General features: G+C 37.8%; 1 protein-coding gene across 1 annotated transcript; it reads right to left on the bottom strand.

The window, feature by feature from the left end:
- Positions 1-33662: 33662 nt before the first annotated feature.
- On the bottom strand, positions 33663-52782 carry LOC147481957 (uncharacterized). Its single transcript, XM_086579138.1, has 3 exons — positions 52505-52782; positions 51981-52453; positions 33663-34126 (listed from the first exon to the last, which is right to left on the bottom strand). The coding sequence occupies exons 1-3, from the start codon at positions 52780-52782 to the stop codon at positions 33663-33665; spliced, it is 1215 nt and encodes a 404-aa protein (XP_086435264.1).
- Between the last annotated feature and the right edge of the window lie 19307 nt (positions 52783-72089).

Raw genomic sequence — 72089 nt, 5'->3', positions numbered from 1 at the left:
TGAATTTTTCAATCTTTATCCCAGTGATCCTTTTGACCCACCTATTGAGGAATGTCTTGCATATATCAAGATTTCTGATGATATGGACTTGAGAGCGCTAGCTGAGAATCATTCACCTTCCATCACCAATATTCCCCACCCTCCACCTTTTCAAAGGAACCTCGAGTTTGCACTCGATCCTTTAGTTTCTCCTGTGCTTCATGATTTTTTAAATCCACCTAGTAAACAAATACTTCCCAAGGATAAACCACTTGACACTTTCATTTTCAGACTTGAGACAGTCCCTAACTACACCATGAATGAGTTTTGTGCTAAACCCACATCCTCATTTTTTCCATGCTCTCCCTCTAAAACTTATCCCAATCCACCATATCTTCCACAACCATTCACTGTTCCACACTTATTCACTAGGACACCCTCTCGTTCAAAGATGAAACATAAGGTGCATGCTCGGTTATGTTATAGGTCTATCCGACTTCGCTTTCATTCCACTAGGCTGTGTCCTAGGAAATCTTGGTTTGTGATATTTATTTATGGAATGATCCACAACTATTTCGGGGTTGTTGATATATGATAAAGCTGCATATTCATACATATATTTAGATAAAGTCTCGAGTATCTGACTATAAACGACTCAATTTTTGTGTTTGGTGCACTTCCTTTCATTTCAATATATTATTGAGTGCACCATTCAGGTAACCGGGCCCTCCCTATGGAGTGTGTGGCTGTAAGTACCGGATCCTAAGTCCACGTTTCACATAATTCACGTATTCCACTCTTGCATGTTTTCTCGGTTTTTGAGTCATGTTTCTCTATGGTGTGAATTATGTCTTTACTGCTTATTGTTTTCCTTTATATTAAACCTAATTCATAAAAAGTAAAAAAGTTTAAAGCTATAAAAATAGTAATCTAGCAAGTCTCGGGAATCTGACTTTAAAAGACCCCCGTTTTAAAACAAATTTTTACAAACCTGTTTTCAAAAATTTGTTTGGGGGTGGGGTGTTTGGTTTTTCCATTCTTGATCACTTAAATTCCTATTCTTACCCCACCTCGCTCCCTTGAAGAGTAGCTAGATTTCTACTTGTTTGTTGTTTTGATGTTGTCTTTTATTATTTTTAGTAGATAGGATGTTACGTTGTTAAATTCCGTAGTTAATTTTGACTTTTGTAGTGAAATGTTGTTTGAATGACAATATGAATATAATGTCGTTATTTTCATTGTGCGTGATTAGTTAATGTTGATCCCACCTTCCCAAACTGTTTGGGGGTGGTGTTATCTATTCGGCATGATTTTATATAAACTTCATTCATTCTACACTCACAACCCACACTACACCTAACTTCCATCACTCACCTTTCACTCCCGCGTTTCGCCTCATTTTTCAATTTTCAGCAACTCCGAAGCTTTTCGCTTCCTTTTCTCTCGTATATTTTTGTTCTGAATTTTGCTCGGGCGCCAGCTGCGCCAAGCCGACTTCGCCTCATCTATCTGGACCTAGAAGCGCCCAGCATACAAGTGAATGACGACCCGCTTAAAACACTGGAATTTAAAATTTCAGAGAGCTGACTTCGCCTATATGGCCAGCATGCCTCGACTTCCGTGGACCAGAAAAATTCCAGTTTTCTACGGGTAGTTTCAGATCATTCATAGCTATTCAGGCGTAATTTTGAGATGACATCTCCTATAATAATACCGAACAGTCTTTCAAAGATTTGATCCAAAGCACTACTTATGGTGCTTGGTTTCGCGAGGTGATCACCACGTAGGCTAGGAACCGCTTATGGGTCTTGCTAGCAATTGTTCTTGGACTTGCCATGCCCACTGAAATACAAGACCCATGATGCTATTGGGTAGATAATATGCATGTCCGGAGTGGAGGTAAGTTTTAGTTTCTGTTAGTGTGCGCTTATGTCCCAAGCAATTTAATTACGTTAACCCCATAATGGGTGGAACTCTTATAGAGTTGCGTCAATTTTTTTATTTCCTATATTAGTATGTTCTAACCTTGTTTTGCAGATGTTCGAATTTCACGCATTTCCATGGTATTTTTCTACCCTCTTTATTTAAATACTTTGAGGACAAAGCATGCTTCTTGTTTGGGGGCATAGAAATCGTGCGTGTAATTAAGGCATCTGTTAGGATATAGAAATGTATAATGTGCACTTGTTTTCTAGTTAAAATTTCAAAAATTCAAAAAAATATAAATAAAAAGTATGCTATACACTTAGGAATATTGGTATTGTTTTCTTTCTCCATGCTTTTAACAATCTAGAAGTCTCACATAGGCATTTGTTGCATCGGAATAATAATTGTTAGAAACGTAGGTTAATACGTAGGTAATAATCTTTGCATCTATCTATAAATATATTACATGAGTATCTATGATTGTTAGTAGTAAGTTTCTGAAATCTAGGCTAGAGTACTTATTCTACAAATCCTGTGAGAATATAGCCTAAAGCCTTATATGATCGAAACATTTGAGAAATGACACAAGGGAGAAGTAAAATCCGGATAGAGAAATCACACGTCCACTTGCTTGATCACTAAACCATATCCTAAGTGAGAATTTAGGCCGCTCTTTGGATCGATATAGCCAGAAATTCAAACCTATGAATTATTTTCCGCTAGTCGCCACTCTGAGCCTCTTCTTTAGCCTTCCATACACCACAATTCCTTTACCCCCACAAAACAAAAACAAAATAAAAAAAAAAAAAAAGAGAATAAATCAACCTACCCAATTTAGAATAAGTCTGAGAATAGAATGAGTGAAGAAAGAAGAAGAGAAAAACCGTGTAAACAAAAAATTGTTAGTTGCTTCAGAAAATAAAGAAAAGAAGTTTCCATCCAAAGAAAAGAAAAATAGAAATAAAATAAAAACTCCAAAAATAGAATAAAAGGAGTCAAAAGCCAAGGAAAAGAAAAAAGAAAAATATGGCTAAGGATGGAAACAAAGTGTAGAAGAAAAAGAAAATAACAAGGTTTTTCTAAGTTACATAATCTGAAGACTCTATTATCTCGGACTTGTCCTTTTGAATATCCATTTCCTTCCTTCTTAAACCATCTCCTAATCCCCCGTAACACCTAATAAAGACCTCTAGCTCAATTAGGAATAGGTTAGTGTGATAGTAAGTGGCGGATGTGTTTGATCGACCCCAGAACTTCCTTGTTGTCATTGAGATTGTAAGGTAAAAGTGTGCCCATTGGATTAATCGGAGTAGCTTAAACTTGAGTGGAAAAATCAGAGTGTTGTTTCTTGACTATTATTGTGAGAACCTACTTAAGGGGGGCTATTCCGAAGTTCTCATAAACAAACCCGCTAAACATTTTATAGTACTACTCATTGTGTATATGTTTATTGTAGATGATAGATTATTATGCATATATTAACTTAGGTTTCTGACTTGGTTATTCTTATTCAATTGCTAGAGATGTATAGATAGTTGAGCATGAATAAAGGAAACAATAGTTTTATTTTCTTAGTCGTTGTAGTATAGATGAAATTGGAAAACTCTCACGAGGCTATAACTTCGTCCACTAGGGAATTCCTAGTGGTTTAAGGCCTTGTTGCATATGGTCAATGCTGCACTCAGTAAAGCGAGAATAGTTAGAACTCCATTTTTGGTCACTTATTCTAATTTCTCATCTTTGCTTGAGGACAAGCAAAATCTTTGTTTGGGGGTAGTTTGATAAGAGCCCAAAACTGTAGTTTTAACCCCTTTAATAATCATCTTGTTAGACCAATTAGGTGAATAATAAGTAAGAGTTAACGATTACGTGTTTTTATGCATTTCAGGCTTCAAAGTCCATTATGTGCAGAAATGTACCACTTTAGCGAGATAAAGGAGCAAAAGTCAGCAGAACTTCCGAAAGCCGTATCTTTGGACTCAGACCTCGGAATTGGGCCTACCTTATGTCAAAACGACCGGCTCGGAAAGAGCTTTGCAATGGTCTAAGCCTTGACCCAATCAGAGGAGTAGAAGTGGACGAAAAGTCTGTTGAAGCCAACTGCAGCTGAAGAGGCCTTTTTGGACTGAAAGAATTGGGTTTTGGGCCTGATTCTCTGGCCCAAACCATGGCTCCAAGCCCATGCACGAATTTTGGATCTGAATGTATAAGAACAAAAGCTTAGTTCATTGTTAATGGTAGATAGTTAGGTTAGAAAATAAATTAGATTAGTTAGCCTCCATTAAACCTTAGTTCTAGATCTAGTTTTTATATTAAAGTAATTAGTTTTATTCTTGTTTTAAATTTAGTATTGAATGATTGTTCTCCCTTGAATTAGATAATAAATTAGTTGTTCTTGATTCAATTTCGATTTGTCAATTACAATTGTTAGATCTAATTTCATTTACTACTTGTTATTCAATGCTTAGTTGTTAATTAGATTTTGTTATTGTTTAATTTAGATTAGTTAAATTTCATAAAGTTAGAATCTTTATATTATGTTTAGTTTAGATTCAATGGGAAATGTTAGTTTAATGAATCAAGGCTAAAACCTCCATTAGAGGGGTTGATGAAGCCTTGATGAAAACTTAGTTGTTAGTGTAGAATTGTTTGTAGATTCTATTCCACTCTAGAAAGTCGTGTTTAAGCCATGAGAATGGGTGGACGACTTCACATGCTAGTTAGTACTTTCGGTAGAAATGCCATGAACACTAGGGATTAGAACTTCGAATTTCTTGCCGTAAGAGCGTGAGAATCGAGATACAAGAATCTATACTAGGTTATTAAGTTAGATTCGAGGTGGATTCAATTCCCCTAATCCTTTATCTAGATTCAAAACAAGCATATTCCCATAGTATTCGTAGTTAAATTCAACGTAGACTCATTTTAGTTTCATCGTGAGTATAACACCCCTTCATTAAAGCTCTCATAGACTTAAAAGCGACTAGTTAGCTTAGAAAACAATCCATGCTAGGGAACTAGGAGTGGAACGAACTTTCAGACTCCATTTAGTGCAATTCGCATTGAGAGTAGAAGATTTGATAATCAACACGTAAAAAGAAAAGTTTAGTTTACTTACGTTTTGGATTCATAGTTCATTTCGTAGGTAGACTATTCATTTTACATTTATCAACACCCGATAAGCAAATATGCAAATCGGGTCAGCATTATAAACAATGCTGGTGTGAGTAGCCCTAAAATACAACATATAATTATACATATATTTACACACTAAATAAGGCAGTTAGTTCCTCCACCGAGGCGCCTTAACATCCAACAAATAATACAAACATTTAGTTCCTCCACCGAGGCGCCTTAGATTCTAACTAAACTAATAACCAGCCAAACATATTCTATACTTACCGCATTTCATGCTCAATTCCAGAGTGGGTCGTCTCTGCACAAGTAATTAGTTTGACCCACCCTTATGCAAAACCATATACAATCATATATTTAAAGGTATATCATTAACCAACATATTACCATAATTATATTATTTAAGGCTTTCTTTGTGTGTCCCTAAAATCACGTCGTATCTATGTCTTACCTAGTTTCCCTGGCTACCACAATCGCTTTCCAACGCCAAACATGTACATCCACATGCCTCCCCTCATATAATGAACCACTCCATGCGTAACTACCCTGAGCGGGATGCCGCACACCAGGTAACCCTCACACGAAAGCCATTATGTAAATCTTGCCACAAGCATCTCGTTCAAATTTTGTGAGCGGAATAATCAAGTCACTACTGTTTGAAGCGCCCGGAAGGGCCATTCAGCTTCTTTGAAACTCGAAGGGCCAATCATATCACATATGCCCATCACAAGGGCCAAATCACATGAGTTGTGGTAGCTAGGTTTTAGGATTTTCGTTACGTAATTTATTCAAGTGTCATACATTTATATCTCAGAATAATTCTTATTCTATCTCATGCCAGTATACGTAATTGTACTGAAGCTCAACGTTTCTTGTTATAATACAATCCACATTATCACGTGACAATACTATTCATTGTACGATATCCAAATATCTCTATATCAAATCTCGAAACTTATTATTTCACGTGCCAATTATATATTGCACTACACCATATGGAATATCTCAAGCCTTCATAAATACTACAATTCATTTAAGTAGCAACTCATAATAGTAATCAATCCTATAACGTATTCGTTCAATATATTTATGTGAACTCAATTCCCCATCAAAGGCACGCATAATTATTCGAGTCCAAATCACAAGTCAGGTCAAACTAATCAACCACCAAAAAGCCCAAAACTAAAGTCCATGAATCTGAGTCCATGTGTAGTTTAATTCTCATAAAAACGTATATATCTAAGTCTTATAAGAATTCCCCTCTTGTTACGTGCCTATATATTATATGTTTTACACACTACTCACGTCAAATCTTAATTAGATAATGACAAACCAATTTATATAGGCTTCCATAACATTTTTGCATTTGCTTTGTCTATACAATTTACAACATAAAACGTAGCACAATTATACAGTCAAAAGTCCACAATCAAAGCCTGAAACCAAAACCCAAAAGTCTAAATATTTAAAGCCCCCATTGGATCTATTTTTAAGTTATATGGACCGGCCCAAAAACCAAATTAGAAACTGGCTCAAAACAAAAATGGGTTCGGCCCAGAGAATTAAACTGAACCCGGCCTAAAACTTAAACTAAAACTAGTCCAAAACAAAAGATTAATCCGGCCCAACAACTAACTTAGTGTTTAGGCCCAAAAACTTAAATCAAAACCGGCCCAACCAAAACAAAATAACATCGGGCCCAAAGAAACCAACCAAGGCCCAAACCCAACTTACCAAACAGGTCGTCTTCTCCTTCCAGTAGCTCTCTCCTCCACCACTTCCAGCCACCATCCACCACTCACCGGCACTCCAACCCAAACCGAACCAACTCGGTTTTGCAACCCCATAAAAACCCAACATTTTGATACCCTCCAACTCGATTCCCCTCACCTCCACCGGCGCACCAGCGCCAATTCTGGCCACCACCACTCCTCTCTTCATCCCCTCTCATCCTAGCGGTTTCGATCCTGATGAAAACCCCCGCCACATTAATACACACAAAACTCCAATACCTAAACTTCAAAAATCACTCCCCAACTCAGATCCGACTGCCATTAACGACTTCTTCGAGCTTTGACAGCACCATACATCCCCCAAACATCAACCCACAATCTTCCCATACCACCAACAGTTTTACCCAACTCCACAATCATAAACCAACACAACAACACAATAAACATAATAATCAAAGTTCAAATAAAAATACTGGGCGATTTCTTCTTTGGCTGGGTATCCAGTTCCAATAAAAATACTGGGTTTTGCCACCATTACCATTACCGACCTCAGTTCCAATAGTTTAACAACTCAACTTCCAGAGTTTTAGTAATTAAGCAAAACAACACTTAGCATTTAACGGGGTATCCATTTAACATGATGAGAGAAAAAATAACGACATAGTAAAAGAAAAACTGAGCGGAAGAAAAACTTGACAGTAAATGTTTTTATTCGTAGTAGACGTAAAACTCTAGTTACGATGGAAAAAGAAAAAACATAACTACTCACTTATATTAAAAACCCAACGAATCCCTCATCGTCCGAATAAATCGGCTCAACGCTTCTCACAGTGAGCTTTTATCTCTCGCCTCCATTTTTATTTTATTTTTATCTAAAAATCCTATTCTCTAGAAAAATATGTATATATACGGGTTTGAAACCTAAGCCCAACCAGGACTTCGGCCCGTAAATCGGGGCCCACATATCCCAAATCCAATCCAGCAAATTTTAAATAAATTAATTAATAAATAAATAAATAAATAAATAAATAAATACGTATTTTAAATACGAGCGTTACATTACCTTACTCACGTGGGTTTCGTAGGACAGGTCGAATAAGGGATCGTCCATACCTTATGGCTCGACAAGGTTTACAACTGGATTTACAACTTTTGGTGAATATGATTTTAGGTTATTTAGTTGTGTTAAGTAAATTAACGGTAATGCAAGTAACGTAAATTAATAACGATGATTTCGACGTTAATAAACAAAGATAGAGAAAGAGGGAAAGGGTTAACCGTACTTATGCAAGAATCAGTTTTAACAGTTATACTACCACATCACTACAACTCTAATCCATCTCGAGCTCATAGACAAACCCGAGACGACGTCGAGTATCAATCCCTAGCGAAATGCACGCATCTCTGAGCGCATCTCACTAGCATAAGGAGTTGAACTAATATTTTATCTCTAGAATATCATTTCAGCTCCTGGTTCGATTCAACATTAGCAGGACAAATTAGAGAACTGTCTGACAACATAGAGTCGTGCGCGAGACATTTTGGGTCTCTCGCGAGACTGTTCTAGAGCATCAGTTCTCCGAACTTGGACAGTCTCAATCATTTTGGGACCGGATATATAATCTACACCTAATTCCTAAGTAGTGATTCTAGAACATTAAAGTGTCAATCCGGATTCTCACACGAGCATCATAACCCTCCCCCTTGAGGGGGAGGGGGGATTTAGCTCATGGTCATTAGATGAATAATTGAACTTACTGTATACAATAAATAAATAAATGCAGAACAGAAATTAAAACTTGAAAAGAAATGACTTTTATAAAAAAAAGAAGACTTACAGTACTGAAACTACTAGAAGGGAAAGCTACTGGAAAGGAAACTGCGTACTGGAATGAAAGCTACAGACTATAGTCTAAAACTATGCAGGCTAAAACTAAACTAAAAAAAACGGGAGCGAAAAAGCTGGAGACCCCTTCTCATATAAATAGTCTCCAGACCCTTCACATGAAGCCCCCTCATTAAAATGTTTTGTTTTCATTCCATTTGATACCTCCAAAACTTTGTAATTCAAAGTTTTGTCTTGATATGTTTTAGGTTTTGTCCTTTAGCCAATTCAATTCAAACATTGAATTGATACGTCTTTTCCTTTTGCAAGGTGGCACAAATTTGTGACCATCACTTGCCACATACCTATGCTGACTCGTCATGCCTTTTGGGACTCTGCGGGCCCACGTAGTGTATCCAGTGGCGGCGCCGATTTTGGCATTTTTGCAACTTTCTGTCTTTGCGTAGAGTTCGTTGCTTTGGTTGCTCTGGTAGTTCACTAGCCGAAGTCGGCGTCCAGGTTTGAAAAATGTGAGCTTCGGAAGTTTGCTACTTCTTTACATGTGGACCCGTTCTGCACTGGTTTTGTCCCTTTAGAATCTTTGGCTCTAGTCGGGCTTTGTTGGGCTTCACTGGGGCTGAGTGGGAAGACTTCAAGAATTCCAGTATTCCCGTACTTCGATGCATGTTTTATTATCATATTCACGTTAACTGCGAAAACCTGCAAAAGTACAAAAATATAATTATTTCATGATTATTAAACACATAATTGACCAAAATTATATGTCTCTCGGGGTTTAATATTACAGTTTTGGGTGCTTATCACACCACCCCCAAACAGCACTTTGCTTGTCCTTAGGCAAAGAAGAGATATTAAAATGATAAGTGGCCAAAAATGTGTTGTCCTAAGCTATGTCTCATTTCGCAGAGTGCGGTTGCATTGACCGTATGCAACAAGGTCTTGAACCACTAGGAATTCCCTAGTGGACGAGTTATAGCCTCGTGAGTTTTCCAGAGAAGATACTCACAAACTTCATTTATACTACAATGACTTAGTAACAAAGGCATGTTTTCTTAATTAATCTCAGATATCTATACATCTCAATAACAGTCAGATGAGCCGAGGTCAAGAATTCACAACTACTACTTATTATCACACCACCCTACTCCTAATTGAGTTATATGTCTTTATTAGGTTTTATGGGGCTTAGGTGGTAATGTAGAAGAAAATGGTATGGAAAATTCAAAAATAATAAGTATGAGAGAATAAGGTCTTCGAGATATTTATACTAGAGAAATCCTTATTTTCTTTCCTACTTCTAACATGGGTTTCCATACTTTTTTTTTTTTTTTAACTTTTGTATTCCCTTTTGATTTGATTTTGGGGGAAATTCTAACTTTCATATTTCTTTTGATTTTTGGAAACATATTTTTCTTTTTCTTTTTCTTTTCTTCTGAGACAGGTAACTAATTTTGATTTGTGACAAGTTTTTCTCTTCATTTTTCTGCACTTTATCCTATTTCTCATACTCATCAACTAGGTATGCTTATTTAATTGTGGTTAATAGATGGGTAATGAATTTTTGGTGAAACAGAAAGGATTAATGAAAGGTTCAGTGGGGTGACTAGAGGTAAAAAAAATTACAGGTGTGAATTTTTGGCTATATCGATCCAAAGAAGGCCTAAATTCTCGCCTAGGATTCGGGTAGTGATCAAGTAAGTAGACGTGTGAACTTCTCTATTCGGAAAAACTACTCCTCTGTGTCATTACTCACATATCACACATTTTGAGGCTTTTTGGTTAGATTCTTCCAGGATATGGAAATTAAGTTGTCTAACCGTGGGTCCCATAAACTTACTGCTATGTACATTTAATGATAGTCAGTGCATGCATGAATGTTCATGAAAAGATGTAAAAACTATTGCATATGTAATAACTTAAGTTTCTAAGAACAAGTTCTAATTCTAATGCTATGGTGAGATTTCTAAATATTTTTCATCACAGAAACGGAAATGAGAATTTGTCACTAAAAACGTTTATTTAGACATAAAATAAAACTATATATAACTATGCATGATTAATATTTGTGAAAGGTTCTCACCACCCCCCAAACAGTCAGACGCTGTGTCCTCAAAGTGTTAAGAGGAAGAAAGAATATACTTGAGATGCTTTGAGCAAAAATATAGCTGACATCTTCCACAGAAAATTATGATAACACACTATATATTATACAACATAAAAGTGAAAGCACATTGTTTGGTTATTTATTTTTCACATCAAAACGTAAAACAAATATGTACATCAACTTACATTGCCCCAATTACGAACTGGGGGTAGGTCCATCCTTGTTTCATCTTTATAGAAATGTCATTCATTTGCATCATGCCAATCTATCATAGTCTTTCATACTTCGCTCCACTTCCTTTTTCTAGAAGTGTCCAGATGAGCTATCATGTTATCGTCATCAGGGAAACAACAAACTTTCTTTAGATACCTTGAAGGGCGTTGCCATACCCAAAATCACAAAGAACGAATTATCTTGTTTGTTGGACACATAGAGTCTATCTTTACCCAGTCATGAAAAGTGGTCGCAAACTATGGGAAGTACATCCTCATTATCCTGCATGCTGTAACTGGCAAAGTGATATAGTGTTACCGAAAAGACCAAGCCCTCTTAAGGTTCTCAATTACTAGGCTTGTGATGTCGAAGGCGGTATGTTGCTGGGCCAGGGCATGGAACGTCTTACAAGCTGATTTTGAGGTAATGGAAAAATGTCAATCCCCCATGATGTTCAGAAGAATAAACAACATGGCAGTCCCAACATTCATAGTCATACTGGCTAGTGGAATAGTGTTGTCTAGCCATCGGCCAGCTTCTGCATGTTCAATGACTTGGGCGAGGCCATCGCCATAACGGGCGGCGAAATCTTCCCAAGAATAGTAATTAAAGTTGTTTTGTATTATGTATTGAATGGGGATGTCTGGCTGAATAGGAGGAAGGTCAAAAGCCATAGCAACTGCTAGCTCGTAAAAAGGGTGTCGGGTGTTACCAATACGAATTGCAAATCTGTTCAACACGAAACCATGTACAGTAGGTAGATCCTCCATATGATCGTAAAAATAAGTTGCCAAACCTGGAGAGTATGTTTGCTCAGGGTGTAGAATGAAGGAGTTCCAACCAACTCGGGTGATGAAGTCTCTGAAAAGATGTCCATATGCAGGAGAATTCAGCAAAGCATGGAAAGATTGTTCTGGAATAATCCTTGGAGATGCCATTGTAGAAGACATGTGAAGGAAGATACCACCTGTAGACAATAATAAACCAAAATTAGAATACGATGTAAATGACTAAGTAAAAACAAATGACATTTATTACCATAGGAAAATTGCACTATATTAAAAACTAAAAAGAAAATGACAAAGAACATAAAATTGCAAAATCTAATTTGTGTCATGGGCCCAAGTAACGGAGAGGATCCTTTTGTGAGAGAAATCCATTTATAAGATTCTCGATGTTTTCAATCAGGGCAACAGCCTGTTGCAACATTTCGCTCTGTGTCTGGTAAATCTCAGCGTGGTTCTCCATTATGAGAGTGTGATTTGCCAAGAACTGGTTGTGGCTGTGCAAGAATTGTGCTTGTTCCTCTTCTTGTATTGTCCGTAGGTCGTGAAATTCAAGAAGACTATGATGATAATGTTCTGACATTTGTATAATGTCATCAGTCCTTGGTGGATTAAATGAAGGCCTTCCATAGGATTAAATATGTTACGTATTGCATTTTCAGTGAATATGTTGTCAGCGGAACAAGCTTCGCCGGTTTCTGCACCGGCATGGTTATTTGCAACGTCGGGAGTCCAGAAAACGTTCATACAAACTGAGTGAATGGTGAGAATGTTAGCTGTTCTAAGAGGTGTATTAGGAGCAGAAATAGGAAAACCCCAACGTATCATGATAAGTGTCACAATGGTTGGCAAAGGAGCTACCTTTTTCCTGGCACGTGCGATCGCGTTCCAGAGAAATTTAATTATGCAAAAATCATTGCAGTTAGTCTGCAATACCCAGAGTAGATGGAGGAGGGGTTTTGTTATTTCGAAAGTCTTAGATGTGCCGAGCACATTATGAGCTAGCCATTGGATCATAGATAATTGGTTTCTTTGCAAGGATCGCTGATAAACAATACGGTTTTTCCAGTTGTATTTGCCATAAAGGATAGTTGCAAACATCAGATGCCTGATATTGTCGAATGGTGAATCCTAAAGGTGAACCCCCTAGTTTGTAATGGGAATTTGAAGTACCTCAGAGATGATTTCCATAGTCAATTCACATTCCCATCCGTTTGCACGGACAAAGAATTGTCCGTTTTGGAAATAACAGTGTTTATAGAATAGCAGGATCAATTCTCTGGAATAAAGTTCCTGCTTATGATGTAATAGAGGGAACCATCCTCGACGTAAAATTTCTGTGTCAAAAAATGGATGAAAAATACCGTTTTGGAAATTTTCCATAAAATTTTGCTCGGGCACGAAAATTCAGGTGAGGGCCATTAAAGATGGAGTGGTGAAGAAAATTTAATGAAAGAGGGAAGATTGGATTTTAGAGGTGTCTATTCTTGCTATAAATAGGCACCAATCCGAAGATGTAAAAGATACGAATCGATATGTCACAGGGTAGTTAGACCATGTGTATCTTCTAAAATATGGCGCAAAAGTGGATGTATTGTGGAGAAGAATGGGGCATGTGACTACAAGGAGTGCCCACCTTTTTTTTTTTTTTTTTTTTTTTTTTTTTTTTTTTTTTTTTTTTTTTTTTAGTGTAAATAAATAGTGTAAGTAGAAGGACAAGGGAGATGTAAATATAATATCAGAATAAGATGTAAGAACATACAGAGGTGTGGAAACACATCATAATGACACAAATAATAAAATACAAACCTAAATATTAGATAGGACTATATGCCATATTAACAACATTACTATAATAAAACAAATGAGCATGAAGACTTGAGTAGCATATTCAATTTGCCGCTGCTCAAACTTTTCTAGTGCATCCATGAAGCTTGAAATTTGGAGCGAACTAAAAAATGATATTTAGAATAAGAAGTGTAGAGGGAAGAAGATGAAAGGAGTGAATGCGAAGGATGTGTTGAACTTATTTATAGAAAGAAAATTGAGCCATTTTCTGACCGTTATCTGACTATTTTTAGATGCGATTTCATGACCGTTTTTTGTGCGTTTTCATGACCGTTTTCTGACCATTTTGCAAAACGTTAGTGTGACGTCAAAAATATATATGTATATATATTTATATATATATCTACATATATTATTATTACTAATATTATTATATATGTTTCTACCTATATAATATAATATTGGAGATATCTAATATACTATTTGACAAGGCAGAAATTTTGGAAAATGTAGGAAATAACAGACATCCTAGGTTGGAAAATTAAAATGCAAACACGTAAATAAAATATCCGACATAAATAATATACAAGACCGGGAAAATAAACTATCTACTGAGAATCCTCAGGGGCTGCAGAAGAAGAACCAGGAGTCCTGCGGTGGCGTGCAGTACGAGCTCCCGTGGAGGCTAACTGCTCCTAAATATCACCTAGAGTATCCATCACCTATGCTTGAAACTGGTGCTGGTTTGCCATTAGAATTCGTTGGAACTGATTCTGGTGAGTAGTCATGTGATCCTAAAATGTATTCATGGAAGTTCGCATTTCTTGCTGAAATTCTCCCATGTTGTCTGTCATCGACTCGTGGCGAGTGGTCATATCCTCCCTGAACTCGCGCATGGTATGTTTCATTGATATCTAGCGAGTGTACATGTCTCTCATGCCACTGTTCATAGCACTTAAGGCATCCATAGGATGGCTCATCTTGCTCATAGCAGTCTCATCAAAGAAGGGTGGGTGCGTTGGACCTACGTTAGCGTGTTCAGCTGCCATTGGTGCTGTGGGTTCCCATGGGGCCAATATACATTTCTTGAAAATAAGCATATTCTCATATGGTAGCATAGGTACTAACGGGGTGGTAGATAGGAAACCAAAATTAATCATAACTTGCATTACAAGAACGGCAAGAGGGGCAGACCTGAGTGTGGCATGCGTAATGATATCAAAAAGAAAGGTGACTATGCAGAAGTTACCCTTGTGCTCTTAGAGGATCCAGAGTAGGTGGAGAAATGTCTTGTTGATGTTTGAAGGCTTCGAGGTGCCAATGACATTCTGTCCCAGCCATTGAGTGATGGCCAGCTGGTTCCATCGCACTGAGCGCTAATACGCGCATTTTCCATCCATATTATACTCGCCCTCAATTAACGTGTCGAGCATTAGGTCGTAAGTCTGTGGATACACAAACTGCTACTGAGTCAGCACGTGATCGACCACAGGGATGCCCGTTACATTCGAGTTCAAAGCGGGTGTGACTTTGCGGCGCACGCCGTCGATGTTGACCCAAAAATGGTCGCCATTAAAGCTCCCATTGTCGTAAAATTTCAACACCAAATCTGTTGAATAGAACCCACCATTGGCATACAACAAATACTCCCATCCTCTAGAGTGTATTTTTGTATCGAAGAATAGAGCAAACATCCCATTTTCAAATAGTGAACCAAAAATTTTCTCCACCGAAATTCGCCTGTTTCTGGCCATTGGTGATCGTAGGAAGAGGATGGATACTGATTTGAGATGAGGGGAAGAATTTGGAGTTACTGATAGAAGGGAATCGGTTTCTGAGCTGTGGTGGTCTCGTGCGAGACTTGGGTTTAACGTGGGCATGTCTCGTGCGAGACTGAATCGAGAGGGAACAAGATCCGATTTTTATGGGAGACGAAGGTTGGAATTATGACGCGTGTGGTTGGGTGTCTCAGGTTTAAATGGGCTGAGAATACAAGATTTGGTTGGGCCCAAAAATTTCCCAAGCTCAAATCAAGCCTAAAGCCCAATTTAAGCCTTAAAAAATTCTAAACGCTCACCCACGACTCGTTCGGACTCCGAATTGGATGAATGAGCTATCGAAATGATCGGCACAAAAAATGCCATCCAATTATATGAGTCATTCTCAAAGGCCAAAAGAGATTTTGAAAAGAAGGAGGGGTGTTTTATTTATAAACAAAGTTTTTATTTCTATACAAGGGAGATTAATGTGAACAACACTAGATGTCGAGAAGAGTCACCATCTAAATTCATAGGCAACTGTCATGTCGACTTTGGAGCGAACCCAATCCAGCCAGACTGTGGCTTTACCTTTATGTATTATGGTTAGGGGCAGGATGGTACCATCCCGAACTGTGTGCGCTACGGTCTAATAATATTGCCCTTATTACATACATGCATCTATCCTCAAACCGCCCCAATGGAACTCAAAGTAACCAATTCTAGGGGTTGGTCTGGTGGAATCCATTGCCTGTACGTGTTCCAAGTATGCAACATCCGAGGTTGACACGAATCTCTATGTGCACAACTTAATGCAAGGGGAATTTTCAAAAGGCAACAATATATACATATCTACAAGGTGAGTCTTTTAACGTCAGATTCTCAAGACGAATCGAGTCTTTTAATGTCAAATTCTCAAGATGTTTGTGAGTCTTTTAATGTAAGATCCTCAAGATAATTCCCAACCCATGGGAGAAACGGCACGGCGACGAAGTTTATCCTACACAGCTGGTGATAAACGTAAAATGGATTAAAAGATTCGTTCCACTCCTAGTTCTTTAGTATTGGCATTTTCTATTATTATCGGTTCAATCCAAAGTTAATGAGAGTATGATGGAATTATACTACGATGCAAAGTATACTAACGACTAAACGATACTTCAACTACGAAATGCTAACTTGATACTATGGTAAGGAATTAGGGGGGATTGATTCCGCCTTAACTCGACTTAATTTACTAACAAAGAATCGTCGTAATCCGAATTGAACTGCTTTCGCATAACAATTGGTTTTTCCTAATCCCTAGTTATTCATGGTAATCTTTACCAACTAACATCTAGCATGTGAAACAATCAAACCCATTCTCATGGTGAACTAATTGTTTTCTATAATGGAATGGCAAATCACGACTATTCTATGCTTAACAAAAATCAAGCTTCATCAAGGCTTCTTCAACCCCCTCTAACAGAGGTTTAGCCTAGAATCATTATGCTATCATTAATATATGAATTTAAACAAGACATAATATAAAGATTCTAACTTACTAATTTGAACTAATCAAGAATTCAAAACTAAACTAATAACTATGAAATGATTAACAACTAAGATCAGAATTAACTCTAATGACTTTAATAATTAAACTAGATTATGATTAACTAATTATGAAATAAAGACAAACTAATTTATGAATTTAACAATACTAAAACTAAATAAGACTTTAATCAATAAATTAAATTGGAATTAAAAACTAATACTTTATTATAAAACTAAATATGATTCTCAAATTAATAATCTACTTGTTCTAACACAAATTAATTGAAAGGTAAACTAGATCTAAAACAAGATATGAAAACTAATTAATGGAGATTAAAATCTAGATCTAAAATATTCTCTAATGGCTTTTTGCTCCCTAAACTAAGGATTTCTTAACAGTTAAGTCATGTGTGTTGAAATGGAGGAGACCAGATCCACATTTTCATGCATGGGCTGAGGAGCCATGTTTTGGGACGGAAAATTGAGCCCAAAACCCAATTTCTTCAGTCCACAGAGGCCTTTTCAACTGGATTTTACTTCAATAGACTTTTCATCTACTTCTGCTCCTCTGATTTGGTCAAGGCTTAGACCATTGGAAAGGTCTTTCTAAGCAGGTCGTTTTGACATAACGTAGGCCCATTTCTGAGGTATGAGTCCAAAGATATGCTCTTCGGAAGTTCTGCTGACTTTTGTGCGTTGTTTCTACCCGCGTTGACTTTGACTTTTCCGCTTTGACCGGGCTTTAAAAAGGCTTTTTCTCCTTGAATCTTGGCCTTTAATCACATAACTTCTTAGCAATCAACCCTTGCTCTTTTATCTCGCCAAAGTGACACATTTCTGCACATAATTGACTTTAATGCCTAAAATACATAAAAACACGTAATCAGCATTAACTCTTATTTATTACTCGCATAATTAGTCTAAAAGTATTATTGTTAGGGGGTTAAAACTACAAATTTGGGCTCTTATCAAACCACCCCAAAACAGCATTTTGCTTGTCCTCAAGCAAATATGAGAAATTAGAATAAGTGACCAAAAATGGAGTTGTAACTACTCTCGTTCGCCGCAAAGATACAGATTCAATTGACCATATGCAACAAGGCCTTAAACCACTAGGAATTCCCTAGTGGACGAGTTATAGCCTCGTGAGAGTTTTCCAGTGAAGGTACTCACAAACTTCATCTATATTACAACGACTAAAAAATAAAACTATTGTTTCCTTATTTATGCCTCAATTATCTATACATCTCACTAGCAATGAATACAGAATAATCAAGTCGAAACCTAAGCTAATATGTTCATAATAATCAATCGTCTACTAATAAACATATATACAATGAGTAATACTATGAAATGCTCTAACAGGTCTGTTTTTGAAAACTCGGAATAGCGTCCTTACGTAGGTCCTCACATAAATGTCAAGACAAACCACTCTGATTTTTCCGCTCAATTAAGTTTCGCTACTCCAGTGTGCAGTGGGCACACTTTACCTTACAATCTCAATGATACACAAGGAAGCCGGATTCGATCATACACATCCGCCACTTACTATCACACTAACCTATTCCTAATTGAGCTAGAGGTCTTTATTAGGTATTGCGGGGATTAGGAGATGGTTTAAGAAGGAAGGAAATGGATATTCAAAAAGGAGAAGTCTGAGATAATAGAGTCTTCATATTATGTAACTAGAGAAGACCTTGTTCTTTACTTTTGCTTTTACACTTTGTTTCCATCCTTAGCCATATTTTTCTTTTTCTTTGGCTTTTGACTCCATTTGATTCTATTTTTGGAGTTCTAACTATTTTTTTTCTTTTATTTGTTTATTTATTATATATATTTTTTTATTTGGATTGAAACTTTCTTTTCTTATTTGAAGCGACTAACAATTTCTTGATTTCAAAGGTCTTTCTCTTTCCTATTTTTCAACTATATTCTCAGACTCATTCAAAGAATGGGTAGGTTGATTTTTAATTTGTTTTGTTTTTGTAAAAGGTTAAAGGATTTGTGGTTTATGAAAGGCTAAAGAAAGGCTCAGAAGGGCGACTAGCGGAAAAGAATTCATTGGTTTGAATTTCTGGCTATATCGATCCAAAGAGGGCCTAAATTCTCGCTTAGGATATGGTATAGTGATCAAGCAAGTGGACGTGTGATTTCTCTATCCGGATTTACTTCTCCCTTGTGTCATTTCTCAAATATTTCAATCATATAAGGCTTTAGGCTATATTCTCACAGGATTTGTAGAATAAGTACTCTAGCCTAGATTTCAGAAACTTACTGCCAAACAATCATAGATACTCATGTAATATATTTATAGATAGATGCAAATATTATTACCTACATATTAACCTGAGTTTCTAAAAATTATTCTAATGCAAAAGCTACATGAGACTTCTGGATTATTTAGAGCATAGAGAAAGAAAACAATACCAATATTCCTAAGTGTATAGCATAACTTTTTTTTTATATTTTTGAAATTTTTGAATTTTTACTAGAAAACAAGTACATATTATACATATCTATATCCTAACAGATGCCTTAATTACACGTGTTTCTATCCCCCCCCCCCCCCCAAACAAGAAGCATGCTTTATCCCCAAAGTATTTAAATAAAAAGGGTAGGAAAATACTATGGAAACGCGTGAAATTCTAGAACATCTGCAAAACAAGGTTAAAACATACTAATATAGAAAATAAAAATTGACGCAACTCTATAAGGGTTCCACCCGTTATGGGGATAATAAGAATTAAATTGCTTGGGACATAAGCAGACACTAACTGAAACTAAAAACTTACCTCCTCTCCCACTTAAGCGTCATCCTCCTCAGCTTCAATAAAGAAATGAGGTTCCTTCGCATCCTGCCATGCCATGATGATTTTCCAGGCTTCACGCCACTTATCATCTACTATAGCTAACCTATCAAGCCCCACGTGGTCGGATGGGGTGTAAGGTGCAACCTGATGAGGTTGTATCCTCCACCCTTGCCAAGTCATTGCATGGAACGATCGAATAATACAATTGGTGGGTCTCACAATGTCAACCCCAACCCAATCCGTGAAGCGGGCACAAAAAATAGGGAAGAAACATGGCATAATACGGCAAATTAAAACAGGCATAAGAAGGTACTTATGCCTCTTGCTATGGGTTCGGGCTAAACTAGACATTAGGGTTTGGGAAATATCATAGAGTGTATGTCCCCCAACTAAAGCAAGGAAAATATCACAAGTTTTGTCATTCACAGAAGAATAACGTCATTCCCCTCTAATGTTTAGCATGATCCAAAACATAACAGTGCCCATGTTCATAGACAGGCTACCAAGGGCAACGTTACAATCCCTTTAGTCATGTATCCTAAAGATTCCTGCCCCGTAATACTCATGCAAATCCTCATAGTTATACATGTACATATTATCTACCAAATAGGCCCATGAGTCTTGTATTTCAGCGGGCATAGCAAGTCCAAGAACAAAGGCTAGCAAGAACTTGGAAATTTCCATCGGTTCATCCCCGATGGTGATGCAAAACACTTGTTCTCCATCTGGTCTATCAAAGAACTTACAATTATCATAAAAATAAGATGTAAGTGCGGGAGAATAAAGTTCATCAGGTCTTACCATTAGCGGTTCCCAGCCTACTTGTATGATAACCTCGCAAAACCAAGCACCATAAACGTCACTTTGGAACAAGTCTTCAAAAGACTATTCTGGTATGATACGAGGGGATTTCATCACAACACTACTCTCCAGAACAGTTACAACCGATCCTGGAACAACCCACAAAAAATCAGAATTTTTCGTGCCTAAGGAGGTCAGGGCACGGGGTGCGCTCTGACTAAGCCTTGTATGGGAGTGGGTCGCGCTCAGGAGCACTCGGACTTACAGTGTTTTGGGAGCGGGTCGCGCTCAGGATTGGTCTGGGTAGGGCATGGGCCGCGCTCAGGATCAAATGGGATCGAGGTGTTTTGAAGCGCTGGTGGCGCTAACTAAAGCGACGACGCTCGAGCTGCTAAGTCTTTGAAGTGAAGCAGAAAAAGAAGGAAAACTTGGGGGTGAATGGTGAGAGATGAAAGTGAGATATGTGAGTTTTGTGTGGAGAATGAATGAAGTTTATATAGGTTTTGAGTTTCCAAAACGAATCGAGAAGTTGCCAAAAAGTTTTAAGGCAATTGCCGGAAACAAAAAATTTCCAAAACCGAAAATGGAAACAACTCATATTCTTGATTCTAAAACAAACCTAATATCTTTTAGATTGAATTTAGATAGTAACTTCTAAACTCTTTTTGATTTCATCCTACCACAACATCTAATCATAGGCATGCCAATATTGGCAATATTCTCAACAATCACTCCAAAATAACTTCTAAAATTGAGGATCATATAAAAATTATGCCAGAATAAATAATACCACCCCCAAACAATTCGGGGAGGTGGGATTAACAATAAAAACAATGCACAATTTGAAAAGAACCACATTATATTAAAATTGAAATTCTAACAACATTTAACTACCCAAGTCAAATTTAACTACGTAATTCAAAAATTAACATCCGAACTAAATAAAAACAAATACAAAAAACATCAACTCATAATATCCCTAAACAATGCGCTACTGGTAGTGGATAGCACATGAGAAGGAGATGACTCCTCTTCAACTACCATTTCTTCAGGCAACCTCCACGTCTTTTGGATACACTCTGTATAAATAGTAGGATTTTGGTGCCTCTTCAGGTAAATCCGATCAGACTTCGAAGTCGCTCTCAAGGTCGTCATGATCTTCGTTATCAAAATAGGGAGAGGTGCAATACTCTTCCCGACTCCTCTAATCATTGTAATTAAAAACTCGACGATACAAAAATCATACTCTCTCGTCTGGAGTATCCAAAGCACATGGAGACAATTCAGGCTGATGTCACTACTTTCTCCTTTCCAATGACATTCCTCCCAATCCACTGAGCAACAGCCAGCTAGTTGGTTTGTAGAGACGACTGGCGAACACAATGAGAGCTCACATTGTAGTTACCCTCCAAAACCGTCTCGTTCATCAAAGGCTCGATCCCAATAAATTGGGATTCCTGCATTGTTGCTACTAGAGTGCGTCCTTCCTCCATGCCGAAGATACGAGCCAACAAATTTCTATCCACCTCTCTCCTTACTTTATTCAACTTCACAAAAATTTTATTCCCAACTAATAAACATAAAAATGTTAATTCTACTCACGAATAAAAGATTAAATTCTAACGGAAGTAGAACTAAAACTATACGAAGACTATTTATCACGAATTGAATGGAAAATCACGACTATTCTACGTTGACACAAATCAAGCTTCATCAAGGCTTCTTCAACCCCCTCTAATGGAGGTTTAGCCTAGAATCATTATGTTATCATTTCCCAATGAAATTAAACAAGACATCAAGAAAAGATTGTAAATTTACTTATTTCAATTCAAATGGAAATCTAAATTATGCAGGAATCGATTGAAACAAACAATGATAATAACTAAATCTAGGAATCAAAATTACAATGATTAATGAAATGAAACTATATTATCAAGAACTAAATTACTTTATTAATCTAATGAATAAATAATAATTGATTCAATCATCTAAATTAAAACAAGGTATGAAAACTAATTAATTTAATTCAATCCAAAAATCTAGATCTAAACTATTCTCTAATGGTTACCTTCTATCTAACCTAAGTCTTTCTTAAGAGCTAAGTCTAATGTGTGGAAATGGAGGAGACCAGATCCACATTTTCGTTTATGGGCTGAGGAGCCATGTTTTGGGCCTGAAAATCGAGCCCAAAACCCAATCTTTTCAGTCCACATGGCCCTTTTTCAGCTAGATCTAACTTCAGCAGGTTTTTCATCACTTCTACTCCTCTGATTTGGCCAAGGTTTGAACCATTATAAAGCTCTTTCTGAGTCAGTCGTTTTGACATAAGGTACGCCTGATTCCGAGGCCTGAGTCCAAAGATACGGTCTTCGGAAGTTCTGCTGACTTTTGTATAATGTTTCTGCCCGCGTTGACTTTAACTTTTCAACTTTTGACTGGGATTTACAAAGGCTTTTTCTCCTTGAATCTTGGCCTTTAATAAAAAAACTTCTTAGCAACCAACCCTTGCTCCTTTATCTCGCCAAAGTGGCACATTTCTGCACATAATTGACTTCAATGCCTGAAATACATAAAAACATGTAATCAGCATTAACTCTTATTTATTACTCGCATAATTGGTCTAAAAGTATTATTGTTAAGGGCTTAAAACTACAGTTTTGGGCTCTTATCACCAACCAACTCCCTCGTCTTATAAAATTGTTGGACTAAATCTTCGTGATAATAATCGTTCGTCATATACCACAAATGACTCCAATCCCTACGAGTCATATCCTCACTATAAAACGGCACAAAGTGGAAGGGAGTAAATTCTTGCTCTGGCAAAATTCTCCGTCTTTGAGCCATTGGAGTTTTGATAGGATTTGTGGGTTTGAATAAGGTAGGGAGACAAGTTTTGAAACAAACTCACTAAAAGAACAATGGTGGTGGCGTGGTGGGGGCGGTGGCAATTCGAATTCTTGGATTTTTGGATATTTTCGGTGGTTGAAATTGTTGGAGATGGTGGTGGGAGAAGTTTGGAGAAGATTTGAATTTGTTTTAAACGGTTGGCGTGGGTGTATTGAGGTTTTCTATTTTTTTTATTTTTAATTTTGGTTTCTAGGGTTTGGAAGCTTTGTTAATGGTGGAATGAAAAAGAAAATCGCGATCTGTTTTATTTTGGAAGATGGAGACACACGTGCGTGCGAGATTGGGCCCAAGCCCAATTCGATTTTTCGAAATGAGTCGATTTTTCGCGCAACTTCAAATTAAATTTGTCGCTTAGTTACCGGTTCAATTTGTGTGAATGAGATATGGAAATGATTAGGAGAGAATTTTCAATCCAATGATCCATAAAACACTCTATTCCAACCGTCGGTGACATATAAGAAATTGGAAAATATCTCGTAGTAATGCATGTGTGACTTAAGTTATGTGAACGAATGAAATCTAAATTCATAGATAATGTCAACCCTAATCGAAATACGATTAAACAGCCTAAGCAACACAAATGGAAAGTTGAGCAATCAAGAATGGAAAAACGAATACCCTACCCCCAAACAAATTTTATACAGCAGAGTTTAAAATTTTGTTATAACGTGGGTCTTTTAAAGTCATATTCCCGAGACTTCCTAGATTACTATTTTTATGGTTTTGATATATGTATTTTTTTTTTATGAATAAAATTTAATATAAGAAAAATAATCAAGCAATAAATGCATAATTCACACCATAGAAAAACATGACTCAAAAACCGAGAAAACATGCACTAGTGGAATACGTGAATTATGTTAACCGTGGACTTAGGATCCGGTACTTACAGCCACACACTCTATAGGGAGGGCCCGGTTACCTGAATGGTGCACTAACCAATATATGGAATTGTAAGAAAGTACACCAAACAACAAAATGAGCCGTTTATAGTCAAATACTCGAGACTTTAACATATATATATATATATATATATATATATATATATATATATATATATATCCTGCAGTTTTCCATAAATCAACAACCTAAAGAGTTGTGGTTTTTTCCATAAATAAATAACATAGAATGCACCCCCAAACAGAATCAAACACCAAGATTTTCTACGATGCAACTTAGTGAAATGAAAGCGAAGTCTGATAGATCTAGAACGTAACCGAGAATGCACCTTCTTCTTCTTCTTTGAACGAGAGGGTATCCAAGTGAATGATCATGAGAAAATGGATGTTTGTGAAAGATATGTTAGATATGGATAAGTTTTAGAAGTAAGGAATGGAAAAAATGAGAATGTGGGTTTAGCACAAAACTTATTCATGGTGTAGGTGGGAACTGTCTCAATTCTGAAAATGAAGGTGTCAAGTGCCTTTCCCTTAGGAATTATTTTTGTATTAAGAGGATTTAGAAAATCATTAAGCACAGAAGAAGCAAGAGGGTCAAGCGCAAACTCCAGGTTCCTTTGAAAAGGTGGAAAGTGGGGAAAATTGGTGATGGAAGATGAATGAGTGTCAGCTAGAGCTCTTAGGTCTAGATCATTAGAAGCCTTGAGATATGCAAGACATTTCTCGATAGGTAGGTCAAAAGAATCACTAGAATAGAGGGTGAAAAATTAATCTTCCGTCATAGTGTCAAGGGATGAAGGAATGTTGGCAGGGTGGGACTCGCGAGGTCGCAAGGAAGAGTTGCAAAATAGACGAAGGAAATCTTCCTCAACTTCCAGGGAGTTCTCATAAAAGTTGGAACTTCCAAAGGAAAGGAATTTATGCATCTGATCATCCGAAAATGTGGTTTTGAAATAATCATGAGCTAAGCTCTTGATCATGCTAACCTTTCCATCGATATTCATGTCAGAAAACTGTTTCCTCATTTTAAAATCATTGACCTCAACAGAAAGATGGCCAAAGGACAAGGACATTGAACCATCGCGACAGTTTATGAGCGCGTTGGCAGTAGCCAAGAAAGGGCGCCCTAAAATGATCGGAACATAGTCGTAAGCGACTTTTGTATCGAGGATAACAAAATTCGTAGGATAGTAGAAATCCTGAACCTTAACCATCACGTTTTCTACTACACCTTTAGGATACTTGATAAACCTATCAGCTAATTATAACGTCATTGTTGTAGATTGCATCTCCTGTAGACCTATTTGTTTATATAAATAATAAGGGAGTAAGTTAACACTCGCTCCCAGGTCTAATAAAGCAGTGGTCGTGTGAGTATCTCCTAAGGTGCATTATACAGTAGAACGACCAGGGTCCTTGTACTTAACGATTCCATTGTGTTCCGTTAAAGTTGGAAACTGTTCAGTTAAAAAGGCGTCTTTAGGAATCTTTGTCTTACGCCTAGTAGTGCACAACTCTTTGAGAAATTTAGCATGGTGAGGTAACTTTTTAATTGGTTCAAGAAAAGGAAGGTTTATTGTTAGATTTTTGAAAACTTCCCTAATCTCATCGTAATTTGTATCCTTGTTCAACATAGCTAATTGATAAGTGCTCAAAAAGTACTATTTAACCCTCGATTATGCCTCTTGTTTAGCCATCTTAGTGGACTAATAGTGTTTGTAAGTTATGTTTTATGATTCTACAGGTGAAAGAGAGAGTTTTGTGGAATATTAGAGAAAAAGGGGTAAAACGGAGCAATTCGGAGCATTAAGATTACATGGGAAGCCCGTGGACAATCATGGAGAAGGCCAAGGAATTGGAGATATTAAAGATGCGACTTGGACCTATTTTAAACCCTATTTTGAAGCCCAAGGCCAAAGGATTCATTGCTTGGACCAAAGTCCGCAAAAGAGGATAGAAGGATAGAGCTGAAAAGACAAAATAGGCTTACGCGTCTGGGACGCACTAATCTCTGGGAAAACGGTGGTTTCTCTCTATATTTAGCATATGGATCAATAGGATGTTTAACCTTGGCTTTCTGTTTTTTAGGTTGTGGTTTAACTGGTACCCCTATAGGGGTAGGATCTTCAGTTTCTAGTTCTGTATCTAGTAAAATATCAAGTGTAAGGACTACTGGTGGGGTAACTATAGGCATAGTTACGTTGTTATCAACCACTCTGCCTAAACGGATAGAGGTGATGGAATTTAGCTCACCTACGTTTTCATTGTCCTTACTAGTACTACCATTTACCTTAAAGGCTGTGTTTGTTGTTTTAGGATTAGGCATCGCTTGTCCTGGAAACACACCTTTTGTTTGTACCTTCTCTTATGCTATCTGCTGTAAGGAAAGTTGGATAGGTTGCAAAATCTGTTGTTGGGTTTGGATAAAGGCATCAAAACAATCCGGTTGTGGAGAAGTGTTAGCTATAGGTTATGTGACAGGAATCATGTCACGTTGATTATTAATGGGTGGATTTTGATAGTTATTATTTGTCGGAACGATACCTCTATTAGCATTATAATTATTATTGTTATAATTATTATAATTACCCTGACCTTGTCCTTACCTCGGTGGAGCTTGGTTGTAATTGTTTGTTAGCCTAACATTTGGGTTAAACAACCTTGGAGGTTGTTGATTATTTCGCCAACAGAAGTTGGGGTTTTGTCGCCAAGCTGTGTTAGGTTCGCTATTAATGAAATAAACATTATCTTGTTGTGATTGTTGTTGTTCATAGGCGAGAGGACAATTGGAGTCAGGATGCTCAGGACTCAAACAGAAATTACATGGATTGGAGTTGACATTCATGACGGGGATAGGCTTTTGTTTAACAGAAATAGCCTCTACTTTTTTAGTGAGAGATTCGATTAAATTTTTAAGTTCAGGATCGGGTTTCATCTTAAACATACCGGCGGCCTTAACTGTTGTAGAAGAACTAGCGAAATGGGAGATATCATCACTACCCCCAGTTATTATTACGCTTAGTTTGATCTTCTAAAAATTTATAAGCCTCTGAGGCTCCCTTACTGAGGAAACTACCCCCATTCATTATGTCAAGCACCTCTTTGTGATGGTGTAACAGTCCCTTGAAAAAGGCACGAACTAACGTGTCTTTCGCGAGGTTATGGTGTGGACACTCTATAAGAAGATCGGTGAAACGATTCCAAGCCTCTAAAAATGATTCGTGAGGATTCTATCGAAAGAAATGAATCTTGGAAAGAATTTCATCTGTCTTCAGAGGTGGGTAAAAGTGTTCCATAAATAGTTGAACAAGATTAGCCCACGAGTCCACAGAATTAGGTGCTTGGGCAGTTAATCAAGACTCCGCCTTGTCGGCTAGGGTGAAAGGAAATACCTTCAGTTTAATTTGTTCAGCACCAACTGTAGGATGGTGGAATGTCGTAAGGACTTGGTCAATCCTGATAGGGTTATATACTAAAAGTATTACTTTTGTATTAACTCTAATTCTTTATATTTTGAATGAGAATCATATGGGCAAATGTTATGCATATTATATATGTTATTAGTTATATGCATGTGTCGAATACTTTATGTTGTAGATAATATGGTGTGAACACACAAAAGATCATATCATCAGTACCTTATAAAGTATAAGTAATCGTTCACAACCTAGATGGATTTGGACAAACCATTTAGTACGGTTGTAGTATAATCTGGTATTAGTCTATCTTGACTATAAGATTACACTAGTACACTTTGTGTGTATTGAATAGGACCAAGTGAGGTTGTTTCTCCTTATATTGACTATATAAGAGAACAATCGCCTCTGTTATTATGGATGCTTGTCCTCCTAATCCGGATATAATAACGGGCACTTACATGCATTGTACATTGCTTTAAATCATCAATGAGTGAGATTCATATGTGAATCAACAAACTCGATGGATTGGGTAATGACATTGTATGTAAGGTGTGCTGTTGATTATAGAAGGAATCCGTGTCCCGCAATAAGTTAGGTTGATGATGTCCCCTTGAGGAGCTCAAAAAGATTGTCATGTAAACCCTGCAGGTGGATTTATTCCGACATGACAATGAGGTTGAGTGGTACTACTCAAGGACATAAGAAGTTGATTAATGTAGTTGTCAATAACTTGACTTAATCAACGGACATTCGATATCTTAAAACACGGGAGATCAACGAGCATATAATATGGAGCCCATAAATGCCGATTACCGTAATTTGGGATTAGGGCGGTAGTGCAACAATGGCCTTTAGTGTAATAAGCCATTTGTTGACGGACTTGGGTGGTGTGTTCGGGGCGAACATGGGAAGCTCAAGCTCGTCAGGAAGCCCAACCCTAATTTCTCCTCATGGTCCTTGTTGTAACCTATAAATAGAATACTCTTTCTCTCTGGCCGAAATTAGACTATTCATTTTTCTGAAAAAGAGGCAAGAAAAGTAGATCTGAATTCATTTCTGATCTTGAGAGAAAGAAGGGGGTTGGTAGATCGTTGTCCACACAACGTCCAATCTATTCTAAAGGAATACAACATAAGATCAAGAGGTTGATTTCAGATTTCATAAAGCTTGGATTCTCAGAGTTATCTAACCCGATTCTCAAAGGTATGTTTTCAAATAACAAATCGTGGACACCCATTAATTCCGCTGTCTGTGGTGTTCGTGGTTTGTAGAAATAGTCATTCTGAAATAACGGTTCCTACAAATCCTACTCATGTGCTGATAAGGTTTTTCATGGTATAACCCATGAAAAATGGGTAACAAATTAAATATATTTGGGGGGATTCGGAAATCCCCTACTGGGTCTGATAGAACGATGCAAGATTTTAGGCTATCGTTCAAGACTTTGTAAAAGTCAGAGAGAGGAGACTCTCTTTTTTCAGCCATTATTTCAGGTGTTGTGTGTGGTATATTAGCTAAAGGTGTAGTGAGTGGTATACTAGAAAGGTGTGTTTGTTGACGTTGCCTGGTTGATTACGTTAGGTGTTTTTCTTTGACCTGACCTTAATCTCATGCAAGGCTAAGACCAATATTAACTAAACACGATAACACTCAGACAATCCTGATATGCTAGTATGAACCTCTAACATGTGATGCGAGATGTGGAAGAAAGAAGTACCTGAAAGCCTCCTTGCTTCGCTTATGAATAGCGTCTTGTTTACGCGAGCTCAGTGTATTTAACAAGTTAGAAACACTGAATAACTTGAAGAAATGGAAGTTTGAATTAATCTGTGGAAATTGGGCGTTCCAAAAGAGGGCGTGGGTTGCGCTCGGAATTGGCCTAGGTAGGGCGCAGGTCGCACTCCGTACTTCACTGATATCCAGTGATTTGGGCGTGGGTGGCGCTCCAAGTTTGCCTACCAAGGGCGCGGTCACACTCCGTACTTCACTGATGTCGAGTGATTTAGGTGCGAGTGATTTGGGCGTGCGGTCGCACTCCATGTAATCCTGCGAAGAAAATTTCAGTTCAGAAATGGACAACCACAGTTATAATCAAACAAGGGTGGGTGGATTTAATAGGACTTTGGAAAGACTAATTATACTAACGAAAACAATTCTAAAGGGAACTTTGATCCCCGGCAGCGTCGCCATTTGATAAGCGTAAAATGATAGTTTTACCTCTCGAATAAGTAATTAAACTCAACGTAAGTAAAACTAAAACTAAACTTGTTTACGTGTCTTATTTATCAAAGATTTCTACTCTCGATTCTATCTAAATAGAGTTGGAGTAAAAGATTCGTTCCACTCCTAGTTCTTTAGTTTTGGCGTTTTCTATTATTATCGGTCCTATCCAAAGTTAATGAGAGTATGATGGAATTATACTACGATGCAAATTATACTAACGACTAAACGATACTTCAACTACGAAATGATAACTTGATACTATGGTAAGGAATTAGGGGGGATTGATTCCGCCTTAACTCGACTTAATTTACTAACGAAGAATCGTCGTAATCCGAATTGAACTGCTTTCGCATAACAATTAGTTCTTCCTAATCCCTAGTTGTCCATAGTAATCTCTACCAACTAACATATAGCATGTGAAATAATCAAACCCATTCTCATGGTGAACTAATTGTTTTCTAGAATGGAATGGGAAATCACGACTATTCTACGCTTAACAAAAATCAAGCTTCATCAAGGCTTCTTCAACCCCCTCTAATGGAGGTTTAGCCTAGAATCATTATGTTATCATTAATATATGAATTTAAACAAGACATAATATAAAGATTTTAACTTACTAATTTGAACTAACGAATTCAAAACTAAACTAATAACTATGAAATGATTAACAACTAAGATCGAAATTAACTCTAATGACTTTAATAATTAAACTAGATTATGATTAACTAATTATGAAATAAAGACAAACTAATTTATGAATTTAACAATACTAAAACTAAATAAGACTTTAATCAATAAACTAAATTGAAATTAAAAACTAATACTTTATTATAAAACTAAATATGATTCTCAAATTAATAATCTAATTGTTCTAACACTAATTACTTGAAAGGTAAACTAGATCTAAAACAAGATATGGAAACTAATTAATGGAGATTAAAATCTAGATCTAAACTATTCTCTAATGGCTTTTTGCTCCCTAAACTAAGGATTTCTTAAGACTTAAGTCTTGTGTGTTGAAATAGAGGAGACCAGATTCACATTTTCGTGCATGGGCTGAGGAGCCATGTTTTGGGCCAGAAAATCGAGCCCAAAACCCAATTTCTTTAGTCCACAGATGCCTTTTCAGCTGGATTTTACTTCAATAGACTTTTTGTCCACTTTTGCTCTTCTTATTGTGTCAAGGCTTGGGCCATTGGAAAGTTCTTTCCAAGCCGGTCGTTTTGACATATGGTAGGCCCAATTCCGAGGTATGAGTTCAAAGATATGGTCTTCGGGATTTCTGCTGACTTTTGTGCGCTATTTCTGCCCGTGTTGACTTTGACTTTTCCGCTTTGACCGGGCTTTAAAAAGGCTTTTTTCTCTTTGAATCTTGGCCTTTAATCACAGAACTTCTTAGCAACCAACCCTTGCTCTTTTATCTCGCCAAAGTGACATATTTCTGTACATAATTGACTCTAGTGCCTGAAATACATAAAAACACATAATCAACATTAACTCTTATTTATTACTCGCATAAATGGTCTTAAAGTATTATTGTTAGGGGGTTAAAACTACAGTTTTGGGTTCTTATCAGTTGGTGTCAGACAAAAGTAAACCTTATACCGGCTAGTATCGAATAGGAAATCAAGACCTGGATAGAAAGGTGTTTGGCAATGCATACACCATCCATCCTTCGCGCACGTCGTTTACGAGCAAAAGTACTATGACCATTACCTATTCGTGATGGGTGAGACTTACACCAAATGATTAGCTGAAGTTCATGAGATAGAGAGTCGAAAAGGGAAGAAAATGAAGGAGGTGAAATTTTTGGTACCCATCGTTTACCAGCAGGAACGTTTGCTCACATTGCAAAAGACATTTATACTCAGTTTTGAAATAGAGTTTTTGTGGACTACGGTTCCAGCGCTTGCAACCATACACTTCAAAGAATATTTTAGATCATAAAATAGAAGATGGCCCGACTACCAAAATGGCGTACCCTCTACAGAAACAAGATTGAGTATGCCAAACAAAACGTCTAGTCTATGTAGACCGGATCCTGGAGAAGAGTCTATTCAACAGTTGGAGAGCATAACTTGTGGTAATGTTTGAGGCGTTGTCCATTTACTTGAAATTCACTATTATCTTGTGGATTAAGCAAAGAGATTGTCCTATAATGGGTCACAGCTAACACAATGAAAGGACCAGACCATCGTGTTTTCAATTTACCAGGAAAAATGTGTAATCTGGAGTTGTATAGTAAAAATTTTTGGCCAATTTTGAAATCTTTACTCAAAATGTGCTTGTCGTGCACTCTTTTCATATTAGCTTTGTAGGATTTCGAGAGATCATAAGCATCACTCCGAATCTCCTCAAGCTCATTTAATTGTAGTTTTTGCTTCTCGCCTGCAGCGTTGATATTGTAATTGAGGTTTTTGATGGTCCAAAGGGCACGATGCTCAAGTTCAACTGGCAGATGACAAGGTTTTCCAAAAAATACGGTAAGGAGACATCCATATAGGTGTATAAAATGCTATTCGGTATGCCCACAAGGCATCCGGTAAGCGGAGAGACCAGTCTTTTCTTGATGGATTGATAGTTTTCTCCAGAATGGACTTTATCTCTCTGTTGGAGACTTCCACTTGGCCACTCATCTGTGGGTGATATGGAGTAGCAACTTTGTGAGTCACTCCATATTTCTTTATTAAAAACCCAAAAAATTTATTACAAAAATGTGTACCCCCATCACTGATGATAGAGGACACCAAACTGAGAGAAAATGTTTTTTTTTACAAATTTCACGACAGTCTTATGGTCATTTGAGCGACATGCGAGTGCTTCAATCCATTTAGACACATAGTCTACAACGACTAGAATGTAGAGAAAATCTTGAGAAATAGGGAAGGGTCCCATAAAATCAATGCCCCTTTTCTATCCCAAAAACTTGTTAGCACCTTTTTCTGTTTTGTGCCAAACAAAGTGCTCGGGGAATTCTTGGTAAGTATAGGCCCAAGCATCTGGATTTGAAGCACAACAGTTGAAGAATGAAGTGAGACTCGACTTTTGTCGTTTCAGCCTCTCAAGAATATTCTCCATCGATTCCTTAGGGTTGAACATAACATGATGCATACCTGGCAACAAATCATAACTTAACAATATGGCATTCCAGTATAACTTAATAGTATATTGATGAAATTTGTTTAATCAAGTGTTAAATACCTGGCAAGTGAAGAGATAACCTTACAACAATTGGAAACTCTTCATGTAAGGAAAACCCAAATAGGCACCAAGCTGCTTCTGGTGGTCCAATATATCTGGCATCAATGTACTGTTTAATCTCATTTCCGCCGTCCAACACCATTGTTGTTATGTCATTGCCCTTGTAGATGTACTTGTGGATGTACTTAACACATTGCAATACCGCACACACTTCGACATTAATGTGACAATTAAACATTCTCACCAACTGTGGATTATATGGGACAACATTCCTATTGTCAACCTCTTTGTCTTTCACCATATAGACACGTCCCGCATTGCGACGCATATAAAGTGGATAACCGTCTTTTTTATGGTTGTCGCGTCTGTAAACTCATGTGGAAAATGCTTTGTGCACTTGCCATTTTCCATACACGGTGAGTTCATATTTTTAACACCACACGGTCCATGGATCATACAACTCTTTATTGTATCAAAGAGCAAGGGATCCTTATCTGGGTCAGGAAATTATGCAGATATAATTCGATCAATTTGGGCTACGATACAAATTTTATCTTCATGCTTGAGGAAAACGAGTGCATGCATGTGCGAGAGGCCGCGCTTCTAAAATTCAATGGTGTACACATGAGCTACTTCACGGCCAAACACATTTTTCTTCTTGATAAATTTAATTAAAGCTATTCTCTTCAGTTCAAAAACACGGGAAAGAACATCAGGTCGATCAAACACATTTTGGTTCTCCAAAAGGGCTTCTTGCACTTCTGGCCAGTGAGGATTAGCCGTCATCGTAAGGAATATATCTGGATGCTTATTGTAACATGTTATAGCCATCGAGTCTTGAAAGATCTCATACATGTACCTTGGACTTCCAATGAAAGATGATGGCAAAATAAACCGCTGACCAACCTGATAAGGATCCGTACCCTCAGCTAAATCTGTCAAACTCATGTACACTTCAGCACGAAGATCCTTTTGGTGGGTATAATGATAGTATAGCCGATTTTGCTCAGTAGAAGCCCAAGCATCACACAAAAACTCCTGAAATAATTTTCCACCACGGAGTATTGCTAAATATTCAGTATGATGATAAACGTAAAAAGAATAGTTTTACTAATGAATAAAGCGATGAAACTCTAAACGTAAGTAAAACTAAACGATAATTTATGTGCCTAATTTATCAAAGATTTCTACTCTCAATCCTATTGAGATATAGTGGAGTAGATGATTCGTTCCACTCCTAGTTCTTCTGCATGGTAATATTCTCTACGTATAAATAATCTTAACTAAAGTCTAATGAGAGATTTACGAATTATAAACTAGACTACGATGCAACTACCCACAAGATGCAACTAGTCAACTAAATAAACAGCTATGGAAATACTACGTCGATTCTATGATAAGGAATTAGGGGGGAATTGATTCCACCTTAACTCAACTTAACTTACTAACGAATTAATCGTCGTAATCGAATTGAATCGCTCACGCTGAGAACAATTGGTTCTTCCTAATCCCTAATTACACATGGCATTTCTACCAATTCATAACTAGCATATGAACGATTAAACCCATTCTCATAGTGAACTAATCGTTTCTAGAGTGGAATAGAAATTACGACTATCCTACGCTAACACAAATCAATCTTTCATCAAGGCTTCTCAACCCCCTCTAATGGAGGTTTAGCCGAGAATCATTACGCAATCATTTCCGATTAAATTAAAACTAAACATACTATAAAGAATTGAAATTTACTAATCTGAATTAAACAATAATTAAAATCTAATTAATAATTAAGAAATGATATCAACAAAAATTTAAACTAGATCTATAAATGTAATGACAGAAAACGAATTGAATAATAATAAACTATTTTATTAATCTAATCAAATGAATAACAATATTTTAAAGGTTTAATCTAAAACAATGAATGAAAATGAAACTGAACTTAATTAAAAACAATTAAAACTAGATCTAGAAGCTATTCTAATGACTACTTTCTATTCTAAGCTACTTTTATTTTCTAACCTAACTATCTATATTTTACAAAGAGTCAAGCTTTTGTTTTTATACTTTCAGATCCAAAAATCGTGCATGGGCTTGGAGCCATGTTTTGGGCTGGAAAATCGGGCCCAAAACCCAATTCTTTCAGTCCGGAAAGGGCTCTTCAGCTGGATTTGTCTTCAATAGACGTTTTGTCCACTTTTGCTCCTCTGATTGGGTCAAGGCTTAGACCATTGGAAAGCTCTTTCCGAGCCGGTCGTTTTGATATAAGGTAGGCCCAATTCCGAAGTCTAAGTCCAAATATAAGGTTTTCAGAAGTTTTGCTGACTTTGTGCACTATTTCTGCCCGCGTGGACTTTGTCTTTTCACCTTTGACCGGGCTTTACAGAGGCTTTGTCCTCTTGAAAATTGGCATTTAATCACAGAACTCCTTAGCAACCGACCTTTGCTCCTTTATCTCGCTAAAGTGGCACATTTCTGCACATAATGAACTTTGAAGCCTAAAATGTATAAAAACACATAATTGGTATTAACTCTTACTTATTATTCACATAATTGGTCTAAAGGTACGATTGTTAAGGGGTTAAAACTACAGTTTTGGACTCTTATCAAACCACCCCCAAACAGCATTTTGCTTTTCCTCAAGCAAATATGAGAAATTAGAATAAGTGACCAAAAATGGAGTTCTAACTAATCTTGTTTCACTGAGTGCGATTACATTTACCATATGCAATAAGGTCTTAAACCACTAGGAATTCCCTAGTGGATGAGTTCTAGCCTCGTGAGAGTTTTCCAATGAAGGTACTCACAAACTTCATCTATACTACAACGACTAAAAAATAAAACTATTGTTTTCTTATTCATGTCTCAACTATCTATACATCTCACTAGCAAATGAATAAGAATAACCAAGTCGAAAAACCTAAGATAATATATGCATAATAATCAATCATTTATGATACAAATATATATACTATGAGTAATACTATGAAATGCCTAGCAGGTTCATTTTCGAATGAAACTTCAAGAATAAGCGCCCTTAAGTAGGTTCTCACAATAATAGTCAAGATGACAAACACTCTGTCGATTTTTCCACTAAGTTCCTAATTGAGGTAGAGGTCTACTTAGGTGTTGGGGATTAGGAGATGGTTTAAGAAGGAAGGAAATGGGACAAGTAGAGATAATATAGTCTTCATATTACACTTTACCTTACAATCTCAATGACACACAAGGAAGAAACTTCTTTTCCGGAGAACTAACTAATTTTCGATCAAACACATCTGACTATATCGATCTAAAGATGGGGCCTAAATTCTCGCTTAGGATATGGCATAGTGATCAAGCAAGTGGGCGTGTGATTTCTCTATCCGGATTTTACTTCTCCCTTGTGTCATTTCTCAAATGTTTCGCTCATATAAGGCTTTTAGTCAGTATTCTCCACAGGATTTGTAGAATAAGTACTCTAGCCTAGATTTCAGAAACTTACTGCTAACAATCATAGATACTCATGTAATATATTTATAGATAGATGCAAAGATTATTACCTACATATTAACCTAAGTTTCTAACAATTATTCTGATGCAAAAGCTACGTGAGACTTCTAGATTGTTAAGAGCATAGAGAAAGAAAACAATACCAATATTTCTAAGTGTATAGCATAAACTATTTATTTATATTTTTGAAATTTTTAACTTGAAAACAAATGTATATTATACATATCTATATCCTAACAGATGCCTTAATTACACGCGTTTCTATGCCCCCAAACAAGAAGCATGCTTTGTCCTCAAAGCATTTAAATAAATAGGGTAGGAAAAATACCATGGAAATGCGTGAAATTCTGGAACATCTGCAAAACAAGGTTAGAACATACTAATATAGGAAATAAAAAAAAAACTGACGCAACTCTATAAGAGTTCCACCCATTATGGGGTTAACAAAATAAAATTGCTTGGGACATAAGCAGACACTAACTGGAATTAAAAACTGACCTTATCTCCCGCTTTTATTCTTCATCCTCCTCATCTTCTTCTTCTATAAAGAAGTGAGGTTCCTTCGCATCCTGCCATGCCATTATAATTTGCCAAGCTTGCTGCCATTTATCATCTACGGATGATAACCTGTTAAACGCCACTTGGTTGGATGGGGTGTAAGGTGCAACCTGATGAGGTTGTATCCTCCACCCTTGCCAAGTCATTGCACGGAAAGATCGAATAATAGAATTGGTGGGTCTCACAATGTCGACCCCAACCCAGTCCATGAAACGTGTACAAAAAATAGGAAAGAAACATAGCATAATATGGGAAATTAGAATAGGCATAAGAAGGTACTTATGCCTCATGCTATGGGCTCGTGCTAAACTAGACATCAAGGTTCTGGGAAGGTCATGGCACATATGTCCCTGGGATAAAGCAAGGAAGACACTGCAAGTGGCATCATTCACAGAAGAAAAACGCGATTCCCCTAAAATGTTTAGCATGATCCAAAACATAACACTTCCTATGTTCATGGACATGCTACCAAAGGCAACGTTATATTCCCCTTGGTCCTCGATACGGAAAATGTCTGCCCCATACGACTCATGCAAAAACTCATAAGTGTAGACATGCATATTATCTACCCAATAGCACCATGGGTCTTGTATTTCAGCAGGCATAGCAAGTCCAAGAACAAATGCTAGCAAGAACTTGGTAATTTCCATTGGTTCATCATTAATGTTGATGGAGAACACTTGTTCTCCATCCGGTCTCTCAAAGAAAATACAGTTATCATAAAAATAAGATGCAAGTGCTGGAGAATAAAGTTCATCAGGTCTTACCATAAGCGGTTCCCAGCCTACGTATGTGATCACCTCGCAAAACCAAACACCATAAGTAGTGTTTTGGAACAAATCTTTGAAAGACTGTTCCGTTATTATTGTAAGAGATGTCATCTCAAAACGACCCTCTGGAACAGCTGTAACTGATCGGGGAACAACCCGCAGAAAATTGGAAATTTATGGTCTACGGAGGTCGTCGCAGTGCTTTCGGCTTGAAGCCAGAGTGCTTCGGGTGCTTTTGGATTTAGTGTTTGGAAGCACAGCGCGGCTCCTCTTGGGCACAGTGCTTCGTGTAAAATTTTGAAAATGGCTTAGGGCGAGAAGGCCCGAGGGTGCTTGATTTGTGAAAATGGTGAAGAATAATGGGAAACGTGGGAGTGGAAGGTGAGAGATGGAAGTTAGGTGTAGTGTGGGTTGTGAGTGTATAATGAATGAAGTTTTTATAGGTTTTAAGTTGCTAAAACGAATCGGGAAGTTGCCAAAAAGTTTTTACGGCAATTTCCGGAAATATTAAAATTTTCAAACCCGAAACGGAAACAACTCATATTATTGATTCTAAAACAATCCTAGTATCTTTTAGGTTGAATTTAGGATAAAACTACTTAACTTATCGAGATTTCATCCTAACCAATATTTATTCATAGATATGCCCAAATCGGCAATATTCTCACCCTAACTCCAAAATATCTTCTAAAAACGAGGGTCATATAAAAATCATGTTGGAATAGATAATATCACCCCCAAACAATTTAGGAAGGTGGGATAAATATTAAACAACCACGCACAATGAAAATAACCGCATTATATTAAATTTTTCATTCAAAGTATATTTCACTACAAAATTCAAATTACCGAATTAAAACTGACATTAAAATAACTAACAATAATAAAACTACAAATAAAAATCATCAAGCTATACTATCCCTAAACACGTCAGTACTGGTAGCAGAGGGCACACGCTCAGGAGATGGCTCCCCGAGGCTCCCGATGGGGCAAGCACCATTAAATCTTTTGGCGACGACGCTCGTGCCTCGATGATGTATCCTCAGAAGGAGAATCTCTGTGAGGTGGAAAGCGTGCAAGCATATCGGCTCGGAACTGGCGCTAAGCTTCTAGCTCAGCCCTCATCTGTTCCCACCGCTCATCCTCCCGCTGGAAACGAATCTTGAAGTTATGGTGGATAGTACCCTGTCGAGTCCGGAGGTCTTCGCAGATAGTATTGAGTGAACGCATGCCACGATGAATCACAGCCATGCGTTCTGCATCTGACCAACACCTCTCCAAGGCATCAGCATCAAAACATGTCAAGTCCTCCTCGTCCTCCGAGTCATTCTCATTTCCGACGTCCTCCTCATCAACTACCCTATCCTCAGGCAACCTCCAAACTTGTTGGATACACTCCTTATAAATCCGAGGATTTCGGTGTAGGGTGAGGTAAATCCTATCAGACGTCGGAGTCGCTCTCAACTTCACAGATTATCTTGGTTATCAAAACAGGGAGAGGTGCAATAGACTTCCCTACTCCCCTAATCATGTTAAGCAAAAACTCCAAGATACAGAACTCATACTTCTGCTCCTGGAGTATTCATAGAAAGTGAAGGCAATTCAGACCGATATCGCTGACCTTCTCCTTCCCTATGACATTCCTACCAATCCACTGAGCTGCAACCAGCTGGTTGGTTCTGAGGGATGCCTGGAAAACACAATGCGAGCTCACATTGAAGTTCCCTTCGGTAACAGCCGCGTTCATCAACGGCTCGACCCCATTAAATTGGGAGTCCTACAACGTGGCATCAAGATGGATTCTAGGCGGAATGCCTAGAATCTCAGTCAACAACCCAGTAGTTACTTCCTTCCTCCTCTTTGCCACCGTAACAAAAATTCTATTCCCCTCCAACTCCCTCGTGTTGTAAAACCGTCGGACTAACTCTTCGTGGTAAAAGGCATCGGTCGAGTACCACAAGCTATTCCAATCTCTACTAATCATTTCGTCACCGTAAAACAACGCGAAGTGGTCACCAGTAAATGCTTACTCTGGCAAAATCCGGCATTGTTGAGCCATTGGAAGTTTTGATAAGGTTAGGGGGAACCAATTAGGGACAACCTCACTAAAAAAACCGATGGTGGTGGTGGTGTGGTGGCGCGGCAGCTCCAAGATTTGGATTTTTCGGTGGTTTTTGGTTTTGTAAATTGATGGAGGTGGTGGTGGAAAGGTTTTTGAGAAGATTTGAAATTAATTTGGATGTTTGGTGTGGGTGTAGTTAGGTTTCTTTTCAATTTTATTGTTTGTTAGGGTTTGAAGCTTGGAAGTTTGTCAATGGTGGTTTGGAAGATGAAAACGCACGACTGTTGATGGAAACATAGGGGCGCAGGTGCCCTGCCGGTGCGCGCGGGTTGGGCCCAAGCCCAATTCGAATTTTTGTCGATTTTTAGCGCGACTTCAAACTAACATTGCCGCTACGTTACCGGGCCGATTTTTGCGAATGAGATATGAAAATTATCAAGAGAGAATTTCCAATCCAATGATCCATAAAACACTCTATTCCGACCGTACATTATAATAAGATAGTAGAAAACGACTCAAAGTGCGTGCATGACGTAAGTTATGCGAATGAATGAACTCTAAATTCATAGATTATGTCAACCCAAATCGGAATACAATGTAACGGCCTAAGCAACTCTAATGGGACATAAAACATTCTAGGACGGAAACACGAACACCCCAGCCCCAAACAAATTTCAAAGATTACCAATCCACTGAGCTGCAGCCAGCTGGTTGGTTCTGAGGGATGCCTGGCGAACACAATGCGAGCTCACACTGTAGTTCCCTTTGGTAACAGTCGCGTTCATCAACGGCTCAACCCCATTATATTGGGAGTCCTATAACGTGGCATCAAGATGGATTCTAGGCGGAATGCCTAGAATCTCAGCCAACAACCCAGTAGTTACTTCCTTCCTCTTCTTTGCCACCGTAACAAAAATTCTATTCCCCTCCAACTCCCTCGTGTTGTAAAACCGTCGGACTAACTCTTCGTGGTAAAAGGCTTCGGTCGAGTACCACAAGCTATTCCAATCTCTACTAATCATTTCGTCACCGTAAAACGGCGCGAAGTGGTCGCCAGTAAATGCTTGCTCTGGCAAAATCCGGCGTTGTTGAGCCATTGGAAGTTTTGATAAGGTTAGGAGGAAGCAATGAGGGACAACCTCACTAAAAAAAACGATGGTGGTGGTGGTGTTGTGGCGCGGCAGCTCCAAGATTTGGATTTTTCGGTGGTTTTTGGTTTTGTAAATTGATGGAGGTGGTGGTGGAAAGGTTTTTTAGAAGATTTGAAATTGATTCGGATGTTTGGTGTGGGTATAGTTAGGTTTCTTTTTAATTTTATTGTTTGTTAGGGTTTGAAGCTTGGAAGTTTGTCAATGGCGGTTTGGAAGATGAAAACGCACGACTATTGATGGAAACATAGGGGCGCAGGTACCCTGCCGGTGCGCGCGGGTTGGGCCCAAGCCCAATTCGAATTTTTCGAATTTTTGTCGATTTTTAGAGCGACTTCAAACTAACATTGCCGCTTCGTTACCGGGCCGATTTTTGCGAATGAGATATGAAAATGATCAGGAGAGAATTTCCAATCCAATGATCGATAAAACACTCTATTCCGACCGTGGATTATAATAAGATAGTGGAAAATGCCTCAAAGTGCGTGCATGACGTAAGTTATGCGAATGAATGAACTCTAAATTCATAGATTATGTCAACCCAAATCGGAATACAATGTAACGGCCTAAGCAACTCTAATGGGACATAAACATTCTAGGACGGAAACACGAACACCCCACCCCCAAACAAATTTCATAGATTACCAATCCACTGAGCTGCAGCCAGCTGGTTGGTTCTGAGGGATGCCTGGCGAACACAATGCGAGCTCACATTGTAGTTCCCTTCGGTAACAGTCGCGTTCATCAACGGCTCCACCCCATTATATTGGGAGTCCTATAACGTGGCATCAAGATGGATTCTAGGCGGAATGCCTAGAATCTCAGCCAACAACCTAGTAGTTACTTCCTTCCTCCTCTTTGCCACCGTAACAAAAATTCTATTCCCCTCCAACTTCCTCGTGTTGTAAAACCGTCGGACTAACTCTTCGTGGTAAAAGGCGTCGGTCGAGTACCACAAGGTATTCCAATCTCTACTAATCATTTCGTCACCGTAAAACGGCGCGAAGTGGTCGCCAGTAAATGCTTGCTCTGGCAAAATCCGGCGTTGTTGAGCCATTGGAAGTTTTGATAAGGTTAGGGGAAGCAATGAGGGACAACCTCACTAAAAAAAACGATGGTGGTGGTGGTGTGGTGGCGCGGCAGCTCCAAGATTTGGATTTTTCGGTGGTTTTTAGTTTTGAAAATTGATGGAGGTGGTGGTGGAAAGGTTTTTGAGAAGATTTGAAATTGATTTGGATGTTTGGTGTGGGTGTAGTTAGGTTTCTTTTTAATTTTATTATTTGTTAGGGTTTGAAGCTTGGAAGTTTGTCAATGGCGGTTTGGAAGATGAAAATGCACGACTATTGATGGAAACATAGGGGCGCAGGTGCGCTGCCGGTGCTCGCGGGTTGGGCCCAAGCCCAATTCAAAATTTTCGAATTTTTGTCGATTTTTAGCGCGACTTCAAACTAACATTGCCACTTCGTTACCGGGCCGATTTTTGCGAATGAGATATAAAAATGATCAGGAGAGAATTTCCAATCCAATGATCCATAAAACACTCTATTCCGACAGTTGATTATAATAAGATAGTGGAAAATGCCTCAAAGTGCGTGCATGACGTAAGTTATGCGAATGAATGAACTCTAAATTCATAGATTATGTCAACCCAAATCGGAATACAATGTAACGGCCTAAGAACCTCTAATGGGACATAAAACATTCTAGGACGGAAACACGAACACCCCACCCCTAAACAAATTTCATAGATTACCAATCCACTGAGCTGCAGCCAGCTGGTTGGTTCTGAGGGATGCCTGGCGAACACAATGCGAGCTCACATTGTAGTTCTCTTCGGTAACAGTCGCGTTCATCAACGGCTCGACCCCATTATATTGGGAGTCCTATAACGTGGCATCAAGATGGATTCTAGGCGGAATGCCTAGAATCTCAGCCAACAACCTAGTAGTTACTTCCTTCCTCCTCTTTGCCACCGTAACAAAAATTTTATTCCCCTCCAACTCCCTCGTGTTGTAAAACCGTCGGACTAACTCTTCGTGGTAAAAGGCGTCGGTCGAGTACCACAAGCTATTCCAATCTCTACTAATCATTTCATCACCGTAAAACGGCGCGAAGTGGTCGCCAGTAAATGCTTGCTCTGGCAAAATCCGGCGTTGTTGAGCCATTAGAAGTTTTGATAAAGTTAGGGGGAAGCAATGAGGGACAACCTCACTAAAAAAAACGATGGTGGTGGTGGTGTGGTGGCGCGACAGCTCCAAGATTTGGATTTTTCGGTGGTTTTTGGTTTTGTAAATTGATGGAGGTGGTGGTGGAAAGGTTTTTGAGAAGATTTGAAATTGATTTGGATGTTTGGTATGGGTGTAGTTAGGTTTCTTTTTAATTTTATTGTTTGTTAGGGTTTGAAGCTTGGAAGTTTGTCAATGGCGGTTTGGAAGATGAAAACGCACGACTGTTGATGGAAACATAGGGGCGCAGGTGCCCTGCCGGTGCGCGCGGGTTGGGCCCAAGCCCAATTCGAATTTTTGTCGATTTTTAGCGCGACTTCAAACTAACATTTCCGCTACGTTACCGGGCCGATTTTTGCGAATGAGATATGAAAATGATCAGGAGAGAATTTCCAATCCAATGATCCATAAAACACTATATTCCGACCGTAGATTATAATAAGATAGTGGAAAATGCCTAAAAGTGAGTGCATGACGTAAGTTATGCGAATGAATGAACTATAAATTCATAGATTATGTCAACCCAAATCGGAATACAATGTAATGGCCTAAGCAACTCTAATGAGACATAAAACATTCTAGGACGGAAACACGAACACACCACCCCCAAACAAATTTCATAGATTACCAATCCACTGAGCTGCAGCCAGCTGGTTGGTTCTGAGGGATGCCTGGCGAACACAATGCGAGCTCACATTGTAGTTCTCTTCGGTAACAATCGCGTTCATCAACGGCTCGACCCCATTATATTGGGAGTCATATAACGTGGCATCAAAATAGATTCTAGGCGGAATGCCTAGAATCTCAGCCAACAACCCAGTAGTTACTTCCTTCCTCCTCTTCGTCACCGTAAGAAAAATTCTATTCCCCTCGAACTCCCTCGTGTTGTAAAACCGTCAGACTAACTCTTCGTGGTAAAAGGCGTCGGTCGAGTACCACAAGCTATTCCAATCTCTACTAATCATTTCGTCACCGTAAAGCGGCGCGAAGTGGTCGCCAGTAAATGCTTGCTCTGGCAAAATCCGGCGTTGTTGAGCCATTGGAAGTTTTGATAAGGTTAGGGGGAAGCAATGAGGGACAACCTCAAAAAAAAATGATGGTTGTGGTGGTGTGGTGGCGCGGCAGCTCCAAGATTTGGATTTTTCGGTGGTTTTTGGTTTTGTAAATTGATGGAGGTGGTGGTGGAAAGGTTTTTGAGAAGATTTGAAATTGATTTGGATGTTTGGTGTGGGTGTAGTTAGGTTTCTTTTTAATTTTATTGTTTGTTAGGGTTTGAAGCTTGGAAGTTTGTCAATGGTGGTTTGGAAGATGAAAACGCACGACTGTTGATGGAAACATAGGGGCGCAGGTGGGCTGCTGGTGCGCGCGGGTTGGGCCCAAGCGCAATTCAAATTTTTTGAATTTTTGTCGATTTTTAGCACGACTTCAAACTAACATTGCCGCTTCGTTACCGGGCCGATTTTTGCGAATGAGATATGAAAATGATCAGGAGAGAATTTCCAATCCAATGATCCATAAAACACTCTATTCCGACCATGGATTATAATAAGATAGTGGAGAATGCCTCAAAGTGCGTGCATGACGTAAGTTATGCGAATGAATGAACTCTAAATTCATAGATTATGTCAACCCAAATCGGAATACAATGTAACGGCCTAAGCAACTCTAATGGGACATAAAACATTCTAGGACGGAAACACGAACACACCACCCCTAAACAAATTTCATAGATTACCAATCCACTGAGCTGCAGCCAGCTGGTTGTTTCTGAGGGATGCCTGGCAAACACAATGCGAGCTCACATTGTAGTTCCCTTCGGTAACAGTCGCATTCATCAACGGCTCGACCCCATTATATTGGGAGTCCTATAACGTGGCATCAAGATGGATTCTAGGTGGAATGCCTAGAATCTCAACCAACAACCCAGTAGTTACTTCCTTCCTCCTCTTTGCCACCGTAACAAAAATTCTATTCCCCTCCAACTCCCTCGTGTTGTAAAACCGTCGGACTAACTCTTCGTGGTAAAAGGCGTCGGTCGAGTACCACAAGCTATTCCAATCTCTACTAGTCATTTCGTCACCGTAAAACGGCGCGAAGTGGTCGCCAGTAAATGCTTGCTCTGGCAAAATCCGGCGTTGTTGGGCCATTGGAAGTTTTGATAAGGTTAGGGGGAAGCAATGAGGGACAACCTCACTAAAAAAAATGATGGTGGTGGTGGTGTGGTGGCGCGGCAGCTCCAAGATTTGGATTTTTCGGTGGTTTTTGGTTTTGTAAATTGATGGAGGTGGTGGTGGAAATGTTTTTGAGAAGATTTGAAATTGATTTGGATGTTTGGCGTGGGTGTAGTTAGGTTTCTTTTTAATTTTATTGTTTGTTAGAGTTTGAAGCTTGGAAGTTTGTCAATGGCGGTTTGGAAGATGAAAACGCACGACTGTTGTTGGAAACATAGGGGCGCAGGTGCGCTGCCGGTGCGCGTGGGTTGGGACCAAGCCCAATTCGAATTTTTCGAATTTTTGTCGATTTTTAACGCGACTTCAAACTAACATTGCCGCTTCATTACCGGGCCGATTTTTGTAAATGAGATATGGAAATAATCAGGAGAGAATTTTCAATCCAATTATCCATAAAACACTCTATTCCGAAAGTGGATTATAATAAGATAGTGGAAAATGCCTCGAAGTGCGTGCATGACGTAAGTTATGCGAATGAATGAACTCTAAATTCATAGATTATGTCAACCCGAATCGGAATACAATGTAACGGCCTAAGCAACTCTAATGGGACATAAAACATTCTAGGACGGAAACACGAACACCTCACCCCCAAACAAATTTTTTTTACAACAGAGTTTAGAAAATTTGTTTTTTAAAAGTGGGTCTTTTAAAGTCAGATTCCCGAGACTTCCTAGATTACTATGTTTATTATTTAATATTTTTTTAATTTTATAAGGAAAACAATAAGCAATAAGGACATAATTCACCCCATAGAGAAACATGACTCAAAAATCCGAGAAAACATGCAAGAGTGGAAAACGTGAATTATGTTAAACGTGGACTTAGGATCCAGTACTTACAGCCACACACTCCATAGGGAGGGCCCGGTTACCTTAATGGTGCACTCACCAATATCTGGAAATGAAAGGAAATGTACCAAACAAAAAAACTGAGTCGTTTATAGTCAGATACTCAAGACTTTATCTAAACATATGTATGAACATGCAGTTTATCATATATCAACAATCGAAATAGTTGTGGATCATTCCATAAATAAAAATCACAAACAACATACCCAAACACAATCAAGCACCAAGATTTTCTATGACGCAACCTAGTGAAATGAAAACGAAGTCGGATAGACCTATATCGTAACCTATCATACACCTTCTTTTTCATCTTTGAACGAGAAGGTGTCCTAGTGAATAAGTGTGGAAAAGTGAATGGTTGTAGAAGATATGGTGGATATGGATAAGTTGTAGAAGGAAAGCATGGAAAAACTAAGGATGTGGGTTTCGCACAAAACTCATTCATGGTGTAGGTAGGGACTATCTCAATTCTGAAAATGAAGGTGTCAAATGGTTTGTCCTTCTGAAGTATTTGTTTGCTAGGAGGATTTAAAAAATTATGAAGCATAAGAGAAACAAAAGGATCGAGTGCAAACTCGAGATTCCTTTGAAATGGTGGAAGGAGGGGAGTCGAGGCGGATGTTGTACAAAGTAGTTCTTGATAGGGTGACTCATCGCCTGCTGTAAGAAACTCATCGAATTCCTCATCTAGCTTGGTCATAACCACATTACTATGGTATTCCTCTATATCTTTGAGAAAGTCATCTATCTCGTCCTCATCCATAATAAGTGTATCAACTAGTGTAGGGATGAAAACGTTGGAGTCTGAACCTGCAAAGTAAAGAAATTTGGGCATCTGATTATCAGGGAACGTGTTGTTGAAATAATCTTGAGCGAAGCTCTCGATCATGCTAACCTCTCCATCCATAGACGAATCGGGTAATTGTGTCTTTGGTTTAAACACATTTACTTCAACAGAAAGATGGCCAAAAGACATGGACATCGAACCATCGCGGCAATTTATGAGCGCATTGGCGGTGCCCGGGAAAGGGCCCTAAGATGATTGGGACGAGTCGTTAGCGACTTTCGTATTGAGGATGACGAAATCACCCGGATAGTAGAAATCCACGAACCTTTACCAAAGACGCGTTTTCAACCACACCCTTAGGATACTTAATAGACCGATCAGCTAATTGCAACGTCATTTTAGTGGGTTGCATCTCCTCTAGACCTATTTGTCTATACAAATAAAACGGGAGTAAGTTAACACTATCCCCCAGGTCTAATAACGCGGTCGTCGTATAGGAATTTCCTAAGGTGCACTGTACAGTAGGACGACCGGGGTCCTTGTACTTAACAATTCCGTTATGTTCAAATAGAGTTGAGAATTGTTCTGTTAAAAAGGCGTCTTTTGGTATATTGGTCTTACGCCTAGTAGTACACAACTCCTTAAGAAACTTAGCATGGTGTGGTAGCTTTTTAATAGCTTCGAGGAAGGGAAGGTTTATAGTTAGATTCTTGAAAACGTCCCTAATCTCCTCATAATTTGTATCCCTAATTAACATGGCTAATTTTTGTGGAAACGGTGGTTTCTCTCTATATTTAGCATATGTATCACCTAGATGTTTAACTTTGGCTTTTTGTTTCTTAGGTTGTGTTGTAACTAGTACCTCTGCAGTGGTAGGCTCTTCAGTTTCTATTTCGATATCTAGTAAAGTAGCATGTGTAGGGGCTACTGATGGGGTAACTATAGGCATAGTTACTTTGTTATCAACCACTCTGCCAGAACGGAGAGTGGTGATGGCATTTAGCTCACCTACGTTTTCATTTTCATTACTAGTATTACCGGTTACCTCAAAGGCCGTGTTTGTTGTTTTAGGATTAGGTATCGCGTGACCTGGAAACACACCTTTTGGTTGGGCTTTATCTTGGGCCAACTGTTGGCTTAAATTATTAACGGATTGTAGAAAATGTTGGTTAGATTAAGCCATGGTTTGGAAGAGTTGTTGGCTCACTTGTATGAAGGTGTCAAGATGATCCGGTTGGGTGGGTGTAGTGGTCACGGGTGGTGTGACTGGAACTATCTCGCGTTGATTATTTATGGGCGGATTGTGATAGTTATTATTTACCAGAACGATACCTCTATTAGGATTATAATTATTATAACTACCTTGACCTTGTGCTTGACCTTGTCGAGGTTGCGCTTGGTTGTTATAATTATTATAATTACCCTGACCCAGTCCTTGTCATGGTGGAGCTTGGTTATAACTGGGCGTTGGCCTAACATATTGATTATTGTACCCTGGAGGTGTGACTTATTGGTTATTTCTCCAACCGAAGTTGGGATTTTGTCTCCAAGGGGCGTTAGGTTCACTATTAATGGAACAAGCATGTTCATAGGCTATAGGACAGTGGATGTCGGGATGCTCAGGACTCCAACAGAAACTACATGGATTGGAATTTACATTCATGACGGGGATAGGCTTTTGTTGTACAGAAATGGCCTCTACTTTTTTAGTGAGTGATTCGATTAGAGTTTTAAGCTCGGGATCGTGTTTCATCTCAAACATACTTTTTTAGTGAGTGATTCGATTAGAGTTTTAACTGTATTAGAAGAACTAGCGGAGCGGTGGGTATCGTCACGGCCCCCCCAGTTGTTATTTTGCTTAGTTTGGTCCTCTAAAAATTTATAAGCCTCCGAGACACCTTTACTTAGGAAACTACCCCCATTCATTATGTCAAGGACTTCTTTATGGTGGTGTAGAAGTCCTTTGAAAAAGGCACGAACTAATGTGTCTTTCGCTAGGTTATGATGTGGACACTCTATAAAGAGATGGGTGAAACGATTCCAAGCCTCCGAAAGTGATTCATGAGGATTTTGTTGAAAGAAATGAATCTTGGAAAGCATCTCATCCGTCTTTAGGGGTGGGTAAAAATGTTCCATAAACAGCTAAACAAGTTTAGCCCACGAGTCCACAGAATTAGGCGCTTGGGCAGTTAACCAAGACGCCGCCTTATCAGCTAAAGTGAAGGGAAATACCCTGAGTTTAATTTGTTCAGCACTCACCGTAAGATGGTGGAATGTTGTAAGAACTTGTTCAATCCTACGCATGTGCTGATAAGGTTTTTCATGGTCTAAACCATGGAAAACGGGTAACAAATTAAAATATTTGGGGATTCGAAATCCCCAATCGGGTCTGCAAGAACGATGCAAGATTTGGGGCTATCGCTCAAGGCTTTATAAAAGTCCGAGAGAGAGTCTCTCCTCGCCGTCGGGCATCAGGTCGGTAGAGTATGTGGAATAGTAGCTAGAGGTGCAATGAGTGGTATACTAGATAGGCGTGCTTGTTGATGTTGCCGTGTAATTACGTTAGGTGTTTTTGTTCGACCAGACCTTAATCTCATACAAGGTTAAGACCAAACTTAACTAAACGCGACAACCTCCAAACAATCCTGATATTCTAGTATAAACCTCTAACAGAAGATGCGAGGTGTGGAAGAAAGGAATACCTGATTGCGTCCTTGCTTCGCTTATGAATAGCGTCTTGTTTATGCGTGTTCAGTGTATATAACAAGTTAGAACACTAAAAAACTTGAAAAATCGAAGTTCGAAACAAACTTGTGGAAATCCAGCAAAAATCAGCTGAGGGCGCAGGTGCGATCACTTTGGGCGCAGGTGCGCTCCGTGTAAGTTCAAGTTACAGTGTTTGAGCGCGGGTCGCGCTCAACTTCGATACTTTAGCAATGTGTCGCTCCTTGGGGGGCACAAAAGCCCGTGCAATTTTTGCGAGGAAGTTTAATGCTGAAAAAGACAACCACAGTTAGAATCGAACAAGGGTGGGTGGGTGAAATGGGACTTTAAGAAGAGTACTTATACTACGAAAACAATGCGAAAGTGAAACTAAGATGGCAGCGGCGCCATTTGATAAACGTAAAAAGAATAGTTTTACTAATGAATAATGCGATGAAACTCTAAACGTAAGTAAAACTAAACGATAATTTACGTGCCTAATTTATCAAAAATTTCTACTCTCAATCCTATTGAGATATAGTGGAGTAGATGATTCATTCCACTCCTAGTTCTTCCGCATGGTAATGTTCTCTACGTATAAATAATCTTAACTAAAGTCTAATGAGAGATTTACGAATTATAAACTAGACTACGATGCAACTACCCACAAGATGCAACTAGTCAACTAAATAAAAAAGCTATGGAAATACTACGATTGATTCTATGATAAGGAATTAGGGGAATTGATTCCACCTTAACTCAACTTAACTTACTAACGCATTTAATCGTCAGAATCCGAATTGAACTGCTACGCAGAACAATTGGTTCTTCCTAATCCCTAATTACACATGGCATTTCTACCAATTCATAACTAGCATGTGAACGATTAAACCCATTCTCATTGTGAACTAATCATTTCTAGAGTGGAATAGAAATTACGACTATCCTACGCTAACACAAATCAAGCTTTCATCAAGGCTTCTCAACCCCCTCTAATGGAGGTTTAGCCGAGAATCATTATGCAATCATTTCCGATTAAATTAAAACTAAACATACTATAAAGAATTGAAATTTACTAATCTAAATTAAATAATAATTAAAATCTAATTAATAATTAAGAAATGATATCAACAAGAATTTAAACTAGATCTATAAATGTAATGACAGAAAACGAATTGAATAATAATAAACTATTTTATTAATCTAATCAAATGAATAATAATATTTTAAAGGTTTAATCTAAAAACAAGGAATGAAAATGAAACTAAACTTAATTAAAAACAATTAAAACTAGATCTAGAAGCTATTCTAATGGCTACTTTCTATTTTAAGCTACTTTTATTTTCTAACCTAACTATCTATATTTTACAAAGAGTCAAGCTTTTGTTTTTATACTTTCAGATCCAAAAATCGTGTATGGGCTTGGGGCCATGTTTTGGGCCGGAAAATCGGGCCCAAAACCCAATTCTTTCAGTTCGAAAAGGGCTCTTCAGCTGGATTTGGCTTCAATAGACTTTTCGTCCACTTTTGCTCCTCTGATTAGGTCAAGGCTTGGACCATTGGAAAGCTCTTTCCGAGCCGGTTGTTTTGACATAAGGTAGGCCCAATTCCGAGGTCTGAGTCCAAATATATAGTCTTCAGAAGTTCTGCTGACTTTGTGCACTGTTTCTGCCCGCGTGGACTTTGACTTTTCACCTTTGACCGGGCTTTACAGAGGCTTTGTCCTCTTGAAAATTGGCCTTTAATCACAGAACTCCTTAGCAACCGACCTTTGCTCCTTTATCTCGCTAAAGTGGCACATTTCTGCACATAATGGACTTTGAAGCCTGAAATGCATAAAAACACGTAATCAGTATTAACTCTTACTTATTATTCACATAATTGGTCTAAAGGTACGATTGTTAAGGGGTTAAAACTATAGTTTTGGGCTCTTATCATATGACATTCAAACAAACGATATGCATAGAACACCATCTGAGTCAATCGCCTCAAATCGTCGTCATTGACATCATAGAGTTTCATTTCGGTTGACCATCCAAGCTCACCCCGAGGGAAAAACAAAGGATAATGCAGGGGGTAGATAAGCGGGATTACATTCATCAATCCACTTCATTGCATTGCCTGATCTATAATGAAGAATGATATCTCTTGTGCTTCTGATTTCAGTTCCATCCCCAGGTATAACAACTACAATTTCATTTGCTGAAGGAAGATTGTATCGTCGTCGGTCAGTAGATGTATTATAATGGAGATAAGCTGCCACGTCATTTTCCTCAATTGCACAAGCACTAAATATATCATATGTTTGATGAAATTTTTCAACAAATCTATTACAATCTGACAGTGTACTCTGAATGACATCTAAAACATCACGTCTCAATTTTGGATTTCGGCGATGACGCACATCAAGGGCACTGGCTGGGTCATAAACATAGAGCTGAGCATAAGTCGGATCTTTCTCAGGTTCTGGTAGTAACGATCCAATTTGATGGCATAATTCACCATGAACGGTGAATGGAATAGGACCGCTACCGCTGAATATTTGGTTATCCGGTTGACAACTGAGACTGGTAAATGCATTAGCCAAGTTATACTGACGAAGATGTTATCTAAATAACCTGGCTTTGGCATCATTACCATCATATAGATCTTGAATTGCAGGAGGCAATGGACTAAGTAGAGGAAGACTGACTTTTACTTGTTTGCAACACATCCCGAAAAAGGGTCTTTTAACTGATGTATTTGCTAGCCTTTCATCTTTCCAGTGCAGAGCTTTACAAAATGAGCATTCCACATCCATCTTTCCAAGATAATGGCGGACATTGTTGTGCATATTAGCAGGTTCTGCCATATTGACACCAGCTATAAGAGGCTGAAAATAATCATCCACATCCATTTCGCTTTGGGTGTCACTAACATGTAGGGAAAAAATCCTAATGAGTTAGGAATGGAATTTTTTTTTTTACTTAAAACAATGCTATAGAAAACACAATGAAATTCAACTTACATATATGAAGACATTGATATTGGAATATTATGAAGGTGTGCTTCTAAGTTCCTTCTAGTTCGCTTGTTCATTCTACCACTTATGCGCTCTTTTTCTCTTCTTTTGCATTGGGCCAACTTGCATCGAGAAGTCTGAGAAGGTGTATAAGCATTAGTCGGACTAACACTAAGATCATCCACTTCCATTTCGTTTTGGGTGTCACTAACATGTAGAAAAAAAATTCATAATGAGCCAGGAATGGAAATATTTTTTACTGAAAACAATGCTATAGAAAGCACACAAAGAAATAAAACTTACATATGGAAAGACATGGACACAGGTATATTTTGAAGGCCTATTTCTAAGTTCCTTCTTGTTTGCTTGCTGCTTCTACCACTTATGAGCTCTCTTTCTCTTCTATTGCGTTGGGCCAACTTGAACCGGGAAGGCTGAGAGGGTGTAAAAGCATTGGTCGGACTAACATTAAGAGTGGATTGTGGAGGAGTAACTACAACCTCATTTTGCACAGGAGGTGATTGGACTTGATGGCCTTTATTTCCTTGTTTTTCTAAAACCTGTATTTTATATTTGATAAAACATAACCATCAAAAGGCAGTAAACAACCACCGCATATAATGAACGTATATATGTTACATGCCTTAGCAAGGGTAGCAAGCACATGGTCAATGATCCGTTGTTTATGCTCAAGTACTCGATTTATATAATCCAATTCTCTTTGATGCATGATGCAAGTACATGAAAAGCCGCATAAAAAATTAAATGAGAATGTTGTCAAATTAACAAAAAGTTTTTCTTTGTTACAAAATTTAAAAGTTTGAAATCATGTAAGAATCAAACATAACCAAACTGTGAAAAAGGAACTTCAAATACCTGAACAGATGCAATAGGTTCATTGGTATATTTAGGTGGTGCGTCGACAACAAAAACATCTAATGCACTTGCAGGTGGTGCCTTATCCATGGCTGATAATCAAACATTGATAAGGAAATTGCAGCAAATAAATGAAAGTGGTATACAACTATGATCAGGAACAACTATTAAGGGAGGTTCAGAATCGTGCAAAATGCAACCATGTCACCAGTACCTCCAATTAGAGTTATCGACTTTTGTATAATTAAAATATAAAGAGTTCCGATCCACTAGAACTTCTACCAAAGCTACACGCATGTACTATACACGCATGTACGCATGTACTATACTTTAATGTGCATAGCAAAATAAACAAAAACAACATATATAGTCTAAAAAGATTGCTTCCTTTTTGCCCAACTACAGCCTAGCATTTTTCAAAACACGGATCGCAAGAGATACACAATGGAACACTTCAACATTGCAATCCAAATGATAAATTATAGAAAAAGTTCATCGCAAAAGAAACAAAAACAGCATAGTCTAAAAACATTGCTTCCTTTCTTCGTGGGAAATCGAGTTTTCTAGTATTATATCGGTACAATTATCTCCAACATTGGCTTTCTAATCTGATGGGTCATAACCTTTTGGTTCATGCAGTTATTATTATGCTGGGATAACAGAGTATGATAAAATGTACAATGCAGTATGAACTAAATTCGTCCCTGACTAATAAGACGCCCATTAGCCTTTAGGTACACAAATTAAGATTTTACGCTGGGACAAATGAACCTCCTTAGCTAACGTTCAAAGTTTATTATGGTATGAGCAATTCGATAAGTTAATACTACTTGCAGCTTATAGGTGTGAGAATGGATAGTGTATACAGAGCATGTCAAAATTTTAAGCTGGAGAGAGAGGACATACATCTGTAATGAAAAAGTCAGGTATGTTTCTTTTACAGTTCATAAACTCAAGGATACACCAGCTTTCAAATGATGTGGTCCTCAGCCTAAATTACAGGAATATCTAGTTGAATAATTCATACGTTAAAAATTATGGCTTACTTGCTTGGAGACAAAAATTACATGTTGTTGAAAAAGTACCTATTATGGGGTTTCAATCTTGTCCCTTCCACTACAGATCATATCAAATTTACCCTGTCGTAAAACACAAATTAAAACATGCATATGTTGATATGTTAGTACAAAGTTGAATGCTTGAATAGGTAACTGCTAATTTACAAACTCTACCACATGTACTACCATTCCGTCTTGCAATAGCCAGAGACACATACTACCATTCCGTGTTGCAATAGTCAATCAGTCTAGATTAGATTTATATAGCGTTGGATCAATCAATATCTTTGAGTAGTAGTTTCCTAATTGGAATCAACTTAGATTAGGTTTATATCAATGGAATCAAGATGTACTAAAAGATAAAAGATAAAATTGTTTTTATCCTTTATAATAGCTTATTCCTCTTTAGTTTAGTTTAGAGTAAGTATGACTATTAAAATAAATTGATTTATGACCGTAGGATCATCCCAAAACTACTTTCTCTCTGACCACTCGATATAACAACATAAAAAACCAAGCTGCTTTAACTACTAATAAAATTTACAAACTCTACCACATGAACTACCATTCCGTGTTACAATAGCCAGAGACACATACTACCATTCCGTGTTGCAATAGTCAGTCAATCTTGATTAGATTTATAATACGTTGGATCAATTAGTATATTTGAGTAGTAGTTTCCTAATTGGAATCAACTTAGATTAGATTTATATAGATATCAGATATAATTTAATATATATATGAGGATTAATATCAATGGAATCAAGACGTACAAAAAGATAAAAATAAAATTGTTTTTATCCTTTATAATAGCTTATTCCTCTTTAGTTTAGTTTAGAGTAAGTAGGACTCTTAAAATAAATTGATTTATGACCATAGGATTATCCCAAAACTACTTTCTCTCTAACCGCTCAATATAACAACATAAAAAACCAAACTGCTTTATTAGATAGATAAGGAGTTTGATTTTTTATAAGAGTGGAAAAAAGAATAGACACATAAAATAAAAATAATAATAATACAAATGAAAGAAAATTCAAATACATAAAAGTATTAAATTATCATTACTCATTCAAATACTTGAAGTTTTTTATTCAGTACCAAAACACGACTCTAAATAAGATACTACTAATTACCAACCATAATGGCATAATTAAGTACTACAAATAAGTTAATAATTTTAAAATTTCCAATTATTAATAGTCCAAAACAAAATAGAACTAACAATACCAATAAGTCAAATCTAAAAAAAAAAAAAACGCCCACTCTTCAAAAGATACTCCAAAAACCCTTTTTCTTAAACGAACAAGACGTTTTCTTTTAGATTATTAAAAAAAAAAAAAAGTTTTAATAAAATTTTAAACAGGAGATTTTCAAAATCTCGGGTTTTAAACGGTTTTTAAGTTTAAAACGCGTATTTTAAATTGGAACAAGACGTCTTACCAATATCTCGGATTTTAAACACATTTTTATCACCGAATTTGGTGACAATGATTGTGAGTGATTATAAAAAATCATTGTCCTCTGGAGTGGTTTTGAATCGAAAATTTGGACTCGGACCAATTTCTTGTTAACCCTCAGGGCATCTTGGTCTTTTGTTAGCAAATTAGATTTTTCGGTCAAAAACAAATGGGAACTGTCAATTTAAGCACACCAAATTGTTCAAAACCCGAAAAATCGGGAGGGAGTTTGTGACGATGAGGATGGAGTGGTTTTGAAGATCGGACCAGCAGGGCATCTTGGTCTTTTGTTAGCAAAAGATTTTTCGGTCAAAACGATCAATTTTGGCAAAAAGGATCTTTAGAGAAAATCTTTTTAGGATCTTTAGAGAAATTTATGCAAAAGAGGCTGCTGAAAATCCATAAAGATGTCTTGAATCACCAGGAGGAAACAGAGGAGATTGTAGCAGATGCAAGTCGAGAAAATGCTCCAGAAAGCACGGGAGGTCTGGGGATATCTGAAACAATACCCCCAGAGCTGGTACACGCAACGGATACAAAACCAAAAAACGATGGCGAAAAAAGGAGCAGCAGCACTCAAAGCTTCGCTGCCGCAGTAAAAACCAGTTCTTGGGTGGATATTTTGGGCAGGGAAGCTGTAGGTAAAGAGACACTGAGGTATATCCCACATTCCCACCTACAATGGTGAATGAAACCAATCATACATGTCAAAAGCTCAAAATTCTCCCATGTTCATGAAAAATATGAGAAATTGGTGGTGGGGTATTTCATTGCTAGACGGACTATGGGTATGTGAAAGATATTGTTAGTAAGATGTGGAGACTTCAGCAGAAATTCACAATGCAAGCACAGGGGGAGAAGATGTTCACTTTCAAATTTGAGAGTGATGAATACCGACAAAAGGTATTGAATATTCGCTCATTCCATGTTGCCAGTAAACTGCTTGTGATAAGACCATGGAAGCTATTTATCGAATCAGAAGTGTCGGAGCTTAAAACTTTACCAGTTTGGGTGATCATGAAAAGGTTGCTGATGGAACTGTGGGATAAGGAGGGGTTCAGTATGGTGGGGAGTGCCATTGGGGTGCCATTATTTGCCGATAAACTCACCGAAGAAAAGCGGAGGACCTCATAGGCACGAGTATGTATCGAGGTTGATATAGAGTGCACATATCCTGAAGGTACAACGGTAGTGGTGGATAAGAAACGAGCTTTCGATGTGGGATTTGAGTATAACTGGAAACCTCCTCAGTGTTCGGAGTGTAATGTCTTCGGACAATTGGACTCACAATGTGCAAAACAGATAGCGCAGAAAGGAAATACGATCCAAAAGAAGGAGGCATGGCTGAAAAAAGACAGGAAACAAGCAGAGCAGACGGACTGTGCAACAGTTGGAACAAAAAACCAACCAGGAACTGACGCCACAGGCAAGGTACAGGGCCCAAACACAGTGGGAGAGGGCCTAAACGAGCCTGATCAGGGTGAGTGGGAGACTCCAACGAAGAAGCATACTGTCAAGCAGCCCACTCAGACTTTACCAAAGAGAACAGGTGACTGAAATACCAAGCTCTGAAGATTCAATGGATGCGGAGACACAGGTTAGCCAATGTGTGCAACACGGGGGCAACAAAGAGCTAGTAACAGAAACTAAAGAAAATGCATATGAGAGAGGGACATCGAGTGAAGGAGGCATTGATATGCATAGGGCAAAAGTGAAAATTACAACTGAACCTAGAGAAAGTCACAAACAGGGGAAGACAGTACACATTCTTCGAAGGTCAGAGGCAGTAAGCACTAGCAATAAGGGAAATACACAGAGTGGGTCTTGGTTTGGCCCCCTCTCCACTCAAAATTCATTTATGATTAGTGTGGGCTGTTGGAACATTAGGGGACTCAATAAAGGATTCAAACAGCATGAAGTAAAGGATATGATTCAGAAATCTGACTAGAGCATTATGGGCATTGTAGAGACAAGTGTCAAGCAGCTGAACGTACAAGCAGTGAGCAATGTGTGCTGTCCTGGGTGGCTAGTTGAGCATAACTATGAGTACAGTGAATCGGGGAGAATCTGGTGCTGCTGGAATCCGCAGAGTTGTAGTGTGAGACTCATTGATAAAGATGCAGAAAGCATAACTATGGATATATCACTGGCGAGTGGGAAAAAATTCGTAATCTCGGTATTATATGCCTCAACTAATCGCGAGAGAAGGAATGAACTATGGAGGAATCTGATTCAACTCTCACACACTATTCTGAAACCATGGATGGTCATTGGGGACTTTAACTCAGTATTGAACTCACAAGAGAGAGTTGGAGGAACAAAAACAAGACCACACCACATATTGGATCTCTTACACTGTGTCACTATGAGTGGGCTGATGGATTTAAAACAGACGGGGAATTTCTTAACGTGGAACAACAAGCAGGAACAAAGAGTGTGGAGGAAACTTGACAGAGTAATGGTGAATGCTGACTGGGTAAGTGACTTTAATGACACAGAAGCACATTTCAAGAGTCTAGGGGCAATATCTGATCATTCCTCCATTGTGGTGGCATCAACCAAGTGTACAGGGTAGTACTAAAAATCTTTTCGGTTATTTAATTACTGGATCCAACAAGAGGGCTTTAAAGATGTAATACAGGAGGCATGGAATATACCTGTAGTAGGCAATCTGATGTTCAGTTTTATGAAGAAACTGTAACATGCCAAAGCAGCACTACTCAAGTGGAATAGAGAAAGAGGTCGAGTTACAACTGTGAAACAGGAAGCAGAAAAGGCACTAGCTGAAGTGCAGAGACTCTTACTGACTCAGCCCCTAAACAATGAGTACAGCACACAAGAGAAACTGCTAACGGCCAAGTATGTTCAAGCAGCGGTAGCCGAGGAGTCAGGATCCAAACAAAAGTCGAGAGATCAGGTGGTCACTCTAGGGGATAATAACACGAAGTATTTCTTCAACTCCATCAAAGTCCGAAGGATGACAAATAAGATAAATTGTCTCAAGGATGAGCACGGAAAGGCTTATGAGGATTTAGTAGAGATTGGAAATGAATGTGTCAAGTATTACCAAGAGTTGTACAATCCTTGTGTGCTAGAGGACCTGGACTTTACAGAGTTGGAGGATATTCAGACTGAACAGTTGGATGAAAACACTAAGAATATGCTCGTGAGGGAGGTAACACGGGATGAAATCATTGAGTGCCTAGCTAACATTGATGATGACAAGGCACCGGGTAGTGATGGGTTCTTGATCAGCTCCCAAATGTGTGTTTTATTATCTTTACAGTATTGTATTACATCCCTTCTTACGCATAATAAACAGACAATTCATAGTTTTTACTGCCTTTTGTAAGTTACAGGCTAGTTCATACCACTTATCATAAAAGATGCATTTTAGCGCCAAAATGAGCTTTATTAACGTTTTTTATAAAGACTCAAGTTGCTATGAAAAAGTGTTGAAAAAATCAAAAGTCAAAGTCAAAATCAAAGATCAATGACTCAAAACTAGAACGCTGAAAGTCATGTCCTTAATTCAGAAGACTGGAGATGGATGGTCTTGTCACAAAAGAAGACTTGCTCAAAATCTAGCTTGATCAAGAAGATAGAGAAAAAAAACAAAAGCAAAAACATAAAGAAAAAAGCAAAAAGCAAAAGAGTGAGGTGTCTTGATTATAGAGGGAGAGGGCAAATCAGTCATTGTAAAAATAAGAGTATAAAAGCAAAAAATAGGGAGAGAAAGCATTATCCAATTTTTGGTTTGACAACCCAAAAATTGAGATCAATTATATCATGTTTTCTTAGGTAGATTTACATTATTGTATTTTATTTTTTTGTATTGTTATTTCCTTATTTCAATCTATTTTGTTTTCTTGTTTCAAATCTTTGTTTTCAATACTTGTTTCAAATCCTTGTTTTCAATACTTGTTGTTTTCAATTTTTTCATTCCAATCACGTCTCTACATTTCTTTTCATTAAAGGGTTTTTTAGACTTTGGTCCTATACATAGTTGGTTTATTAGACTTTGGTCTAGAAAAACTTGAATATTAAACTTTTGTCCTAGTTCTATTTGTTCACCGTTAGTCAACTGAGTTGAATATTAGAAAAGATTGACCACGTTAATTGTTAGTCAACTGAGTTGACTAACGGTGAGCAAACAGAACTAGGACTAAAGTCTAATATTCAAGCTTTTCTGGATCAAAGTCTAATAAACCAACTATGTGTATGACCAAAGTCTAAAAAACCCTTCATTAAATATCAAGAACACTAGTTGCACTCACTGAAGTTATCAATGAGTGTAACTTGGTGATAAAGTTATCTCATTTTCTCTTCATTCTTCATGTTTTAATCCTACAACTTCATGTTTTAATATTTTCCTCTCTTTAAACACTAGTCTTTCCATACTCATTAGATATAGAAGAAAAAAATGAATAAGAAAAGTTAAAAAGTTCTTGTTTTCACTCATCAATCATTCCTCCCATCTTAAGATTTAGGATAGAAACTTCAAACACTCACCACTATACACATCAAATATCAAATGGCGTCGCCATCATGGATCTAAGTTTGGGAAGAAGATGAACAAAAACAACCATTTCTAAACTCTTCTCCTTCATTTTTTTCATTTACTTTCAAGTTTTTTCAAGTTTATTGTTTTTATATTTACTTACTCGTGTTTTCTTGTTTTACTGCAGATTCAATCAAATGGAACCCACCATTGGAACACAGCGAAGGAGCGAGAGAAGTTGTAGGAAGCTCGGAGCAAACGGGAAAAATCAACCCGCACCGGCCCCCATACGTATCGCGACCGCGCCTCCTCTTTCACGGAACATGATTCCGTAGGTACAAGTAGTTATATTTTTCATGTTTTGTAGATTAATATCGTAGGATTAGTTTAATCAAACTGTTAGCTATTTGAAACTAGTTAGGTTTTGAATGTTTAATATTTAAAAAACCAACAAAAATATAGATATAGATATTTTAAAAATACAAAAAAAATAGTTTATTTTCAGTCTTAGATACTTAGATAAATAATAGTTTTGGGATAATATCATGTTTTTACTTTACTATTATTATTTTTCAAATATATATATATATATATACCAACCTTTTTCCTAAAGTGAAAAGTCATTTGTTTTTTGGTTGAAGTTTAATAACTTACCAAGTGTTAGAAGTTTGATCTACTTGGACCATTTGGGTGCGTGAAGCGAGTAGTGCAACAATACGCTCACGCATCTCAAATCAACTTGAAGATTAAATTTCTAATCATTGACATTGTTCTTTTCATTAATCTAGATAAGTAGATATATAGTTAAGTAGTTATATAATTAAGTAGTTAGTCTTTTACTTTACATTGTGCAAGTTAAGCCCACGAAGGCAAAGTTGTAAATTATTAGTTGTGCCACATTTTCAACCCGACTTATGGGTTTAGTTAGTCAAAATTCGTAACTGAACAAAACACTCGAACGGTTGGGCTTGATTCTCAGATCACGCGCCAACCAACGTTGACTACACCTCAAGCAACGTGTAAGCATGGCTTGAGAGGTAAAACTTTCAACCTCCTCGCAACTCCCAGTTAGAGGATACTTGGTGTTTACAAAAGCATGCTTGTGTGATTTCGTGTTTAACTTTCACACTGTATTTACTTTAACGCACATAAGGCTAAACCCGAGCCACTAATAAGTGCTCAAAAAGTGCTATTTAACCATCGATTATGCCTCTTGTTTAGCCATCTTAGTGCACTAATAGTGTTTTTAAGTTATGTTTTATGATTCTATAGGTCAAAGAGAGAGTTTTGTGGAATATTAGAGAAAAAGGGGTAAAATGGAGCAATTCGGAGCATTAAGGATCGCATGGGAAACCCGTAGACAATCATGGAGAAGGCCAAGGAATTGGAGCTATTAAAGATGTGACTTGGACCTATTTTAAAGCCTATTTGGAAGCCCAAGGCCAAAGGATTCTTTGCTTAGACCAAAGCCCGCAAAAGAGGATAGAATGATAGATCAGAAGAGACAAAATAGGCTTACGCGTCTGGGACGCATGGATCGAGCGTCCAGACGCATTGATTGCGTCGGAGATGCATGAATAGTGCGTCTAGACGCATGTATCGACACTAGCCAATTTCTTCTCCGTTTTGGAGACAAAGTTGGACTCTGAAAGAAGTCTATTTGTATTAGGAAATAAATGACGGTTTGAAATGCTTCTAGAGCTCATTGTAACCTCTATAAATAGAGGACCTAAGTGCCTCATGTAATTGGCCAATTCACTTATATTCTTGTCTCCATAACTTGAGGCAGAGAGAGATTAATAATAAAAGATCGGTTTTAACTAGCTGAGTCTTAATAAATTAGTCTTTCTAGTCTTATGTTCTTCGACTCTTCTTATTTTCGTTTTTCGTGTTCTTCCTTCTTTATGGAAGGCTAATCTTCTCATTCAAGGGAGGAGATGAAGCCAGTGCTTGAGGTTTAATGATTCTTCTGGTTCATGGTGTTCTTCAATCAGGTTAGTTCTTTATGTTTTTAGTTATCAGTTCCATTGCCCACACCAGGGGATGGAAGTATAGAATAAGGTTTATGTTTTGCAATATTAATATCATGCTAGTGTTCTTTACTTTTCTTCTAGTAGTATAATTTTTTAGAGTTAGAGAAGTATTCTTTGTGTTGCCTTAGAAGGGGTAGCTTAGGGAGTGACTACCTAGGGGAAGTATTATATTCTTTGTGTTTGCCTTAAGTGGTGATTCATTGAATGGCCACCCTATTAGGAAGTACTCCTTGATGTTGCTCTCGGTAATACATTGAATGGCTGCCTAAGCTTACATAAAAGGAAAGAAGATATTAATAGCATAAACATAGGAACAACCTTAAGTAAAGTTAATTGTTAACGATGTTTCGTCTAAAAGGGCATCGGCACTTGCTCGATTGCCTAATTGTAGTCTACTTGTAAGAACAACCATGAAGCAGAAGGTCATAGATTAAAAGTATTGGTGGATTCTAATCTCTTGAATTCCCTCTCTTATAAATTCTCAATAGTTTAGTTTAGTTTAGTTTAGTTTAGTTTAGTTTAGTTTAGCATTAGAATCTACAATATCTATAATAATAGTTTTTAATCCCTCAAACCCCCTTTCAAGTCCTGTTCTTCATATAAACATACACTTAAAAGTGGAACGATACCCTACTCATCCTTTACTTATTGAGGGATAATTAGGTTTGGATACGCTTCTGTTTTGTTCAACGACCATACACCATCTACATCATCCATATATCATCTCATAAAAAAAAAAGCTTGTCAGCCACATATATAACAACCATTGGGAGGTCATTACCCAATGTAGATAAACCAGACGATGCTTGTTACTTGAGGCCCAACCAAACAAATAAATAATTAAAGTCAATCAACTAAAGCCAAAAGTAGCCCCGCTCCTTCAAAAAGGACAAAAATATAGCCATGAAGATTTAGAATAATCAATTACCATATTCCGGTGGACCAACTATATTCCTCACTCTCCTCCCCCAGATTCACCGTGAGTGAGTTTCTTGGTAGCACACCACTTGGTGAAGTGATTGCTTACTCTTCTGAGCCATATAGTAGATCCCACCTAGTTTTCGCCCAACTGTTCAGTTGAACATGGCATAGTAGTCTATAGACCAAGCAAACATTTTTAAAACTCTAATTTGCAAAAACAAATTTCGATTGTTTGAGCATCCACTACATCATTTGTGCATATTTAGGTAGTTTTGCTAGTCTTGCTAAAGTGCATGATATTGCGTTCAGGCACTACAAGGTTTAGCGAGCGTAAAACTTACTCACGTAGGAGAGCACGTCATCCTAAACAAACTCATATTTCTCATCCTCCACCTTCTAAAATGGCTGACGAAGTCGTGCAAGCTGAAGAGCATCTCTCCAACTTCTACACACCGTTACAAGATGGACCTCCATCTTGTATACGACTCATACCGCTCACAAGTGATTTTCGCATTCCTCCAAACATGTTCAATCTCTTACTCATATTTCACAGGTTTGAACACGAGTTACCGTACAAACATCTACGCCGGATACATGAAGTATGCAATATTTTCCACCATCCGAGCGTCACCGTTGATCAAGTGAAGCTACGAGTGTTTCCTTTCACTCTAGCTAGTAAGAATCATGCATGGCTTCTTTCTCAGAAGCCCAATTCTTTTGATACATTGGAAAATGTTGTGTTCTCCTTCATGAAGAAGTATTTTCCACCGAAGAAAACAGAAGAGATAAGAAGTAAGATACAGTTCTTCAGACAGAATCCGAGTGAGACATTCTCCAAAGCATGGGATAGATTCTCTAACCTACTCTATTCATGTCCTCACCATAAACTAGAAAAATCCACTCTTGTCCAATGTTTCTTCAAAGGTCTTCTCCAAGAACACAAAATAACCATCGACATCATGAGTAATGGTAATTTTTTGGATAGAGGTGCAACCGAAGCTTTAAACTTTCTTGAAAACCAAGTTGAAAGAGTACCCATTGGGGAGACAAACAATTCCAGAACAACCCAACCCAACACATTTAAAGCTAGTGTGGTATTTTTGAGGTGAAATCCGATCTAGAAATCAAAACATTAATTGATCTCTCACAAGAAAGATAGATGCCCTCACAACCAAACAAAAAGACCAAACTCCTCAACCTGTCATGAACATAAATATCTCACCATACAATTTCTGTTTAAGCCTAAATCATATAGATACCACTTGTCCCTTGCTCACCAACATATCATCACTTCCACCAGAAGAAGTCTGTGCTTTCAATATACCAAATGCACCATGGAGGCAACACCCTAATTTTGCATGGCCTAATAATCCACAAACCCATCCACCTCCAGGTTTCACTAACCACATCAAGCTACCAAATACATTTAGACAAGAACAAGGTACCTATAACAATCAGAATAGAGCATTGGTTCCTTCACATTTTAACCAGAACTACCAAAATCCACCAATCAACAACCAAAGAGACCTAGTTCCAGTTACACCACCAACTAGTGTCTAAACAGATAAGCCAACCGAGATAATGTTATCAATAATGCAACAACAAACTCAAATCCTATCATCCATGCAACAATCTCTAAACTTGTTAGCCCAAGACAAAACCTAGAAAGGTGTGTTCCCAGGACAAGCAATTCCAAATCTTAAACCAACAAATACAGCCTTTGAAGCAACAAGTGATGTTAATGAAGCTGGAATGCTAAAACTTCTTTCATGAGTAATCCTATCTATGAGGATTAAATCCTATTTTCCATGATGTATTCCTTCCCTTTCCCTTCCCTTCCATCTTTTTCTTAAAAGGAGTACATCATTAAGGTAATCAGACCCTCCATTTGGAGTGTGTGGTTGTAAGTGTCGGAGTCTTAGTCCACGTATATCTCGTATATTGTTTGTAAAACATTTTTTACTTGTCGTTTGAGTAAGTGTGACCCTGTAGAGTGAGTATACAATTTTCATTTTCTTTATTTTACATTTCTTTTTCAAAATAGTTTTTTCCCGTTATCTTAATGCAAGATTCTCGATACATCAATAGTTATGTGATTTTTCCAAAAACAAAACGGGTACTAATAGATTTTACACATACCAACCCCTAGAAAAATGCAATCTAGGAGTGGTTTGAGATCAGTTTTGCTTATTAAGGGTCGCCTATATCACCGCGCTATTCGCACAGGTCAGGACATTCCTTGTCTTGTGTAATAAATCCCCCAACTCGCGTAGCTGAAACTCTGTCTGTCTAGATTGGGTTCGCCCCAGAGCTAACACGAAAGTTGCCTAAAATCACCTGTTATGGTTTGTTTTCAAAATAGAGTTAAGAATCACGGCTTTTGAGTACAAGTATCTTAAAAATATCTCTACATAGTTTTCAAAACTAGAGAATATAAAAATGAAAATTATACGCCTTGGAGTAACCAAAATGATACCAGATTCACGTATAATTTTATCTTCTTGTCAAAACCTCTATATGGTTAGAGATATCTTTTGTTTGGGGAAACCAACAAAAAAAAAAGACGAGGCGTCTCCAAACACGAATTAAATAAATAGTGTACACAAAGTGATATTATTCTCAGTTTAATTCTATCTTTTGCCTCTACCTCTCTATATTTGTCTCGAGAATCTGACGTTAAAAGACTCAACCTTGTACAAAGTTTCAAAATTTTCCTCTTCTTTTTAAAATCTTAAAATCTTTTTCCCTTCTCAACCTCTTTTTTTTCAAAACTCTCCCGATTTCCAAAAATGTCTTCTGTTCAAAACAAAACTCTCCACCTAACAAGAATAGATGGATTAGTTTCAATGATCGTGTATAAGCACTTCTTAGAGAACTGCAACTGAAGATATGGACACATATACCAAAAACCATTCCTAGTTTGGGTAAGAGTTCATACGCACGTAAGAGACGCGCTATGAGAGAAGGTTGGTGCTCGAACTATCAAACACCAACTTGCCCCGGTCTTCAGCCTCATAGTGAAAATTTAGTTTTCAAAGATTTCATGTGTCATACACCTGCCCACCGAGCTCAGCTAAATAGAGTAATCCAACCATCTGATTAGGATTGACTCAAAGTTTTCAAAAACTTCAACAAGTCTTGGGAATCTGACTCTAAATGACCCAATTTTTTTTACAGTTTTCAAAAATTCATTCCCAAAAAAAAATTAATTAGTCTTTATGTTTCAGTTTGTAAATACAAATTAAATATCTTCCTTCATTTGCCATCGTAACATTCTTTTTGTATGATCACGCCATTCGTACACGCTTGCTTTTCGAGTTTGACACACTCTATTTCTTTAGAGTTCCATCGTGTTTAATCTTATGTCATCTATGCACCTCTAGGCGCTCTTCATCATCTTTTGTGTCATACAACATTGGATAGAAGCACGTGGTATATCGTTGGATAGGATTTTTCGTGTTGGTCATTTAGATGGCTCGTTTGTCCAATTCTCACCGGTAATGAAGCTGGGATTCGTGTTTTACGAGTTACGAGACAAGAAATGACATCTTGGGTATTTCGGATATTCATTTGGGCTTGGGCCAAAATTTTTAAAACCCTAAAAACCCAACATCCGTCGGTCATACGCAGGTATAGAACCTAACCACGCAACCGCCCGACCTACTTCTTCTTCCTCCACAAAATCCAACCCACAAAAACCCGAACCAGGCGCGCCCGCGCATACCAAACCTGCGCCTACCCCTTGATATATTTTCACCAAATTTAATTTCCTTCCGTCACCTTGCAGCAAATCTTCACCCCTTCTCAACCCAACCTTCAATTTAACAAAACTTCCACTCATGGCTGCCGATCGAACGATTGTACCCGAGATGAGCTTTTTCTCTCTCTTCGATGCGAGCGTTTATGACATGTTCTATAAGGCACAAATCTTAAGGAGAGGTTGGAAACCTTGCTTGCTAGACTCTACAGCCAAATACTCCCCCTCTCTCGTTCAAACTTTTTATCGCGGCTTAGCTCGTGATAACGAGGCTTGCACGACGGTGATGGTTGGAGAAGGGTTGTTTGAGCTCAACAGAGCAGTGGCTGGAAGAGCAGTGGGTATTCCTGCAAGGCATGTAATTCCATAAAGTCAATAGTTCCATGGTTCGGTGTTTGATCTGATAACCGCTATGGTTATTGAGGGGAAGTACTCCACTGGTTCTACATGCGCAAAGCAGAGCTTCTTGAGGAAGAACCAGTTGGCAATAGCTACGTGGATAGCCCAGGACTTGGTGGGAACGATGAAACCTTCCGATATAGGTAAGTTGATTCTCCCATTCTTTGGATCTTACAGACCCGTAACAACGGGTTCTGTATTGTTACATTTCTTTGGTACCAACTCACACAGTCGAGACGAAGTACTGCTCCCTTGCCTGTCCTTGTTACCAAGATTATGCTTGCTTGGGGAGCGGCAGAACCTACAGACTACGTGGCAGTCCGGACTGCCATAATCACACCTGCATACCATCATTGTGTTGGCGCCTGACTGGTCGCCAATAGAAGAACATGATGCAGAGCACGCAATAGAGGATCTCCCGCCACCACCTCCGGTCGACTACTTCGCTCCTGGAGCGATTTCACAATTCACGCACCCACTGGATGCGATTGCATTCATGTACGAGGGTCAACGACACCTACACCAGCGTGTCCTCATCATGCAGGACGAGCAACGCACTTCTAGAGAGGACCAGGACGCTTTTCAGGATTGCATCACTCGAACTCTTAATGAGTTACGAGATGCGATTATTCTTGAGTACAGATCTTAGAGAATTCGCCGAGAGCCATGAGAGGGTAGCTCGAGATAGGCTCGACGTCAGATATCACACACGGATTCTGACTAGACAGCTCCCTAATGTCCGTATAGATAGTTTTATGTTTATGTTTTTATTTTTGTTTTTCATTTTCAGCATTTACGTGTATAACGTTTAGTATAATTTTCATTTTATCTGCTTGTTTTAATTGTTTCTTATGTGGAATTTGGTATATGAGTAAAAGGTAATACAAATACATCATGCCAAAATTTCCATTTTTTCTTTTGCATTACATATATGTTTTCAAAAATACAAAAACCCAAAAATTTCATAGTAGAATAATTACGTAACTCCCTAGTTAAATAACCTATGTATTTCTCATTCTATATCAAACAACCCACGCTCCAAACTTGTTTGGCGGTGATATATTTTCATCAAGAAGAACAGAGTACAGGTGTACTATCGTTTTCGCTCATGTTTCTATGGTAATCTTTTTCTTATCTCTTCATATTTTGAGGGCAAAGTATATTTCTATTTGGGGGTGGTATAGTAATATTTTGTAAAAACTAGGCATTTCTTATATTAGTTATAATATTATATTTCTTCCTTTCTTTGAAAAAAAAAATCGAAAAAGACCAAAAAGATTTTTTTGTTTAGTATTAAAAGTCTTTTCCATTTTTTCCATGATGAATAAATAGTCTGGAAGTTTCATTATAGCAATAGAGTAAGGATTCATTCTTCGAACTTAGACTAATATATGTACAATAGTTTTTGCATTTTTTCATGAATAACATGCATAAGCATTTGATTGTACATAGCAGTGAGTTTTTGAGACTAAGGTTAGAATAATTAAGTTCCATATCATGTGAGAATCTAGCCAAAAGCCTCATCTGAATGATTATTGAGTGATGACACAGAAAGGATGTTCGGATAGAAAGACCACACGTCCACTTGCTTGATCACCACACCATATCATATCCTAGGAGAGAATTTAGACCCTTTTTGGATCAATATAGCCAAATAAACGTTAAAAACCCAAAAAGATAGTTTTTCCTCTAGTTACCCCTTTTGAGCCTTCAAAAATTTCTAAAAGCTTTTTTATTCTTCGCCATCAATCTCTTATCCATTACAAACACATAATAAAAAGCTTACCCTGCTGACGAGTTGAGAATTTGATGAGTATTAGAAAAAGAGAAGATAAAACCTTGTACAAAAACAGAACAGTTAGTTTCTTCAAAAATAAAGAAAGAAAAGAAAAGAAAAACCCATCATAAAAACCAAAACTCCAAAAAAATCAAAGGAGTCAAAAATCGAATCTCCCAAAAGTTCAAAATCAAAAGGAGTCGATATCGAAAGAAACAAAAAAAAAAGAAACAAAAGCAAAGTTAGAACTCCCAAAATTCAAAATCATATGGAGTCACAAAGCCAAAGGGCTAAAGAATGAATCACAATTCGGAAGCAAAGAACAAAACGAGGTTCTTCTCTAGTTACAAGTATCATGAATACCCAATTTCTCAACTTATCATATTTTGTTTTCCTTTCCTTTTTCTTTCTAAACCATCACCCTAGCCCCATAACTCCTAATAAATGACATCTAACTCGATTAGGAATAGGATGGTGTGACAGTAAGTGGCAAATGTGATCAATCGAACCTGGTTTCCTTTGAATGTCATTCGTGTATGTGAGAAATATAAATGCCCACTGCATTTGAGAGAACGAAACTTGAGTGAATCTATCAGAGAGTTTGTGTTTTAACACATCCCTATGAGAACCCACCTTAAGGTTGCTCTCTAAAAGTTTTGGAAACTGCTCTGCTTTTGCATTTCATTGCTCATGTTTGCGCATTTATCTTTAGATGAATTAATTATTGTACATATGTTATTCTAAGTTCAAAGGAGCTTATCCTTATTCCCTGCTAATGAGATGTATAGACTTCTGAGAATAAATAAGGAGACAAGACCCTTTGTACTAGATAGAGGAAGTTTGTGAGTACCTTCTCTGGAAAACTCTCACGAGGCTTAAGCTCGTCCATTAGGGAATTTCTAGTAGTTTAAGGCCTTGTCGAATATGGTCAATGCAATCACACTCTGTGAAACGAGATTTGGATAATAAATCACACATTTGTGATCTTAGTTTTCTCTCTCATCTTTGCTTGAAGAGATAAGCTAAATGTTGTTTGGGGGTGGTTGATCAGCTCCCAAATGTGCATTTTATTACTTTTGCATTACTGCATTACAACCCTTCTTACGCATAATAAACAGACAACTCGTAGTTCTTACTATCTTTTGCAGATTATAGGCCAGTTCATACTAATTATCATAAAAGATGCATTTTAGTGCCAAAAGGAGTTTTATTAACGTTTCTTCTGAAGACTCAAGCTACTATGAAAAAGTGTTGAAAAAGTCAAAAGTCAAAGTCAAAGGTCAAAGGTCAATGACTCAAAACCAGAAGACTGAAAGTCATGTCCTTTACTCAGAAGACTGGAGATGGATGGTCTTGTCACAAAAGAAGACTTGCTCAAAACCTAACTTGATCAAGAAGATAGAGAAAAAACAAAAGCAAAAGTATAAAGGAAGAGTAAAAAGCAAAACAATGAGGTGTCTTGATTGTAGAGGGAGAGGGCAAATCAGTCATTGTAAAAGTATGAGTATAAAAGCAAAAAGTAGGGAGAGAAAGCATTATCCAATTTTTGGTTTGACAATCCAAAAATTGAGATCAATTTTATCATGCTTTCTTAGGTAGATTTACATTATTGCATTTTATTTTCTTGTATTGTTATTTCCTTATTTCAATATATCTTGTTTTCTTGTTTTCATTTCATTTTAGTACTTGTTTTCAGTACTTGTTGTTTTCAATCTTTTCATCCCAATCACTTGTCTCTACATTTCTTGTCATTAAATATCAATGAGTTTAACTTGGTGATAAAGTTATCTCTTTCCCTCTTCATTCTTCATGTTTTAATCCTACAACTTCATATTTTCAATGATTTCCTCTCTTTAAACACTAATTTTTCCATACTCATTAGGAATAGAAGAAAAAGATGAATAAGAAAAGTTAAAAAGGTCTTGTTTTCACTCATCAATCATTCCTCCCATCTTAAGATTTAGGATATAAACTTCAAACACTCACCACTATACACATCAAATATCAATTCTCTACATTGTTCTTCAAATCAGTTCGGAGAATTATAAGAGGTGATTTTGTCAAAGCAGTCAGGAACTTCTTCAGATCAGGTATGCTCCTACTAGAAGTGAATGTCACATGCATTACCTTGATACCGAAAGTACTCACCCCCACCTCTCTAGCGGATTACAAACCCATTACATGCTGCAATGTGATCTACAAGTGTCTCACCAAGATTCTTACTGGCCAAATGAAAGCATTTATGCCTCAGGTTGTTTCGCTTAATCAGTCTGCGTTTATCGCTGGCCGGAGTATCCATGACAATGTATTACTGTCCCATGAGTTGTTACACAATTATTATAAAGACAAGGGCCCCCCAAGATGTGCATCAAAGATTGACTTACGAAAGGCGTATGATATAGTTAGATGGGAAGTAGTAA

The sequence above is a fragment of the Coptis chinensis genome, chromosome 8, assembly GCF_015680905.1.
Source record: "Coptis chinensis isolate HL-2020 chromosome 8, ASM1568090v1, whole genome shotgun sequence".
NCBI classification, from domain to species: Eukaryota; Viridiplantae; Streptophyta; class Magnoliopsida; order Ranunculales; family Ranunculaceae; genus Coptis; species Coptis chinensis.
Note: the sequence above shows the minus strand (reverse complement) of the source record. Positions and strands in the feature narration are given on the sequence as shown.

Bases quoted from the DNA above. Each gene is read 5' to 3' on its own strand.
- LOC147481957 (XM_086579138.1), bottom strand. From the start codon at position 52,782: ATGGATGTGGATGATTATTTTCAGCCTCTTATAGCTGGTGTCAATATG. The intron at 52,454-52,504 runs GTTATTTAGATA...TGCATTTACCAG, and splicing joins GGTAATGATGCCAAAGCCAG to TCTCAGTTGTCAACCGGATA. The intron at 34,127-51,980 runs GTAATCCCGCTT...CTGAATATTTAG, and splicing joins AATGAAGTGGATTGATGAAT to CAATACTCCGTGGTGGAAAA.